Source organism: Schistocerca nitens, chromosome 1 (genome assembly GCF_023898315.1).
Source record: "Schistocerca nitens isolate TAMUIC-IGC-003100 chromosome 1, iqSchNite1.1, whole genome shotgun sequence".
Lineage (NCBI taxonomy): Eukaryota > Metazoa > Arthropoda > Insecta > Orthoptera > Acrididae > Schistocerca > Schistocerca nitens.
The window spans coordinates 588,668,323-588,740,411 of NC_064614.1; positions in this window are offsets into that span (position 1 = coordinate 588,668,323).

A 72,089-nucleotide genomic window follows, 5' to 3' on the forward strand; every position below is an offset into this window, starting at 1 on the left:
TCCCACCGATCAGCGCTAATAGCACACGTGCAAGGTTCCACACTTCTTGGACGTGAGGGCATAAGAGACGATGCTCTCTGGTGTCTACGTCACCACATCGGCCGCAAGCAGCCGATGGCCGTAGGCGGATGGCCGCCAGTCGATGATTAGTGGGTATTAAATTGTTGACGACACGATACCATAGCGCCGAAACTTCCGTGGGAAGGGCTGGGTTGTTGACATTAGCCCAAGCTTGGTGCCAGATGACCGACGGTCGTCTGTCCTCTAATTTATGTGGTGTGGGCTGGCCTCGAAGTGCCTGGTAAAGGCGCTTCGACGTGCGCGCCTTGTCAGTGGCCACTGTTAAGACGTAACTTTGATTGAGGTAATAGTCCTTGACTGTCGTCATCCGGAACGGAATATGCGTCAAATATACTGGTGCACGCGCCGATCGTGGACGATAACGGTCGAAAAGAACCGCTGTTGTCCCACCTGGGTCAGTTTCGCGCAAAGTGGCGATACGGTGAATCAGGAGGGCCGCACATTTGCGGGTAAAGTCGATGAGTCCAAGGCCACCATCGACTTTTGGCAGTGTACAAGTCTGCGCATCAACTTTGAACAGTGTATGCCGCCACAAGAGCCAGTATACTGCTCGTGAGATGGCTCTGCCGATTTGTTTCGGTAGCGTAAGGATTTGTGCTACATACCATGCCCGTGAGAGGATGTAGGTATTAATCAGTTGGATTCGTTGATGGAGGTCGAGGCGTCGATCAGCGTGGCTCACGCAAAGTCCTCTGATGCGCGTGAGAAGCCGCCTCCAAGTGAGTGTTAACATACGCTGCGGGCAGGCAGTCACCTCAAGGCCCAAGATACGTTGTTCCCCCACAACTCGGTACCATGGGCGTTCGATGGTCAATGATCGTGGTCCTAGCGGGAGCAGCACCGTTTTGTTGGAATTTAACATGGCACCGGATGCTCGTTCATAAACGTTGAGAACTCGGCGAACGGAATCGATGTCCCTGGCGTTTGCAACGAACACACCGACATCATCCGCGTATGCAGCACTGCGGAAGGTGACGCCTGGGAGAGCGACACCATCGACCATCCGTCCGATGTCACGCAGCATGGGGTCCAGCGCTAAAGCGAACAAATACATTGACAGGGGACACCCTTGTCGAACTGATCGTCTGATGGGAATCGGTCGTGATCGGCAGCCGTTCACAACGATTGTGGAATTTGCTCCATCCAAGAAGTGCCGGATGATTCTTATGAAGCGCTTCCCAAAACCCATCCGCGACATAATGGCCAGCAGGTAATGGTGGGAGACCCTGTCAAAGGCACCGGCGAAATCTAGGGACAGAATTGCAGCCGGGGTTCGAGCGTCGGCGGTGAGTAAGACCGCATCACGGTATATAGAAGCGGCGGTGAAGATGGTTCGAGTCGAAACGCCACATGATTGAGTGGGGCAAAGTACCGTATTCATGACTTGTTTAAGACGTGAAGCCACGCTTCGTGCCATCAACTTCGTCGATGACTGTTCATCCAAGATAACGTGCAGCGGCCTCCCTACCAAGAAATTCACAGACTAATTATAAATTTTGTTTCTAACCCAGTATTATCGTCATTTTGTTAATAATCATAGCTGCTGCAGCGAATAATATGGTTTTCACATCTGCCGCACGGATTATATGTGAGGAGTTGAGCGTACTTAGTGTCGTGTTAATGATAAATGATGAAATAGTACTATGTACCACATTCCACTTGCGAGAGAGAGATGCGTTTACTCTTTCGAATGTAGTTGCTCCTTGAAGAGCTAAATCTAAAACAAAAAGCAGACATAGCTGACACACACTGTTACTGTATGCGGTCGAGAATAGCTGTGTACAAATCTTGAACAGAATTGCAACTCATTGTTTCCCACCATTAAAGGCAATTTTATCTACTTTGCTATTGTGACGAACAAAGAGATAGAGTGTACATAAAGAGGCTGTGACCCCTTGTTCAGCTCTCTCTGCGGTGTCACACTGTACTGTTATCCGCCATACTTTACGGAAGTCATCGTGTACGAGTAACTAAAATGAGGAAGGGCTGTCACGTGCAGCTGACGTTCGGAAATCGATCACGTGGCTCAGCTGTTTGCTGTGTTGTGCGATCTTTGTCTTGACCGCCAAATTTACGTAAGTGTTTTTAAAGATCCGATCGCAGCTAACTAACTGTGATAAACGAGACGAGACTACAAATACGACTGCTGCTAGTTTTATTTGCAGTAATTCAAGCCGCGCTCTTAGGTTCCTTCCTATTCACACTCTCGAAAATCGCAACATATTCGGAAATAAATACCCTAGTATTAGTTACTTGCAAGAAGGTACATGTCATCGCTGCTCACAGCCTTTGAAGTCGCGAAATATTCTAAAAAACTGCCAAATATTTGTGACCAGAAAGAATATGTGTCATTGCTGGTTGTTTCACTCGCAGCAGCGTAATCTTCAGTTTTTTAAACCGCAAATCACGAAATCGAAGAAAATCATTCCTGATAGAGCACGCTCTTACATGGATAACATCGAACGTTGCACAACATAATTTTGTTTCATGAATAAGATAGTCCCAGAGTGTGTTACAAAAGCAAAGATTAAATGTATATATATAAAAAGACGCGAACATATTTCCTTCGACTCCCCTCTTGCATGTCTCTAACCGCGTGAGCACAGCGATCAGTTACATTTCGAAAATTATTATAGTTTATCTTAGGTTCTCCTAAGGACTTTTACAGTTGACGTGTCCTTAACTGACATTTAATTATAGCTTAACGTTCCTAGAGTGACGTGTTCATCATAAATCATCACTGCGCCGTTGCCCTGAAACAGCGAGCTGCCAAAAACGCAAGTTAGAATACGGAAAAACGAAATACAATGAGTCATCTCAAAATTAAAGAGCGTGGGACGTCACCTGACCGATTGCAGACGAACGCCAGTCGAAAGCGATTGTGGCTTCCTCATTTTACTCACTCGCCTGCTTGTTTGAAAAGCGAGACAGTACTTGCGAGATAGCACCTTGTAAGATATGCAGTTCCGAATTTATTTTCGAAATCGGGTCCAAAGTTTACGCAGTGTATAACTACACGCACAAAAGAAGTAAAACTACGAATATATCTCATTTCATGTGCGTACTGTTTAAAAATATTGCCTTTTGGTGGTTTTGTTCATTTATGTTATATACCAGCACAGAAATAACTTTCATGTGTTTAATTTTACGTGAATATATGAATTTATTATTATAGGCTAGGTTTAGTAATTTCCTTACGCACTATCATGTACCAAAGAAATAGCAGAAATTTGCTTCATTCTGACCGCGGTGTTGGCTTCTACGTTATTCCATCGCTTTGGTGATGAATGTGTTAAAGGTACTGAAGAGAAAAAACTGAAATTCACCTCGGGGATTAATAAGTTGCTGAAGAGGTATTTAAACAAGTTTAATTCTCTAAGTGGTGCATTTCCAAGAGTTGAACACATGTGCAAGGCTTCTGTAGGACCTTCGAACATTTGGTTCGTGATATTTGCTGACGAATCTGCATCACGGTCTTAGGATACATTTGAAGGTGTTTTTTACCGATGACTGAAGGAATCTGTTGCCCGTCTACGCATCGTTGAATTAAATGATAGCTGGATTACACTGGATCAGTTTCCGAAGATTCTACGCAAATTGCTAAATATTACCAGCAATTTACATGTAATCGGCGGAGATCTGCAACTGCTCCTACACAAAGAGATCGTCGAGAACCATTAATTACTGTCTTCCTATTCCCGGCAGGGACTATTGAATTTTCAGTGACATACAGGGACGATCTAATTAAGAGCATTCCAGACAGTGAAAGGAATCTGCATTTTCTCTAAATACATAATAATGAACGATTTTAACTCAAGTGAACTTTAATGAGAACCTTCCCTGTCAAGAAATAATTTAATTCAAAGTAGCTTGCATATTAATTAACTTCATATTAACTTACTTGGATTGATTATTTTCTTCAGGTGTAGGAGTAGTAAAGCAAGTAACATAATTTAATTATATATCTAATCCCCCAGCCACATTTAAGGGTGCGATGTGAAAAAAAGAGCGAGTTGGCTTTCATATAACCGATGTTTTTGGAATCCTCTCTAGTCAGCACGGAGAAGGTCATTCTGTTCGAAACCACTCATTATGTTTGAGCTCAGAGCATCATCTAAGTGACGAGATAGTCAAAACTGCAAAAAAATGGTTCAAATGGCTCTGAGCACTATGGGACTCAACATCTGTGGTCATCAGTACCGTAGAACTTAACTAACCTAAGGACATCACACACAGCCATGCCCTAGGCAGGATTCGAACCTGCGACCGTAGCGGTCACGCAGGGCTGATAGTGACCAAAGCAACTTTGTCGAACAGTGGTACATCACAGACATCCTGCTTCATCTTGTGTTAAGTTTCGTGCTACCGTATTCTTTCAGTGGGACAATCGTCTCCACACATGGCTTGTGACTGTATGAACTGTATCCATGTTTTAGGATATTCCTGTTGCCAGAAAGATACCAGATCAATTCTTGAGAGAACATGTGTGGGGCCAGTTTGGACATCAATTATGTCTCATAGCTTGGACATCAATTATGTCTCATTGCCTAGAACCGCTAGACCACCGCGGCCGGCTCAAAACTGGCTCTAAGCACTATGGGACTTAACATCTGAGGTCATCAGTCCCCTAGACTTAGAACTACTTAAACCTAACTAACCCAAGGACATCACACACATTCATGTCCGAGGCAGGATTCGAACCTGCGACCGTAGCAGCAGCGCGGTTCCGGATTGAAGCGCCTAGAACCGGTCGGCCACAGTGGCCGGCGGGGAAAAAGTGACTCTTTCTTTAAACGGGAACTTCAGACCTTTTTCTATCGTTTCATGCTGGAGTATCAAACAGAAGTAATTTATTTTTTGGCAAAAGAATGCTGCAAGGTGTCCGAGGGCCACAGAAGGTAGATGACGCTTCAGATAAGAGGAATTGCCGATGAAAAAATTTACAGAGCGGAAAATTAACATGGAAGACGGACCGTGTAGTGGAAGATAAATAACTGCGACCACTGACACAAATTGGCGGTGGCTGAACCATTTCATTCTCATCGACAGTCGTGTTAAAATCCGCGATCTTACTGTACAACTGAACTATGGTCAAAATGCCATTCAGAAGATAATACAAAGCATTGGGTATTGGGAAGTGGAGAGAAAAAATTTGAACCCAGCCCTATCTGCTCGAATCTTTCAAAGTCAATAAAGACATTTTTCTCCTGTTTCGCTACAGGGACTTAATAGTTCCCGTTCCTTTATGTCCCAGGAAAGAAGGGTCATTCCAAATATGGGCGTTACACTTTTACAACAATACCTGAGAAGTTTCAGAATCAGCGAACATAATGAAAAGTCTGAGTCAGTGAGGGCGGAAAGGGCGTCACTTCTTTCATTTTCTGGAAGGCGGCTGTACCACGAACTGCGTGCGGTACTTTGAGACTCAAGAGAACCTTGGAGAAGCTATAAGGTGGAAAACACCGTACAACAATTGTTAACAGATACATACCCCGGCGAAAAAGAAAGCGCAACAAGAAGAAGGAGTTGTACGACATAAATGAAATTTGGTAGACGTCTTTCTACATCTGAAAGACGATGTTTACTCAGCTTTCGCGCCAGTCCCGCAACAGTGACGCTAGTAGCGCCACTGTTGTTATTGTTGTGGTCTTCAGTCCAGAGACTGGTTTGATGCAGCTCTCCATGCAGTAGCGGTTTCTTGCTATCTGCGACAGATCGTGCAAGCTGCTTCATCTCCCAGTACATACTGCAACCTACATCCTTCTGAATCTGCTTAGTGTATTCACCTCTTGGTCTCTATCTATGATTTTTACCCTCCACGCTGCCCTCCAATACTAAATTGGTGATTCCTGGATGTCAAGTTGTGCCACAAACTCCTCTTCTCCCCAAATCTATTCAATACCTCCTCGTTAGTTATGTGATCTACCCATCTATTCTTCAGCATTCTTCTGTAGCACCACATTTCGAAAGCTTCTATTCTCTTCTTGTCCAAACTATTTATCGTCCATGTTTCACTTCTATACATAGCTACACTCCATACCAATACTTTCAGAAGCGTCTTCCTGAAACTTAAATGTATACTCGATGTTAACAAATTTATCTTCTTTAGAAAAGCTTTCCTTGCCATTGCCAGTCTACATTTTATATCCTCTCTACTTCGACCATCATCAGTTATTTTGCTCCCCAAATAGCAAAACTCATCTACTACTTTAAGTGTCTCATTTCCTAATCTAATTCCCTCAGCATCGCACGAGTTAATTCGACTACATTCCATTATCCTCGTTTTGCTTTTGTTGATGTTCATCTTATATCCTCCTTTCAAGACACTGTCCATTCCGTTCAACTACTCTTCCAGCTCCTTTGCTGTCTCTGACAGAATTACAATGTCATCGGCGAACCTTAAACTTTTATTTTTTCTCCATGGATTTTAATACCTACTCCGAATTTTTCTTTTGTTTTCTTTACTGCTTGCTAAATATACGGATTGAATAACATCGGGGATAGGCTACAACCCTATCTCACTCCCTTCCCAACCACTGCTTCCGTTTCATGTCCCTCGACTCTTATAACTGCCATCTGGTTTCTGTACAAATTGTAAACAGCCTTTCGCTCCCTGTATTTGACCCCTGCCATCTTCATAATTTGAAAGAGAGTATTCCAGTCAACATTGTCAAAAGCTTTCTCTAAGTCCACAAATGCTAGAAGCGAAGTTCGGTGGTTGGAGGATCAAGACTTTTGGTCAGGTGAATACAGGGCTATAAATACAAAATCTAGTAGGGGTAATGAAGGAGTAGGTTTAATAATGAATAAAAAAAATAGGAGTGCGGGTAAGCTACTACAAACAGCATAGTGAACGCATTATTGTGGCCAAGATAGACACGAAGCCCATGCCTACTACAGTAGTACAAGTTTATGTGCCAACTAGCTCTGCAGATGATGGAGAAATTGATGAAATGTATGATGAGATAAAAGAAATTATTCAGGTAGTGAAGGGAGATGGAAATTTAATAGTCATGGGTGACTGGAATTCGAGAGCAGGAAAAGGGAGAGAAGGGAACATAGTAGGTGAATATGGATTAGGGGTAAGAAATGAAAGAGGAAGCCGTCTGGTAGAATTTTGCACAGAGCATAAGTTAATCATAGCTAATACTTGTTTCAAGAATCATAAAAGAAGGTTGTATACATGGAAGAAGCCTGGAAATACTGACAGGTTTCAGATAGATTATATAATGGTAAGACAGAGATTTAGGAACCAGGTTTTAAATTGTAAGACATTTCCAGGGTAGATGTGAACTCTGACCACAATCTATTGGTTATGAACTGTAGATTAAAACTGAAGAAACTACAAAAAGGTAGGAAATTAAGGAGATGGGACCTGGATAAACTGACTAAACCAGAGGTTGTACAGTAGCGCCTCTGAGTATGCAAATCAGGTTTGCTTTAAATACACACCGTAACTGTCTTGAGCATTAGTTACCTTTGAGATTGGACGTGGTGAGATGGTGTTAGTCCAGAATGTCTTTAAAGTTACAAAGACGCCATTATCAACACCTCATCGACTTTGAACGAGGTCGTGTAATAGGGCTACGAGAAGCTCGATGTACCTCCTCCGATATTTCAGAATAATCTGGCAGGAATGTAACCATGTACATGACTGCTGCTAGCAGCGGCGGTAACGAGAATGTACAATCGCAAGGAGACCGGGCTCCGGACGGCCACGTGGCACTACCGGGAGAGAAGACGATAGTCTTCGGCGTATGGTTCTGGCGCATCGTGCTGCAGATGCTGCAGCAGTCTGAACAGGAGTGGGAACCATAGAGATCAACGAACTGTTACAGATTTGTTACTTCAAGGACAGCTCCGAGCCAGACATCCTATAGCGTACATTCCACTGACCCCAAACCACTGCTATTTTCGACTTCAGTTGCGTCAAGCGAGCGCTCATTGGAGGGCAGGGTGGACGTCTGTTGCGTTTCCTGATGAAAGCTGGTTCTGCCTCGGTGCCAGTCATGGCTATATGTTGGTTGGAAGATGGTTAGTTGACAGCCTGCAACCAACCGGTCTGTGTGCAAGACATACTGATCCTACACCTGGAGCTATGGTCCGGGGTGCGATTTCGTATGACAGCAGCACTTTCCTGGTTGTCCCACGCATCCCGTTTCCAAATCTGTAATCAATCTAGTTATCTGACCTGTTGTGCTGCCGTTCATGAACAGTATTCCAAGGGTGTTTTCCAGCTGGATAACGCTCTCCCACATATCGCTGTTGTAACCCATGAGTGTCGATATGTTGCCTCCGCCTACTCGATCTCCAAATCTGACTGCAACTGCGCACATGTGAGACATTATCGGACGACAACTCCAGCGTCATCCACAACCAACATCAAACAGGCTCGGAAATCCATCCCACAAACTGACATCCGACACCTATACAACACAATGTGTGAACGTTTCTATTCTTACTAATGTACCAGCATTTCATATTTGCAATGACTTATCTCACGCTTATGTAACCTGTGATTTTGCAATGAAGTCACTTCAATTAGGCGCCTAGACAAATGCGTTTTCGAAATTTTACTCTACTTTTTTGTGTTGCAATTTTTGTTCCATCAGTGTATTCTCTATAACAATGCACGACAACATACCAATTAGACATAAAATCAAGTACTGGTACGCATCTCCCCATCTACTCATTTTTATAGGTGTGAGCCCCTCCACGCTCGCACAATCATGGTGACCAACTCAAAAGGTCTACTGTCACCTCTGCATTGTTGGTATTTAGAATCGAGGAAATCGCAGGAGCGAGGAACTGCGGTGTTATCCGTACGTCTGGGTAGGGTTACCCATTAACACGGGCGCATCTGGGTAATAGAAGTGGTCGAAAAAGCTCGACAGAATCAAGCTTGAAAGAAGAGTGGTTTAAAGGGCAGAGGGAAAAAGTGCCAAGGCAAGTGCCAGGGGAAAAGACCTCTGCGACACTGTCAGGTTGTGTAGTAAGGACAGTAGCGGTTTCTTGCTATCTGCGACAGATCGTGCAAGGTAAGGTTATGTTAGCGGTTGGGTATCATGCATCAGTACCATAGAAGCAATGCCAGATTGTCATGGAATGATCAGTCCTGTCGAGGAGGTGAGCTGCTGCTGCTGTTGCTGCTGCTCCTGTAACATAGCCATGTCGTTTTAGGTTTGTCAGTTCGATGGTCCGCAAAGGAACTGGCAGTGTGATATGTGTTGGGAGTTTGTTTGTGTGTCGTGTGCGGCTTCCCTACGATTGCCAGTATTCATGGCAGAGGCTCAGCTAGCAAGCTAGTCAGTGGCTGATGTGCAGGGGCTCGCCTCATTGTGTCGTTTGCGTAGTTACGAAATTAACACAGATGGTTAGTCCCTAAGGAGTGTCTTTGGGTGCTTATGTTTCCATCTATGGTTGTGATCGCAGTTGCCCAGGTGTAGGATGTGAGGATTGTTCGAGTGACTTGATTTCTTGTAGAGTCGTGTGGCGAGTTTTTTGAATACCTCCTGGAGAGTCTCCAGTCGGTATTCTCGGTGAAGGTCCGCTGTCCGCGTGTATCGGGGAGCATTGCTTATGATGCGTAATACCTTGTTCTGTATTTTCTGGAGTCGGTCCCATCAACTCCACAAATCTAACGCTTTTATACTTTTCCCTATGTGGAGCAATGAAGGAAAGTTTTCAGTAGCAATTGCTTGATGACGCAGACGAGATTAAATGAGCATGAAGAACTGCGTATTACCAGGTGCACTTGACTTTGCTGATAGGGATTCAGGAGCTGGCTTTAAGGAAGACGCCAATGTATCATTTTTCATGGAGACTGTACTGACTTGCAACTTGTATACACAAGCTGATCCCGAACTACAAGGGCAAAATTTCGGAAGCTGTTCAGTGATATGTTCTGAAAATTTTGGTGTCAGGGATCCGTGGTTTCAGGTGCTCGTCACAGAGATATGATTTGTTCGCTTTGATACCACAGCTACTTTTGTTTCTGTGGAAATACCTTCATAACAGTGGAAGAGCCAGTTATATGCAATAACCAGAGTATAACACATAATAAAGATTTAAATAATATAATACTGCATCAGTTACGTAGTTTCATGCGTAGCATGATGCGTTTCAGGAGCTGATCGAAATGCAGGCTTTCGGAAAACGACGTATATGACGGATTAAACCAAGATTAATTATAGAACAGTGTAATAATCTACAGATGCTGAAGCATTGTGGTATACGAGTACGAGCCGTCTCTGTGGGAACAGCTGAGCAAAGCGGCGTTCTGCTGCTCTTCCATTGGACTCAGTGAACCCATACACGAGGTGCACATCTACCAACTCTGCAGCAGTGAACCCATCTACAGTACCGCCGTGTACCGCTTTTAACGCATAACTAACACTGGCGGCAAACAAAACCCTAGACAGAACCGGGCAATACTGAATGCAAACTTGAGGGCATTATTGTTGCCAAAACCAAGTACCGTCTGGGAGTGGAAGATTTTTGTCTTCCAAAGGAGACACGCAGCACACACCGAAGACATTGACACTGTTTTGGAGATATTTTCGGTGCAGTACACATAGGAAGATAAATATGGATAGTAAATGAAATGAAATGCAGTTACTTTGTAACGAGTTACTGGATATCAGGAGTCCCTCATACCAAAATTTTTTTTAAAAAAAAGGGTGCCGTGCCAACTATGAAATTTTTTTCGGTAGAGGTCTGGTTCACCTTGAGAAAAAGAGTCGCTCCAGATATAAGTGGGCAGTTTAAACCACTTGTTTCAATTGAGGAAGACGTTATGACCACTGTTGCATTATTTTCGTACAGCTCCTCATAATTTCAATTTTAAAGGATGAAAACTTGATTGTGAAACAGAAGTACTGTCTATTTCAGTAGCGTTATTACTACACCACTCTAAATTTCGAAATCACAGCTTCATCATTAGGGCTTCTCTTCTTACGTAAGGACCTTCATTACGAAGGCAACACTCCAGAAACGCCTACTAGTGAATTTTGCTGCTGTCCTTTGTATATGACACAACAGCTAACTGTGTTGACACTTCACGTGCTATTCACACTCTTACAGTAGCATATACAATATTTGCCATCTTTGATAATGGTGTATGTTGAGATCCATACATTTCATAAAGGTGGATGTATGTATTATGTAAGTATGTTCCACATCTCCTGCTAAATCACTGGATCAATTTCAACCAAACTTGGTACACATATCACTTACTGTCTCTTAAAGGACTACTGAGAGAGTAAGAACCGAACCACCTCACTCTCAAAGGGTTGGAGGGGGGTTGGTGGTGATAAAGGAGCATAACTCACGACTCGCCAGTAGCCAAACTATATTTACCCAGTATTTGAGACTGAGACTACTTAGTGACTTGCAACAAATTTTACACGAAATTTCAAACCCTTATGCGACTTCTTCTTGGCGACACCCATTACAAAATGAAAGAAAAAAAGTTTGTCACTTGCTAATTTTCCGACGTCCATGCAGTGAAGGTGCCGCATTAGGCATGACATTTTAATTTATTACTTCTGTACTACTAAAGCTATGTTTACATGTAATACTGAATGTATCTGCAAAAATGTATGATTATACGACACGCAGTTCAGGGGATATGACGTCTTAAACATTGAACTGCGTGAAACGAAACTGCAGGATGAAATTCGCTAGAAATAACGTGAAATATATGTACAAATATGGCTGAAATATGTCAAACATATGTGCGAAGGTGCGGATAGGCAGCTACTGCTAAACCCCTGAAACGATTTCAACCAAACTTGGTACACATATTACTTACTAGATGGAAAGAAACACTGTGGGGGGGAAGAACCAGAAACCACCTATTGCGGGGAGGGGGTGATAATATGAAGAGAGAAGGGGGTAGGAGGACAGAGAGGGGGGAAGGAGGAGATGGACAGAAAAAGGAAACAAGAGGAGAAGGACAGAGGAAGAGGGTACAGGAGGTAGACATAAACGGCAGAGGAGGAAATGGACAGAGGAAGAGATGTATAGGGATAGGGAAGAAGAGGATATGGACAGAAAGTGGTACATCTACATCCACATCCATACTCCGCAAGCCACCTGGCGGTGTGTGGCGGAGGGTACTTTCAGTACCTCTATCGGTTCTCCCTTCTATTCCAGACTCGTATTGTTCGTGGACAGAAAGATTGTCGGTATGCCTCTGTGTGGGCTGTAATCTTTCTGATTTTATCCTCATGGTCTCTTCGAGAGATATACGTGGGAGGGAGCAATATACTGCTTGACTCCTCGGTGAAGGTATGTTCTCGAAACTTCAACAAAAGCCCGTACCGAGTTACTGAGCGTCTCTCCTGCAAAGTCTTCCGCTGGAGTTTATCTATCATCTCTGTAACGCTTTCGCGATTACCAAATAATCCTGTAACGAAGCGCGCTGCTCTCCGTTGGATCTTCTCTATCTCTTCTATCAACCCTATCTGGTGCGGATCCCACACTGCTGAGCAATATTCAAGCAGTGTGCGAACAAGTGTACTGTAACCTACTTTCTTTGTTTTCGGATTGCATTCCCTTAGGATTCTTCCAATGAAACTGTCTGGCATCTGCTTTACCGACGTTCAACTTTATATGACTATTCCATTTTAAATCACTCCCAATGCCTACTCCCAGATAATTTATGGAATTAACTGCTTCCAGTTGCTGACCTGTTATTTCGTAGCTAAATGATAATGGATCTTTCTTTCTATGTATTCGCAGCACATTACACTTGTCTACATTGAGATTCAATTGCCATTCCCTGCACCATGCGTCAATTCGTTGCAGATTCTCCTGCATTTCAGTACAATTTTCCATTGTTACAACCTCTCGATATACCACAGCATCATCCGCAAAAAGCCTCAGTGAACTTCCGATGTCATCCACAAGGTCATTTATATATAATGCGAATAGCAACGGTCCTACGATACTCCCATGCGGCACACCTGATATCACTCTTACTTCGGAAGACTTCTCTCCATTGAGTATGACAAGCTGCCTTCTGTTATCTAGGAACTCTTCAATCCAATCACACAATTGGTCTGATAGTCCATATGCTCCTACTTTGTTCATTTGACGACTGTGGGGAACTGTGTCGAACGCCTTGCGGTAACAGGAGAAGATGGAGAGAGAGAGAGAGAGAGAGCACTATGAGATGGACTGAGAGAGGGTAGTAGTAGCAGATGAACAGAGAGATGTACAGGGGGAGTGGAGGAGGAGGTGGGCAGAGAGGGGGAGGGAAGCTGGAGATGGAATGAGAGAGGGGGAAATAGAAGCTGGACTAATAAACGATTGGTATAAATACACACCTGGACAATGGCGGTTACTGAGCTAGTAACAATAAAAACTACGTGGGACTTACTTCACTGCGATCTCATATTTAAAATAGAGCAGCAACGTTCTATGATAGATGTTTCTGGTGCGCTGATATCGCAATGAATGTCTCCTACATAGAAATAAAAGACCTGGCGATGAACCTCTGTCTTTGAAATGTACATTGGCGTAGTAATAACGCAACTGAAATAGGCAGAAGATGGATGTTGTCATAAGTCTTCCATTTATTTCACTGTCCGGTTTTTGCAAGTAACAGCATCTAAGAAAAATCGTTAACGCAGTGGTACGGGGAGATACAGAGACGCCAACGAGCTGCCACGGTGGAAGGGGAGGGGGGGTGGAGGGAGGGAGGGTTGGCGGAGGGAGGGAGGGACTCGAGCGCGCAGACAGAAAAATTTCCCCAGAGCTCGGCGGTCAGCGGGCAGAGGGCAGCGGACAGCAGCCGTAGGGTCGTCGCCCGCCGCCTTCTTTGTCCCGGGGTAGACGCTTGCCGCCGCCGCCCTTCTGGTTGGCGCAAATTTTCGCTAGACTGAGCTTCGCTCGCAGCGCGGAGGTTCTGCCGTCGGCGACGGGAAGCTAACAGCTGGCAAGCCGAGTTGTCTTGTTTCATCGCTAAGTACGCCGCCTCTGTAAAATGGCGGCCCTTTTCAGTTCATCCATTCGTTGCCCCTGCTCTGCATGTGTTTGCAAATGACGGTGCCGAGTTTACAAACTGGACCCGTTTAAAGTTAATTTTCGTGCTCGCCCTTGTCTCGTGGAACCGCTATAAGCGGCTTGCCGTCGTTTAGCTGAACATGCCAAAGCACCGAGGAGGCCTATTGTTCAGCAGAAACTCTTAGCTCGGGTTTCAGTGTCCAAAACACAATCTGCTTTTAAAATTACCCTCTAAACAGGTAACCACTCTTCTGGGGGTACTTCACTCATTGTTTTTGCGAGAGGAAATCTGAATATCTCATCAGAGACTTCATATTGGTCCTTTTCTAAGACCAATTTAAGAAAAACAAGTATCATTATTTAATTCATTCTTTACGTCAACATTTCTTTCAAAGGAACACGTACATGCATTCACAAGACACAGCAACAAAATGAAGCTCTGTACGCCTAAATACACTACTGACCATTAAAATTGCTACACCACGAAGATAACGTGCTACAGACGCGAAATTTAACCGACAGGAAGAAGATGCTGTGATATGCAAATGATTAGCTTTCCAGAGCATTCACACAAGGTTGGCGCCGGTGGCCACACCTACAACGTGCTACATGAGGAAAGTTTCCAACCGATTTCTCATACACAAACAGCAGTTGACCGGCGTTTCCTGGTGAAACGTTGTTGTGATGCCTCGTGTAAGGAGGAGAAATGCGTACCATCAAGTTTCCGACTTTCATAAAGGTCGGATTGTAGCCTATCGCGAATGCGGTTTATCATATCGCGACATTGCTGCTCCCGTTGGTCGAGACCCAATGACTGTTAGCAGAATATGGATTCCGTGAGTTCAGGAGGGTAATACGGAACGCCGTGCTCAATCCAAACGGCCTCGTATCACTAGCAGTCGAGATGACAGGCATCTTATCCGCATGGCTGTAAGGGATCGTGCAGCCACGTCTCAATCCCTGAGTCAACAGGGAGCGCCTCCGATGGTGCACTCAACGACGAACCTGGGTGCACGAATGGCAAAAAGTCATTTTTTCGGATGAATCCAGGTTCTGTTTACAGCATCATGATGGTCGCATCCGTGTTTGGCGACATCGCGGTGAACGCCCATTGGAAGCTTGTATTCGTCATTGCCATACTGGCGTATCACCCGTCGTGATGGTATGGGGTGCCACTGGTTACACGTTTCGGCCACCTCTTGTTCGCATTGACGGCACGTTGAACAGTGGATGTTACATTTCAGATGTGTTACGACCCGTGGCTCTACCCTTCATTCGATCCCTGCGAAACCCTACATTTCAGCAGGATAACGCACGACCGCATGTTGAAGGTCCTGTACGGGCCTTTCTGGATACAGAAAATTTTCGACTGCTGCCCTGGCCAGCACATTCTCCAGATCTCACACCAATGGAAAACGTCTGGTCAATGGTGGCCGAGCAACTGGCTCGTCGCAATACGCCAGTCACTACTCATGATGAGCTGTGGTATCGTGTTGAAGATGCATGGGCAGCTGTACCTGTACACGCCATCCAAGCTCTGTTTGACTCAATGCCCAGGCGTATCAAGGCCGTTATTACGGCCAGAGGTGGTTGTTCTGGGTACTGATTTCTCAGGATCTATGCACCCAAATTGCGTAAAAATATAATCACATGTCAGTTGTAGCATAATATTTGTCCAATGAATACCCGTTTATCATCTGCATTTCTTCTTGGTGTAGCAATTTTAATGGCCAGTAGTGTACTTACAACAGCCTCTCATAAGACCTGAGTGTGCTCAGAAACAAATCTTACATTCTAAGCCCTGATGGAAGTCTTTTTCCCTTGGCCATCTGTTATGTTTAGCCACTTAACAACTATGTTTAAAGGTGATTTGGATTAAAGGTGACTTCCTTATGGAATGCGGACTCATGATCATTCCTGTGATCCAGCCAAACTGATTCGGGCTTACCGTGGTTTTTCCGACCGAAAGGCGATGGACGATAATCGTTTCTTGCACTGTGGCTGGGATCTTCCCTATTCCTTGCTTATTATTCGTAATTTGAGGTACATTAACATCTTTTAAGATACTTTGTTGTTATTTTAATGTCATTAACTATTATTTGATTGTTGTTGTTGTTGTGGTCTTCAGTCCTGAGACTGGTTTGATGCAGCTCTCCATGCTACTCTATCCTGTGCAAGCTTCTTCATCTCCCAGTACCTACTGCAGCCTACATCCTTCTGAATCTGCTTAGTGTATTCATCTCTTGGTCTCCCTCTACGTTGTTTACCCTCCACGCTGACCTCCAATACTAAATTGGTGATCCCTTGATGCCTCAGAATATGTCCTACCAACCGATCCCTTCTTCTAGTCAAGTTGTGCCACAAACTCCTCGCCAATTCTATTCAGTACTTCCTCATTAGTTATGTGATCTACCCTTCTATTCTTCAGCATTCTTCTGTAGCACCACATTTCGAAAGCTTCTATTCTGTTCTTGTCCAAACTATTTATCGTCCATGTTTCACTTCCATACATGGCTACACTCCATGCAAATACTTTCAGAAACTACTTCCTGACATTTAAATCTATACTCGATGTTAACAAATTTTTCTTCTTCAGAAACGCTTTCCTTGCCATTACCAGCCTACATTTTATGTCCTCTCTACTTCGACCATCATCAGTTATTTTGCTCCCCAAATAGCAAAACTTCTTTACTACTTTTAGTATCTCATTTCCTAATCTATTCATTAATGTAATCATTTTATGATCCTGAAACAATATTAGAGTAGTGAAACAAAACAAGAAATTACATACATAAATATTCATGATAAAATGAAATAAGTGTCCGAAAAACGAGTCACCACACACTTACAGATTGTTTCAGCTGCCACCACAACTGGCTTTTATGCAGCCAACAGGGCTTTCAGATACCACTCGCAAGGTATTCCTATCTCACTCGCTACGCACAAACAAAACAACCTCTAGTAAAAACGCATCACAGTACGAAATTTAACTACATTAAATTTCTCACAAAATGTTCTCGTTCATTCTTTTCTGAAGGACTAACAACTTGCATGTTGCGATTAGAGAATATGAAAATCTTGTGTGTGGTATTTGAAGGCGTTGTGGGTTCCATAAAATCCAGAGTAGGGGCAGCTGAATCAGCCTGTATACACAGGGTGAACATTAATAAAACCAAAAAACTGCACGGACGAACTCCTGACTGGAAATAGAGGAAAAAGGTGCCACGAGCGTGTGTCTCAAAGTGTATCGTTGCCACAGTAAACGCCGATGACGAATGAGAGTTCATCTGACCATGTATCACATGTTCCGTGTATCTTGTAGGCTGTGTGATTGACGCAGCGTACTGTAAGGAGCAGAATGGTGCGGTATTCACATCGGGAACAAGCAGAGATGGTATTTGTGTATAACCAAGCATATGGCCGGCCAGTTTGGCCGAGCGGTTCTAGGCGCTACAGTCTGGAACCGCGCGACCGCTACGGTCGCAGGTTCGAATCCTGCCTCGGGCATGGATGTGTGTGATGTCCTTAGGTTAGTTAGGTTCAAGTAGTTCTAAGTCTAGGGGACTGATGACCTCAGATGTTAAGTCCCATAGTGCTTAGAGCCATTTGAACCATTTGAACCAAGCATATGGAAAAGGTTATAAGGCAGCACAGCTATGCCAAAAACAGGAATCCGGCCTCACAGATATCAACCATCTCACACAACACTTCAAGACCTTTTTGGGCTTTTGTGTCATCTTGGTTCCTTTCAGAAAGACGTCCAAAAAGGGTATGAAATGTAGTGTAATGTGATTGGTGTCAGTCAGGATATTTATTTCGATATAGGTGTGCTGCTGCTCGAATGTTTCCATCTGCTTGGCCGTACATAAATACCATCTCGGCTTATACCCGAATTTTGCTGCGTCAATCACACAGTCTGCAACAAACAAGAAATACGTGGCATGTGGTCCGAGGAACTTTCATTCTTCAGTGCCATCTAGCATGGCAAAGATGAACTTCGCGAACAGAGAAAAGCGTCACGCCTTTTTAATGACAATCAGTATAATATTGTACAGGAATTGCTAATACCACAAAAGGCAGCTCCATCTCAACCAGTTTCCGAGTGAACATTGTCCCGGGAACTGCGCGGACGCTTGGAATTCGGTATGTCGCAAAAGGCCATTGTCCACAGCGGCGCGTGAAACTGCACGTCTTCACTGGTCCGAACAACAGAAACTGAACAGCACTGCACTGGAGGCGTGAAGTGTGCTCCGACCAGTCGCGTTTTTTTTTTTTCTTTTTTCCTTTTTGCAAAGGATGGAGGAAGACGAATTCACCGACAATCTGGTGAGACGTTTCACCCGCAGTGGTGGAGGCTGTAGCGCAGGCTGGAGGTGGTTCTCTGGTTTTGGGTTTTTCTTTCGTACCACGAGGAAGCCGCCTGGTAGAATTTTGCACAGAGCACAACTTAATCATAGCTAACACTTGGTTTAAGAATCATGAAAGAAGGTTGTATGTGGACTCTGACCACAATCCAGATTAAAACTGAAGAAACTGCAAAAAGGTGGGAATTTAAGGAGATGGGACCTGGATAAACAGACTAAACCAGAGGTTGTACAGAGTTTCAGGGAGAGCATAAGGGAACAATTGACAGGAATGGGGGAAAGAAATACAGTAGAAGAAGAATGGGTAGCTTTGAGGGATGAAGTAGTGAAGGCAGTAGAGGATCAAATAGGTAAAAAGACGAGGGCTAGTAGAAATCCTTGGGTAACAGAAGAAATATTGAATTTAATTGATGAAAGGAGAAAATATAAAAGTGCAGTAAATGAAGCAGGCAAAAAGGAATACAAACGTCTCAAAAATGAGATCGACAGGAAGTGCAAAATGGCTAAGCAGGGATGGCTAGTGGACAAATGTAAGGATGTAGAGGCTTATCTTACTAGGGGTAAGATAGATACTGACTACAGGAAGATTAAAGAGACCTTTGGAGAGAAGAGAAGCACTTGTATGAATATCAAGAGCTCAGATGGAAACCCAGTTCTAAGCAAATAAGGGAAAGCGGCAAGGTGGAAGGAGTATATATAGGGTCTATACAAGGGCGATGAACTTGAGGACAATATTATGGAAATGGAAGAGGATGTAGATGAAGATGAAATGGGAGATACGATACTGCGTGAAGACTTTGACAGAGCACTGAAAGACCTGAAAAGAAACAAGGCCCACGGAGTAGACAACATTCCATTAGAACTACTGGCGGCCTTGGGAGAGCCAGTCCTGACAAAACTCTACCATCTGGTGAGCAAGATGTATGAAACAGGCGAAATACCCTCAGACTTCAAGAAGAATATAATAATTCCAATCCCAAAGGAATCAGGTGTTGACAGATGTGAAAATTACCGAACTATCAGTTTAATAAGCCACGGCTGCAAAATACTAACGCGAATTCTTTACAGACGAATGGAAAAACTAGTAGAAGCCGACCTCGGGGAAGATCAGTTTGGATTCCGTAGAAATACTGGAACACGTGAGGCAATACTGACCTTACGACTTATCTTAGAAGAAAGATTATGGAAAGGCAAACCTACGTTTCTAGCATTTGTAGACTTAGAGAAAGCTTTTGACAATGTAAACTGGAATACTCTCTTTCAAATTCTAAAGGTGGCAGGGGTAAAATACAGGGAGCGAAAGGCTATTTACAATTTGTACAGAAACCAGATGGCAGTTATAAGAGTCGTGGGACATGAAAGGGAAGCGGTGGTTGGGAAGGGAGTAAGACAGGGTTGTAGCCTCTCCCCGATGTTATTCAATCTGTATATTGAGCAAGCAGTAAAGGAAACAAAAGAAAAATTCGGAGTAGGTATTAAAATCCATGGAGAAGAAATAAAAACTTTGAGGTTTGACGATGACATTGTAATTCTGTCAGAGACAGCAAAGGACTTGGAAGAGCAGTTGAACGGAATGGATGGTGTCTTGAAAGGAGGATATAAGATGAACATCAACAAAAGCAAAACGAGGATAATGGAATGTAGTCGAATTAAGTCGGGTGATGTTGAGGGTATTAGATTAGGAAATGAGACACTTAAAGTAGTAAAGGAGTTTTGCTATTTGAGGAGCAAAATAACTGATGATAGTCGAAGTAGAGAGGATATAAAATGTAGACTGGCAATGGCAAGGAAAGCGTTTCTGAAGAAGAAAAATTTGTTAACATCGAGTATAGATTTAAGTGTCAGGAAGTCATTTCTGAAAGTATTTGTATGGAGTGTAGCCATGTATGGAAGTGAAACATGGACGGTAAATAGTTTGGACAAGAAGAGAATAGAAGCTTTCGAAATGTGGTGCTACAGAAGAATGCTGAAGATTAGATGGGTAGATCACATAACTAATGGGGAGGTACTGAATAGGATTGGGGAGAAGAGGAGTTTGTGGCACAACTTGACCAGAAGAAGGGCAGCGTGGAGGGTAAAAATCGTAGGGGGAGACCAAAGGATGAATACACTAAGCAGATTCAGAAGGATGTAGGCTGCAGTAGGTACTGGGAGATGAAGAAGCTTGCACAGGAGAGAGTAGCATGGAGAGCTGCATCAAACCAGTCTCAGGACTGAAGACCACAACAACAACCACGACTTGGGTATTCAGGTTTCTGTGAAAATGAAGCAGGACGTACTTTTCAGCATTCTTAGTGACCAAGTGATGCCATTTCTTCCACATCTTCATGATGACTATGCTGTGGACATTCCCCTTTTCGTATATGCTGTGTTCGCAGAGCTGCAAGTGTAAGTCCCCAGACTGATGAACGTTTAAGCAATTTCTTGCACGTCGACTGGCACGGTAAATCACCCGAACTTAAACAGTATAAAATGTCTGGGACTATTTAGAAAAGCGAGTGAGACGCAGCAGTCAGCATCCACGCAAACTGGAACTCTTATGGGGTCGATCTAATCGTCGATACGGGATCTCAGTGGATACGGAATATCTGAAGAAAGCTGTGGACTCCACCTGTCTGGATTTCATTTGACTGCCCCTTATACAACATGTCTCAGAAATGTTGCGACGAACTTCGGGGTGTTGCAGATAGTGTCTTGACGAACCTGTGTCTGGAGATGTCATCCAACGACGTTACACAGCGTCGAGGTTATAGGCGACAGCAAACGTGACTTTGTACACTGATAGAGAGTAGATGGGCTGTCACGCAATGCTTTTTGTTATTCAGTGATCACGACTGATTGCCCGAACAGTGGAAAAGATGGGGCCGGCAGCTGTGTGGAAAGGCCTTGTACGCTACGAGTGTGATGCTCTGCTGCCTCTGTCGATGATGGTTTCGAACACAGATTTCCATATGCATTTTATTTTTCTCCTGTACACCGAAAATCATTGGAGATTTTTAAGGGTTACAGGAGTGAAACAAACTGCAAATGGAAAGTGTCAAGAACTGTCATCCACTGAGGCAACAGAGCAGCGCATTCATAGGACACATAGCAATCTTCTCCACTGGCGATCGTGGGAGTCTGTCGCGATCACTGACTACCAAACAACAATGCGAGACGTTCCGCCTTTGCTCCGTCAACGTAGAAAGTCACCTTTGGTGCCAGCTCCTCTAACTTAGACTCTCTGTAGCATCGTTTGATGACGTTTCTGGACAGGGCTTCCAATGTTCCCTTTTTCCTCAAGACACCCTCTACAACCGTTGAAATTTGTAGCAGCACTTCTGGGCTACTCTGCATAACCAGTCACATTTCTAGGATATTTGCTTCACTGTGTCGAGTTTCGATTATGTGCAGTGGTCAAACACTATTTTTAAACATACAAAATGGTTCAAATGGCTCTAAGCACTATGGGACTTAAACATCTGAGGTCATCGGTCCCCTAGACTTAGAACTACTTAAACCTAACTAACCTAAGGGCATCGCACACATCCACGCTCTAAGCAGGATTCGAACCTGCGACCTTAGTAGCAGCACTGTTCCGGACTGAAGCACCTAGAACCGCTCGGCCACAGGGGCCGGCCAAACATACAAGAGATGCAGATGTTTTACAACAGAAATACAAGATATGGAGCCTTATTTCGACCTCTTATAGGTCCAGTAATTGTGTTCCTACTCATGTTAATTATGTCATATATCCCAAGTAGAAACTTTTGCATGGTTCAAAGTTAATTTCGATAGGCTCTAAATCATCTAATTACACGCCTGTATGCGCCTTCTTCACAACATGAGGCATGTGATTTTCAGAGTCTTTGTAAAAAGAGCTAAACAAAACAACTTTGTACCAAAAAATTACTTTCTAGTTTAAAAGAAAATACTGCTTGTTGACCATAAAAGGAGTCGCCGTGAGTAATAGATTTTGGCGGGGTACCTGACTCCAAATGTCCCCCACCTGCCGCTTCCTTCGCAGTTTAAGCTCGCAAACTTGTTGAGCCACGTTGACTGACAGGAGCGACTTTTACTGGTTTGAAACAGACTGTCATTGAAGAAGCATAACAACCGTCTCCATTCCCTGTCGTTTAGGGTGCTTTTAAGACCACGGTTCGCACGATGTGTTACATGCCTGCGAGCTATACGCCATTCCTTGTGCCCACGTTGGATAGTCAGCTGAAAGCTGGTTTCGCAGGACAGTGGAAAGGGGCCCAAAGGGGCCCAAATCAGTTGCTGTTAGTTGCACAGACGTACAAACTTTATTTTGCTAAAACACTTAATCACACATTCCCTTAAAAGTATTCAGAAACAATACGGCTGAAGGCCAGAACACAGGATATTAAAATTGCCTTAAGGAATACACACGGCTGAAGGCCTTAGTTACAAAATAGAAGAACTGAAGGCTTAGGGCCTGGATGACAAGAATTTCAGTAAGAAAATTTTAAAAGATTGTGACCAAATGACCTTTCAAATTTTAATTTAAGACGGCTGCAGGCCTTATCTTAAAATATTTCACATAAAGTTCGGCTGAAGGCCACATACTGAACATTAAAACAAACTAAATTAATACACGGCTGCAGGCCTCGCCCAGTACTTGAGACTAAAAGAAAATCTCAATCCAAAACAACAGAACAGTGGTGCTCGGGAGTGTTCCAAGGGTCGGCCTGGGGAGGAAACTCTAATATTATGTGAGAGAGGCAGCCAAGCGTAATACTAAATAATCGGATGGCAAAACGACCTAGGGACAGCTGAAGAACCAACCAACAACCTAATCCATTCCCTTTCACCCGACCAACGGCACGACAACCGAAAATATCAGCGAGGACGAAGATACCAGCAGCACTACGTCTTGACAATTGGCACAATAACCACTCAAAAAAAAAAAAAAAAAAAAAAAAACACCAAGGCTGTCAAACTACACGCAGTACGGACAGCATCAACACGGCGAGGAAAAACACACTGCTCAACACTACGCTAATGACCTCTCCGCGGAGACTTCCTCGCTGCTCTGTCCCAACCGACCGATTGCCTACTCCAGTACGCAGACAGCATTAAGATAACTGCTCAGTCGAAATTACACAAGCTAGACACAGTTCCACGAAAACACTTCCACAAGAACAAACGTAAAAGCAATCACTGTGGAACAACAAGGACGAATGACAAGTCGACACACACAGAGAACCCGAAGCGGTCGGCAGCCAAATATCCGTCTTGCGATGAGACGACCGACCGAACGACCAACCAAGGTCGTCCACATTCAAGTCATATGTGTCAGCAATGGTCGAGAGAGTCTTGGCTGTCCGAAGCTCACTGTAGTTCGATCCCGACACAACTCCATGTCCTTTCGGAACTTGGAAACACGCCGACCCGGGCACACTGGCTCAGACCCAACCATGCAGAGGTAACACTTGCCCATTGGCCACCCGACACCTCTGCACAAGGAAGGAACCGACCCACGTTCAGCAAGATGACCAACTGACGAGGCCCAGAAACGGTCAAAAGACCAAATACACATCGCCCGATGAGACGACCGACCGAACGACCAACCAACGGTCGTTCCCGGTCCAGTCTCCTTCCATCGGACAGAGCATGTGTGTCGCCAGCGGTCGGCGAGTACTGGCTGTCCGGACCTCACTGGCGCTCCGTCCCGACTGAACTCCCGACACACGGCGACCCGGAAATACTGGCGCTCGCTCCAAAGATAATACGACAGTGCTCCTATCGATACGCGCTGCTGCTGCTGCCACTCACGGTCAGGCAAGCCAGCAACTTAGTGACGCCAGTAAATCGAATAAGAAACAAGGCGACAGCTCCGTAAAGAGAAGCTGTCAAGCAAGAAACGGCATGAACACGAGCCGCGCACACCTCATCCGCGTTGGTACACCAACAAACGGGGAAACTTCATTCACGATATGTGACCACAATCACGAAAGGACGTTTCTGCCATTCTGCCACGTCTCCACATCGACCCATCTTGCTGGGCTGATACCATACAACCTGCTGGTACACGCACACCATTCCACTGCCGTGACTTGAATCAGCGGTGGAGGTGGAGGCTCACACGACGCGGCTGGTGGCAGTTCTGCGTCACCTGCAGCGCCACAAACCGACCTGTGTGCTTTGTTAAGGGAATTACTAATAATTTGTTCGGCGAGATTATAAATCAGCATCGTTGCAGTCTGTTTACGTCATCTGCACATAGCAGATTATCTCGTATTAGAGAGTGGAACGACAAAGTTATTGGGAGAGTGAGAAGCAGTGACTCGTCGAACGGCTTCGAAGCTTTATTTACCGAACAGACTGCCATTGACAGAATGAAGTTAGGTCAGACTAAAAACTGGCAAGTTTGTAAATGCTATTTTTCAGTTTCTCCCGGTGTATTTGTTGAGAAAATAGTCCGCTGGTGCGCTTTCCGTGCTTAAAGGTTTCGATGCGTAGTCCCTAATTTAACGATTTCTGTAGCATGTCTTGTGCTGTTTTGTAGAGCAACGGAGTGGTTCAAATGGCTGTGAGCACTATGGGACTTAACTTCTGAGGTCATCAGGCCCCTAGAACTTAAGAACTACTTAAACCTAACTAATCTAAGGACATCACACACATCCATGCCCGAGGCAGGATTCGAACCTGCGACCGTAGCGGTCGCGCGGTTCCAGACTGTAGCGCCTAGAACCGCTCTGCCACCCCGGCCGGCAGCAACGGAGCGTATGAGTAAAGAATAAATGCGTTAAAGTGGAATCAGTATTCTGATCAGCCTGTCAACGTCCTATCTAAACTCGAGTTTTCAAACGATACAGTAGATCTAGTGGCATTTTTACGCTAGTTTTGAAACATTTCATTTTGTCCTACTCCAGAAATAAATAATATCCGAAGTAACAGACTCATGTGAGTGCATTATCGGAAGACATTTTATTTTGCCTCCTAGCGCCATTTCATGGGCACCATGTTGTAGTAAGACAAGAAAGTAAGTACGAGGATTTTAGCCTGGCATGCTCAGACAGCCGTAGTTCGATACTCGTGTCAGGTATCGATCACTTCGTTTCGTTGACTGTACTTTTTATGCTTAGAAACACGACTTTTTTTAGTTCTAACAGATGTTCTTTTTGCTACCTAAAACTTCATTTTTATCCTTCGCTTCTTTATCTAAGTGTTGTCAGGTCTGTCCACTCACCAAGACGAAGCTGACAGAACCTTAAATAACGATGCTATTCATAATGTAAATGAAAGTAATCAATGTACGTAAACACTTCAGGGACTGAAAACAATTTATTGTTGATCTCCCTGCTTAAATTGAGCTAATGTAATTCAAAAGTACCGTAGGTTCGCATTCCAGTATTAGTTATTTACGAAACAACGTCCTTCACAGGTGTAAGTATTACCCTGCACTTTTGTGGAAAAATAGAACTACATCCTCCACCAAAAATAAATAAAAGAATTTCAGCAGTGATGTACTATCGCTGGCAGCACGCTAATGATGTCTGCGAATGTACTTCCGCCATTCACAACCAGGCTGCAACATTCAACTGAGAAAAAAGTAGGGTGCGAAAGATCGTGGGGGATTTTAACACTGGTCTCCCACTCTATTGCTACCTTGTAACGAGCAAGACCTCCAAGCGCACTATAAATAGCAGCAGCGTTCCTTCTGAAATAATTACGGTAACTGAGTCTGAGATTGTAGAGAGCAAATGTTATGTTCCTCTTCAAAGTTATTGACCCATTCTTCTTAGTGGTGCAGGTAAACCATATTTCACCACACACGTTATTACTCTGGCTTAAATTTGTAACAAATTCTAAACAAAACACAAATTACATATTTTAAGTAGTTTACGTAAGCAAAAAGTTATTATGCTAGATTTAGAGTGATGGCATCAAATACACTTACATTAGCGTTACTCAAGGTGATCGAAAATTGCCACTGGATCAACTGAGGCCTTGGAGCAGCCAAGGGTTGAGCAGTTGTTACTTAAAATGGGAACTAGTGTGCCAAACCTGCAACTTACGTAATGAGCAAAAAAGTACGAAGAAAGGTATTCCATTCAGAAGCATCTGCTGGATGAAAGAGCGCCAGTGATTCACTTTTTCGCAGGTGGTTAAAATAACTGTAACTAATTACTAATAGGGTAACAGTAGCTAGTGATGTCAAAAATGAAATATAGGGCCTAGTCACTGAGAAAATTTATTACACTGCCTGCCAAAAAAAAGTGAGACACCTATAAGATATGGTCGAATGTCAATATAAATTCGTATAGACACATAGCATCGGCTGGTATGTCAATGATTAGAGGTGCACTTCTCTCTTGACAGGTAGAATAACCAACAGAGTGCATTAGTGTCCTTCGTGTTTAGCATTGCCACCAGGCTTGGTGGAGAATACAGGGTGTTCGGAAATTTCCGTTACAGACACCTAGGAATTGTTGAGGGGAGTGAGTACATAATGTTTTAAACAGGAACCGATGTCCGGGAACGTACCGCTTCCGCGCTACAGCTGTTTGAAAACATGTTTGCTACGTAGGTATGCTAGAGGATAGTCATGGTGGGGGTCTAATGTCATTTGTAGTCTGTCCTAGCTCTATGGTGTCGTTCGAGCCTCATTCAAATGTCTTTGAGTGCTAGAGCAACATGATTTAGTACACATTTACAGAATACACCGACTTGATCCTTCTGTATGGCGAAGCTGACGGTAATGAAAGACCTGGTCATCGTCGTTACTGAGATTGTTATACGCAACGTCCATCTCCATCGCACAATTACGCAAAGACTTCGAGAAAGGTGTACCTTCAACATCAGCAGGCGTGACTGTGATGCTCCAAGGAGATGCCACACACCCGAATTGGAAGAGGTCGTACTGTATCACGTTGAAGAGAACCCGTTAACGGCCAGACGAGAAATTGCACGTGCAATGGATGATGCTCCAAGCCCCGTCTGGTATGCTGTGGAAGACCAGCAACTACATCCACGTCACCTCCAACACTCCATACCACCTCTAACACTAGCAGTCACGTGAACGAGGCTCGAACCAGGTGACAAAGTTAGGACCAACGTCAAATGACATCAGCCAATCTGACGTAAGCACCCCCCCCCCCTCGACTACCAGTTGCAAACCTACCTAGTAAACATGTTTTCAAGTAGCTGTAGCACGGAAACGGTATGTTTCCGGACTTGTGTTCATATTCAAAATATTATGTTCTCAATACCCACTACAAAAAGTCTGTAACGGATATTTCCGAATACCCTGTATAAGAAAAAATATCGTTCAAATGGCTCTGAGCACTATGGGACTTAACATCTGTGGTCATCAGTCCCCTAGAACTTAGAACTACTTAAACCTAACTAACCTAAGGACATCACACACATCCATGCCCGCGGCAGGATTCGAACCTGCGACCGTAGCAGTCGCGCGGGTCCGGACTGAGCGCCTAGAACCGCTAGACCACCGCGGCCGGCCCCTGTATAAGAGGCATGAACAGAGTCACATGTTGAGTGATCGCTGCTGAGGACAAGAAGCTGCCGCATTATCAGTACTTGACAGCGCTTGAGAGGAGTTCATGTTGGGTCTCGATTTGGTCAGCTTGTCGAGTCATCTAACACATAGATTTGGAGACATTCGAATTTTTTAAAAAAATCTAGTTTAGTGATATGGAATATTTGGGGTTTGAAGTTTTGTCTTGTTTTATACTGAAGGTTCTTGTCCATGACAGCAGAAAAATGTGCTAGTTTTAGAATTATAAACTAATTCTGTTTTGAGCTATACACTCTTGACAGATAATGGCCCCCTTTTAGTATCAGCCATTCTGCATTAAAAAATTTTAATTTTTTTGCTAACAGGCGTTTCCGCTTATGTACCTTCTAACTCGTGCCTCGGTGCATTGGGAAGTTTCTGTTTGGACGCTGTACAATTCTTTATCTTCTTATTGTTTGTCAGCTCCCGACACTGTTTACTGTATTGCGCAGCTCTGCCACATTTCTTCTCCCTGCTTGTTCCTCTTTAATTGTACTACTTCGCATACTTCAGGCTCATCCCTCTGTTATTGGACCGGTTTCTGTAATGATATTTATACAATTTATTTTCCATTTAACGTGTTTGTAGCTCGCCTATGAGAATTTTTTCTCTCTAACACAATGATTTTTCATCGATGGTTTTGTACCTGGATTTGGCCTCTTAGCGCCCGTTATCTCTACTAGCGCCATCAGCCGCTTCTGATTCTATCAATGCTGTGTGTACATTTTGTAAGCGCGGATCGGCTACCGAGAGTTTGTTCTGGGGTCATATTTACATTTTATGAGCGTGGTCTTGCCCTACGCTGTTATGACTGATGACCTAATCATAAGAAGTAAACCAAAGGTTACACTTTTTAAGTATTCGCTGCAAGATTGTTTTTGATGGTTTTTATACCATCTGCTCTGGTGTTCTTCAAGTTCGTTTACCGGGTATTTTAGGCGTATCTGAAGAATGGTTTTTTAGCAGTAATCATTATATTTTTACGTGCTTTCCTATCCTTTACGTCTTACGTAAATGCGATTTTGGATTTCGATTTTTAGTGTATTATCTCAGGACAGGACCATGCCCGGTTATTTATTAAGTCCATTTTTCATTGTACTTTCAGATAACCTAATGATGCCCTAGCCGGGTGAAACGTGTCGTTTTTGAGCCACTAAAGAGCACTGTGAAAGCTAGGACTGTCTTTTAATATTAAAATCGGCAGCACACAGACGGGCCTAATACGAAAATTTTCAACATAATAGTGAAATACAACTTAATTAACCTTTATCTTCATATTGTCGCGAAGGAGCCCGTCTGGTTGCAAAATGCCTTCCAAGAGAACGCCAGACGCGCACAGTAGCACACGAACCTGTATTTCGCACTACCCACTGATTACTGTGGTACTGAAAGTGTAGAAAGTTATCCCCAGCCAAATTCTCTAAGAATAAACATCGACATCCAAAAAAAGGGCAGGATTACTGAAGATATTAGGATGTGGTTTGTCAAAAGCTGTGTGTGGTTAGAAAGGAGTCACGAGCACATAATACGAACCCCCACCAGAGAAGCACAGATGACGCCAAAACTCTGCACAACAGGCACTGGCGGTGAAACGCTTGTCTCATCTCCGTTGCCTCTCCTGGAACACGTGGTAAAGCTCCTTCCTAGTCTCCAAAATCGTCTCTAAATCTTTCATTGCAAGGTTTTCATCATCCAAACGACGTTTTTGGCAGTGGGAGGAAACGAGAAACAGTATGAACTGTGGATTGGATACTGTATACAGGGTGTTACAAAAAGGTACGGCCAAACTTTCAGGAAACATTCCTCACACACAAATAAAGAAAAGATGTTATGTGGACATGTGTCCGGAAACGCTTAATTTCCATGTTAGAGCTCATTTTAGTTTCGTCAGTATGTACTGTACTTCCTCGATTCACCGCCAATTGGCCCAATTGAAGGAAGGTAATGTTGACTTCGGTGCTTGTGTTGACATGCGACTCATTGTTCTACAGTACTAGCATCAAGCACATCAGTACGTAGCATAAACAGGTTAGTGTTCATCACGAACATGGTTTTGCAGTCAGTGCAATGTTTACAAATGCGGAGTTGGCAGATGCCCATTTGATGTATGGATTAGCACGGGGCAATAGCCGTGGCGCGGTACGTTTGTATCGAGACAGATTTCCAGAACGAAGGTGTCCCGACAGGAAGACGTTCGAAGCAATTGATCGGCGTCTTAGGGAGCACGGAACATTCCAGCCTGTGACTCGCGATTGGGGAAGACCTAGAACGACGAGGACACCTGCAATGGACGAGGCAATTCTTCGTGCAGTTGACGATAACCCTAATGTCAGCGTCAGAGAAGTTGCTGCTGTACAAGGTAACGTTGACCACGTCTCTGTATGGAGAGTGCTACGGGAGAACAAGTTGTTTCCGTACCATGTACAGCGTGTGCAGGCACTATCAGCAGCTGATTAGCCTCCACGGGTACACTTCTGCGAATGGTTCAGCCAACAATGTGTCGATCCTCATTTCAGTGCAAATGTTCTCTTTACGGATGAGGCTTCATTCCAACGTATTCAAATTGTAAATTTTCACAATCAGCATGTGTGGGCTGACGAGAATCCGCACGCAATTGTGCAATCACGTCATCAACACAGATTTTCTGTGAACGTTTGGGCAGGCATTGTTGGTGATGTCTTGATTGGGCCCCATGTTCTTCCACCTACGCTCAATGGAGCACGTTTCATACGGGATATTCTACCTGTGCCTTTACAAGTACGACACAACATGTGGTTCATGCACGATGGAGCTCCTGCACATTTCAGTGGAAGTGTTCGTACGCTTCTCAACAACAGATTCGGTGACCGATGGATTGGTAGAGGCGGACCAATTCCATGGCCTCCACGCTCTCCTGACCTCAACCCTCTTGACTTTCATTTATGGGGGCATTTGAAAGCTCTTGTCTACGCAGCCCCGGTAACAATTGTAGAGACTGTTCGTGCTCGTATTGTGGACGGCTGTGATACAATACGCCATTCTCCAGGGCTGCATCCGCGCATCAGGGATTCCATGCGACGGATGGTGGATGCATGTATCCTCGCTAACGGAGGACATTTTGAACATTTCCTGTAACAAAGTGTTTGAAGTCACGCTGGTACGTTCTGTTGTTGTGTGTTTCCATTCCATGATTAATGTGATTTGAAGAGAAGTAATAAAATGAGCTCTAACATGGAAAGTAAGCGTTTCCCGACACATGTCCACATAACATATTTTCTTTCTTTGTGTGTGAGGAATGTCTCCTGAAAGTTTGGCCGTACCTTTTTGTAACACCCTGTATAATATGCCTTTTCTGGTCAAAAACTATATCACAGTTTGGGCATCAGGAAGGCAGGCATTACCTTAATGAAACTTCCACTGCCTAACAAGTTGATTCCTTCTTTTTGGATTAAGATATTTCATCAGTTGGCTCAGTTCCTTTCTATAATGTGTTGCAGTGACTAATGCTTCTTGGAAGATTTTCACTACACTGTGCCTTTGTAATCAAGGAATGTGGTGATCATGGCCTTATTTGCAGACTTATTTCTGTGTACACAACTTTGCTCTGGCGTTCCTTACACTTTGGCAGGTGGTGGACTAAATGAGTTATACAAAATTCATACTGACCCTGCGGCGGCACTGGCAGCTGCAAGCTCATGCCACCTCCGCATCTGGTGTGAAATGATACTTGTCAGAGTTGTTTTCTCTATTAGTTTACACAACAACTCAGAAAAAGCCGCCTTGTCTGGATTGTACATCGCGTATTTTCGATTTCGTGATCTTAGATAGTGATGTGGTCAACCTAAACCTACGACCCTCTCGCTTCTCCTGTGATACGTCTGTTCTCCACAAATCCATTGTGTGAAAGTACCTAACAGTTACTGCTGTGTGTGCTCTTACAAACAGCATGTCACATGAGCAAACCAGTTACACCTTTACCTGAGGCTATTCGTACTTTAGGTACTTGGGCTATCCACGGTACTCTTTGAAATGAATCTCTCGATGTAGTCATAGGGTCGAACCGAGCACGTCACTTTTCAAATGGTTCAAATGGCTCTGAGCACTATGGGACTCAACTGCTGTGGTCATAAGTCCCCTAGAACTTAGAACTACTTAAACCTAACTAACCTAAGGACAGCACACAAAACCCAGCCATCACGAGGCAGAGAAAATCCCTGACCCCGCCGGGAATCGAACCCGGGAACCCGGGCGTGGGAAGCGAGAACGCTACCGCACGACCACGAGATGCGGGCACGTCACTTTTCATTCTCCGCAGCTAATAACCAGTGGTGCGATCCTGCAGTCAAGCAGTCTGTGCATTAGCCCACTGCGAATTTATAGACTACACAGAAATACAAAATAAAAGTTAAATGAATGATGTAGTAACAAGGGTTCTATTCAAACGTCTATAATTGATGTAGACTACAGAAAAGTATGTTGGATAATGTTTATTCATGAAAGGATATCTCAAGTAAGCGGAATATGGTTCTATGATATTCAGTTAAACAGATACAAAATACCATTATCAAACGCAGTAAAGTTACGTTGAGAGCGTTACGAGAATGCTAGCAAAATCCCCAAACTAAATAGTCACCAATGATACTCGAAAACCAAGTCCATTTCGTAATCACAAGACACAAAATATTCACCAGCTCAAAGCAGCTCAAACTTCAGCGTGATTTGCAAATTAATGCACACGAGATGAACGAGTAGGGACTCACAGTCGCTTTATCCTCAGTTCCGTAATGCAAGCGGACGTTCAGACCTCTCGAAATGTGAAGTTCCTTCACAAGTTAGAGTATTGTACCAGCCGTTCACTGCGCAGAATCAGTCACCCACACGATCAAACACTACTACTTGTTAGAGCCAGATCTGCCTCCTTCAAGCACAAACGCAAAGTCTTAAAAGTTAGTCCCTCAGCAGCCAGTCTCATAACAGCTGTTCACGGCGCAGAATCTGTCACCCAGTCGATCAAACATCGCCCAGTAGCCAGTGTGCGATTTGCAGGGGGGGATGGGGGGGGATTCCCCCCCCCCTCTGCATCAGACCATCCCCTCCTCTGGTTTTAGTTTATGCATCCCAACCTGGGATGTTTATTTCCCACGCACTGGAGTAAAACTTTACATATAATGTAAATTTGTGGAGCCGAAAACTGAAAGTTTTTAGTAAGTCTTACTATTAACACTATTAATATGTTCCAGTTTTCTATCATCAGAATAAGTACAACTGTTCACAAATGTGCTTCTACGTTTTGAATTCCCCTCGTATATCTGTACCCGCATGTAGATGATTTTGTAAATAAGCTTTACCTATAATGTACTTTTAAAGATATAACAAGGGATGGCTTTTCTGATAATGCATACGTGTCAATAGTGAGTTTCAGCATTAACATCTATTTATAAATAGCTGTTTAACCATGCGTAACACCACGGTCCAAGCTAGTAACATATACAATTCTACTAACCCCCTAAGACATCCGCCCACTGGTAGAAGCACAAATCGCACCCTGCCAGTAGCGCAGGTAAATCTACCTTCTACCAGAATGAACACCCAACTGCAGCATCTGTTTGACTCCTGAAATTTTCCGCTATTGTCTTCTTTTGGCTGAAGACTGTCCCCAAGGAAAATATAGTACATCGCACTTTCGTTCTACAGACGTGATTTGACTCAACCTGACCACTTCCCAGACTAAGTAATATATTAAACAATATTTAAATAAAGAATTGTTATAAATGTATGGTCACACTCAGATCATTCACAATAGTTACGAATGAAGGTTTCTTCATACATAAATAAGCTACTATTCTTGCGAAAATGCACTCATGTTAAGTGACAATATATTGCCATAAACATTGTTTAAACAATTATTTAGGTCCGCTTGGCAGAAGTGTCTTTTAGCAATCTTTCGAATAGTGGTGTCAACTAACACGTGCAACTGACCCCTTCGTAAATTACCACGATTTCTTAATAACACTTACAATCATCATTCAAATAAAGTTACATGCAAAATAGTAAACTGTTCTTTAAATAACTACTGAAGTTTGTTAAGATATGAGGTATTCATACTGCATTCATATGCTGTGTAATTGTGGAGAATACAATGTTCTGACAAACATCTGCATAATAAATAAGATATAAAAGACGTCATAAGTGAATAAATAAAACAGATACAGATGAATGGCTTTCTTTGATTATAGCTATCGTGCAGTGTTATCATCTTTAATATTGCTTGTTGACATCGCATGAAGCAATTCAAAGTTGTAAATTCAGAGGCACGTTGTGAAATATTAACTTCTGTACTTTAAAAGATACTGAAAATATTGTTGTCACTGTGCGCTTCATTTTTCTGAGCTCGCAAATGGATTCAGATTTGCTTTAATAGTTGACTGTAAATTATTATAGATTTTGAAGGAGCTGTTAGTTTGTCTGACACTCCGCCATTTTCGGAACGTCTCCCGCACAAAAGGCATGCGAGCAACAGCCGTCCAAATCCCCAGCTTTTGGGTCTACCCATTTCCGGGTCGCTGCTCTGCTTTGTCGCTGGACTCGTCCGTACCGGTCACCTAGCTGGACTTCCAGCAGCGCGCCCTGAGCCCTCAGACCGCCAGCATTCTGCCGTGTAACACTGTCACATCTCCACATACTACTTCCAGGTGGCCTAATCGCTTGCCTATATATGTGCAACGTTACAATTGCGGGAGGTAAGTGAGAAGCTGCAAGGGTAACTCATACCTGCAGTGAGGTTAGCCTATTTTTCTTTCCAGACCTGATACCCCTAATCCTGGCAGGTAGTGAGGTACATAGATCGAACTTAAGTGTTTTTGACACCGAGGGGGGGCGGGGGTACGAAGAATGAACTACAGTTATTAAAGGACTAACATTTCTTCCCTGGCTGTGCGGACGTACTTTGTTTTGTGTATCGATCGAATAGTTTGGATAGTGCCAAGGGAGACTAAATAAGTGTAGATTATCAGAAATAGGAGTTTTTGGAATTTCTGGCAGGGTAACAAATAAAGAGACAAATACTCTTGTAAAAAAAATCTTTTATCAACTTGTGCAATTTACACACGAATTTTTTTTTAAATTGAGGGAGCTAAGATGTCACTGCAACTGAGCACTGAGACAATTTAGTGCCAAAAGTTGAAAATTTGTGCCAGGCCGGGACTCTAACCTGGATTCTCCACCTTAGTGAGCAGTCGCTTTAACTACTTTGGCTATCGGAGCGTCCTTTCTGTCTGACTAAAATTCTCAACTTACTACACACCATAAAGTAACGTCCCTCTCCAGTTCTCTCATTAACTCGCAACGGTGCCTGTGTTGCCACAAGAGGTTCTGACCCTATTGTGCTTCTGCACTGAGGATATCATAGCAGACAAGCCTACAGATTTGGGTCAGGCAGAAAGTGTGCTCGGGTAGTCAAAGCAGTTAAGGCGACTGCTTACGTAAAACGGGAAATCCTGGTTTGAGTCCCAGCACAGAACAAATTTTCATCTTTCGCCATTGAATTATTTCAGTGCCCAATTGTGACTGAGTTGGCACCTCCCTCGAAATATTGATATTTACAACCGCTATACCAAGAGACTAGTGGTGTCTGATATTTCGGACATGTATTATAGAACAGATACCACACATATATAGTACACTCTTTCGTGGAGATATGCTCCGTCTATGCAACTAATTGAAGGCAATTTTGTTTATTGCCATACACGTTTCGTTTCTTTTATTTGGGAAGCATCTTCAGTGGACTTTCCACATGAAAGAAGCGAAACGCTTGTGGCAATAAACAAAACTGCCTTTAGTTAGTTGCATAGACGGAACATACCTCCACGAATTTAAAGCAATAAATAAAGAAGGAAAACAGAAAAAATGATGAGTACACTCTTTATTAATGTTTCTGTGATGTACTCATTTTAGTAACAAATGGGTCAAATGGCTCTGAGCACTATGGGACTGAACATCTATGGTCATCAGTCCCCTAGAACTTAGAACTACTTAAACCTAACTAACCTAAGAACAGCACACAACACCCAGCCATCACGAGGCAGAGAAAATACCTGACCCCGCCGGGAATCGAACCCGGGAACCCGGGCGTGGGAAGCGAGAACGCTACCGCACGACCACGAGATGCGGGCTCATTTTAGTAACCTCCAGCTTAATTTTTAGCTTATAATTTAAAACTACATGCAAATCATCAAATGCTTTTTACCCTCCACGCTGCCCTCCAGTACTAAATTGGTGATCCCTTGATGCCTCATAGCATGTCCTACCAACCGATCCCTTCTTTTAGTCAAGTTGTGCCACAAATTTCTCTTCTCCCTAATTCTATTCAATACTTCCTCATTAGTTATGTGATCTACCCATCTAATCTTCAGCATTCTTCTGTAGCACCACATTTCGAAAGCTTCTACACTATTCTTGTCCAAACTATTTATCGTCCACGTTTCACTTCCATACATGGCTACACTCCATACAAATACTTTCAGAAATGACTTCCTGACACTTAAATCTATACTCGATGTTAACAAATTTCTCTTCTTCAGAAACGCTTTCCCTGCCATTGCCAGTCTACATTTTACATCCTCTCTACTTAGACCATCGTCAGTTATTTTGCTCCCCAAATAGCAAAACTCATCTACTACTTTGTCTCATTTCGTAATCTAATTCCTTCAGCATCACCCGGCTTAATTTGACTACATTCCATTATCCTCGTTTTGCTTTTGTTGATGTTCATCTTATAGCATCCTTTCAAGACACTGCCCATTCCGTTCAGCTGCTCTTCCGGGTCCTTTGCTGTCTCTGATAGAATTACAATGTCATCGGTGAACCTCAAAGATTTTATTTCTTCTCCATGATTTTTGTTCCTACTCCGAATTTGTCTTTTGTTTCCTTTACTGCTTGCTCAATATACAGATTGAATAACATCGGGGATAGGCTACAACCCTGTCTCACTCCCTTCCCAACCACTGCTTCCCTTTCATGCCCCTCGACTCTTATAACTGCCATCTGGTTCCTGTACGAATTGTAAATAACCTTTCGCTCCCTGTATTTTACCCCTGCCACCTTCAGAATTTGAAAGAGAGTATTCCAATCAACATTGTCAAAAGCTTTCTCTAAGTCTACAATACTAGAAACATAGGTTTTCGTTTCCTTAATCTATCTTCTAAGATAAGTCGTAGGATCAGTATTGCCTCACGTGTTCCAACATTTCTACGGAATCCAAACTGATCTTCCCCGAGGTCGAGTTCTACCAGTTATTCCATTCGCCTGTAAAGAATTCGCGTTAGTATTTTGCAGCCGTAACTTATTAATCTCATAGTCCGGTAACAGTTGAACTAAGCAATTAAAACTATCAAATCACTTTTAAACTGATAAAATCATAAAATAACACATCTGAGTTGCAGCTTTAAATACTTGGTTACAAGCAAAACTGAATGACAGGTTTCAAAAGAAGTAACAGTTCCTAATCAGCTACTCCATTGCAAAGACACCCAATGAACATACCAAATAATTTCGGGTCCATATAGGTCTTGTGTGCCTTACAAGCAACGAATATCACCAGCACCAATGGGCCACTCGACTACAACATACAGAAAGGAAAATTGCACACACGCCATACACTTGAACACGTAAGAAATACAACCATTCAATGGTCATTAAAACATGAAATATGTGCCAACTAGAATTATTGCTAGTTTTCTTGGATATTATTAAACCTCTTCAGCTGTAGCTCGGAACTTTCCCGCTCTAATGTTTAATTGTATGTTCACCTGAAGATGTGGCTTTTAGTCCATGAAAGTGGTAATGATCGAATAATAAAGAACCAAATACGGCTGAAGCGTATTGTTAATACGCAAGATGAATATTCATAGCTGTGGTTTTCCTACCTACAAGGCTGTCCGATTACTAGTTAAGCTGTGCTTGGCAGTGCAGTGGAGCAGATGACCGTGTGCCTTGTACCGTCGTACTTTCCGTTAATATACTTCGAGAAACTCTCCAGGATACAGACTCGTTTAACCACAAGAAAAGCCAGTTAAAACAATCTTTAACAGAAATACTTATAATATCGCCAAAGCGCTGTCAGGGGCAGTACAATAAAAACGAATTCCTCACAGAACGAAACGCGCTGACTCAGATTAACAAATGAAGCCTCACCAGGTTCAACACAATCCTGCTGCGCAGGTGAGATGACCGTAAATCGACAGTGAATATGTCGCAGCAACCTGCAGTCAGTTCCGAACCTCCCCTCGCAGAAATCTCGAATGTAAGCGACGTAGCACGCTGCCGGGCGGCCCTGCTCGTCAACACCGTTCCGTTCCTCACGGTCACCACACCTCAGTAAACAACCCGCCCACTGCAATGTGTGGCACCTCTGCACCCGTCCACACCCGTCGCAGCAAACAAGAGCTCTGGCCCACTGCCTCATGAGAAAGACCCTCTTTCTCTCCCCTGTGCCGTGTTCAAAATCCCCACTTTTCCTACCCGTCTGCGATGAAGACCGTGGCGCCGTAGTACAGCAGCGCGGTCCTTCACAGCTCTCATCAGGCATCGATACGAGCCAGCGCGCCGCTCAGCTTCCTGTAGCCAATAATTAGACGAAAGCAAAGAGGCTATGTTCTGAAATTATATCATATGTCTAGTTTCTTTTCCTGTGCACTATCTACTATGTACCTCTATTCCTTCTTGCATTTTTTAGCTAAAAGCTTTCGGGCATATTAATTTTGACTTTTATTTCCTGTATACGGTTGAGCCATGCCATATCTTCTTGGGGGTAAGAGGCCAAGTCTTCCCCGTATGCTAGCGGAATTTCCGATAGAATTTCGTCATTTTACCAGACGAATAGTTATTAAATGTAATTATTCTAGCAGTTATAAACTCTGTCAAGGTTTTCTGTTGCTAGAGACACAGTCTGGAGCCCTCACATTTATATATAACGTAATTATCATTTTTGAGCAGATCGAAGGGGGGACATAGGTATATAAACAGATTTTTCGTATATCCTCTTGTATAGCAAACATCCTCGAATCCACTGAGAACTCCAACATGTGGTCACCCTCCATAGATATTTATAGTAAATGCTGATCTTATATTCCTTAGTTATAACCAGATTTTTCCATATACTGTGTTTGAGGTAATTTTTAAGCCTTGCTTGCATATGTGCAATGGCTTGTTCTTTTAAATGTGACGCTCATATTCCTGCTTTGTGTTTTCTGATTTTGACCTCTTCCTTTTCCACTTTTATTTTGAGTACGCATAATACATTAACTACACTTAAAGGATTCATTTCTTTAATACGGAACTGTTTAAGTCTGATCAATTTGTTCTTCTTCTTAAGCCCTGCAGAATAATATTATTTATGGGACCCAATACTATAATTCGACAAGGCCTATGTTTTGTGCTATCGTAGAGAAAAGTTACCTAGACTGAGAAAAATACGTTTCTCCGGCTTTAATATAACACATATAATACAATGAAGCGCCAAAGAAACTCGTTTTAGCATGCGTGTTCAAATACAGAGATATGTAAACAGTCAGAACACGGCGCTGCAGTCGGAAACGCCTATATAAAAGAACAAGTGCAGGCGCAGTTGTTAGATCGGTTACTGCTACTACAATGGAAGGTTACCAAGATTTAATTGAGTTCGAACGTGTCTTGTAGTCGGCGCACGAGCGATGGGACACTGCATATCCGAGGTAACGATGAAGTGGGGATTTTCCCGTACGACCATTTCACGAGTGTACTGTTCAAAAATGGTTCAAATGGCTCTGAGCACTATGGGACTCAACATCTTAGGTCATAAGTCCCCTAGAACTTAGAACTACTTAAACCTAACTAACCTAAGGACATCACACACACCCATGCCCGAGGCAGGATTCGAACCTGCGACCGTAGCAGTCCCGCGGTTCCGGACTGCAGCGCCAGAACCGCACGGCCACCGCGGCCGGCGAGTGTACTGTGAATATCAGGAATCCGGTAAAATATCAAATCACTGAAATCGCTGCTGCCGGAAAAAGATCCTCCAAGAAAGGGACCAACGATGACTTAAGAGAATCGTTCAACGTGACGGAAGCGCAACCCTTCCGAAAATTGCTGCAGATTTCAATGCTGGGCCACCAACAAGTCTCAGCGTGCGAACCATTCACCGAAATGTCATCGATATGGGCTTTCGGAGCTGAAGGCCCACTCGTGTATCCTTGATGACTGTACGACGCAAAGCTTTACGGCTCGCCTGGGCCCGTCAACACCTACAGTGGGCTGTTGATGACTGGAAAGATATTGCCTGGCCGGACGAATCTCGTTCCAAAAGGTATTGAGTGCATGGACGTGCACTTTTGTGGAGACTACCTCATGAATCCATGGACCCTGCATGTCAGCAGGGGGCTGTTCAAGCTGGTAGAGGCTCTGTAATGTTGTTAGGCGTGTACATTTGGAGTGGTACGGTACCCCTGATATGTCTACGTTCGACTCTGACACATGACACTTACGTAAGCATCCTGTCTGGTCACCTGCATCTATTCATCTCCACTGTGCATTCCGACGGACTTGGGAAATTCCAGCAGGACAACGCGACTCCGTACACGTCCAGTATTGCTACGGAGTGACTCCAGGAACACTCTTAACACTTCCGCTGCCCACCAGACTCCCCAGATATGAACATTATTGAGCATATCTGGGATGCCTTGCAACGCGCTGTTCGAAAGGTACCTTACGGATTTGTGGAGAGCCCTGCATGATTCATGGTGTCGCTCGCTACAGCACTACTTCAGACATTAATCGAGACCATGCCACGTTGTGTTGGGACACTTCTTTCTGCTCGCAGGGGCCCTACACTATATTAGGCGGGTAGTTTACTGGTAAATAATTAAAACTATAGCTAGAAAAACATAGCTGATAATATTTCCTCGGTCTTGATCGTCTGTAAGGTTTACTTGTACACCAGTAAACTCTCGTCTATTTTTAGTGCCTCCGTATAAAAATTTTAAAGTACTGTTAAACACATACATCAAATGGTCTTCAAGCTATCTGGCAGTTTACACCACATACAGGTGACTGGTACAGAGTATTTTCATTAGTGTTCAATACACTTTGCCTCTCTTCCACAGACACAAACACACCATCTATTCCGTAGTTATAAATCATAGCTTCTTGTCTAGTAATACCATACTCTTTGGCCAAGAAAGATATAAAAGTTTCTTGTAGATGCATGTCGGGGCGTTTCATGAAATCGATAAGTTTGTTACAAATATCTCTGTTCACTTCTGGGCTTGTCATTTGGCATACAAATTTGTTACATGTCTTTGTACTACAGCTGGAGCTCATCCACCTTAAACAGTCTATTCCAACCGTCTTACCGTATTTCACAATCATATTGCTGTTTTCTTTGTAGTTCTTGCATACAGGAGTTGTGGTGCGGTGTTAAGGAATCGCACATCATTTTGTCAACCCAGTAAAATGTTGCGTTATATCCAGCCCATGAGATAATACTCATTTACACGGAGATGCTGAAATATCCCAGGCAGCTTATCCACCAGTAAAAACATTTCAGCGTCAGTCAATTGCACTTCATATCGTATAGCCACAGGACATTTATGTTTCCTCGAAATAGTTTGCAGCGCATCCATGCCAGTTTGCATTTCGGAGTGACACACGGCAATATAAAGTGACAAGATGAGCTGTGACCATCAAACCATCGCAAGTACAGGTGGTGAAAAGAGCGACACATTATGAGAGCAGTGATGGAAAGCATAGTTGTGCATTGCACTTCCAGGTGAAGGAATGCTCTGCAAGTCTAGCGTCGTTCGACCCCAGCACCAGGGGTGCAAAAGGTATCATTACCGTGAGTCCAATGCTATCTAGTACAGACTTCATAAAAATGTGACAATTTTACATACCTAACCACGGTTCCGCCATATTGTTGTTTTAATTCGTGCTTCATACACCAAAGGCACGACATTGCCCTAAAAGTTGATGCTACATACCCCAGAGCTGCCATTTACTGGGAAATTTCGATCTCTGATTCCTACTCCGCCACCATGTTCTCGTAATCGGTTTTTCGTACCCCGCTTGGCGCCAAAAGCGCGGAGGTTCGGTTAATATATCCCACCAACTGCCAGAAGTAGAGATATCGTACTAGCAAGAAAAATGTAAAAATATCTAAACGCGCTGCAAGTACGAATTACACTTTGTAGCCTCTCACTTACTTTTGGCGACGCATTTGTGCAGAAGAACAAACTTAGCACCTGAGAAGCGAGAAAGATACTGGTTATCTGTTGATCCATTGTGGAAGTTGGATGGCGGGTGGTCAAATATTTAACAAAGAAATTCGCCAAACAGCAGTGAAAAGTGAGAAGTTGATTTATTTTCGGCACCAGTTCCGTCAGTTCAATGTACTATCTTCAAGCCCCATGTGCACCTCTCAGAAGTTATCGATATTGGCATAATGGGGCCATTTGATTCTGGATATCTAGATGTCGTGCCCCAGTATGCCAATATCGATAATTTTTGGGAGGTGCACATGGAGGCCTGATGATGGCATATCGAATTGCCGAAAATGGTGGCGAAAGTAAAACAACTTCTCAATTTTCACGGCTGTTGGGCGAATTCCTTTGTTACATAGTTGCAGGATAAGTTGACCACTCCACTACCGAAGATCGCAGTAAACCACAGACTCAGTGCAGCAATTTCTTTAATACAGTAAAACCTCAGTTCTTTAAAGAACTAAACTCCGATGCATAAAACAGTATCAGATTTCTGATTGCTTTACAAGTACGTTAATGCGGTAAATATTTGGCCTTTAAGCATGTAAGAGCAAAGAAGTTTAGACAAGGTTTGGAGTTATGTCTAAAGTCTGTTGAAATTCGCTAAATACTCCCCTTTTTTTAAAAAAGAAAGAAAGAAAAAATAAGAAAAAACTGGAAGAGTATACTGTTGGTAATTTGCGCTCAGTTTTAAGGAAAAGCTAGTTTTTTACGCATCTCATTGTTTATGACGTCGTATCTCCTGAAACATGTCGTGCAATAATGTTACTTTGCAGGTACATTTAGTGGTTCATGTGGATACTTTCTGCAAAATGCAACAGAGTAGAATTTACGGTAAAGAATAATTTAAAACGTCATGTCTGATACGACAATTTTATTGCACGAACAGCGATCATGTAGTAAACTATAAAAGTTTTCCTAGCATTTTGTGGAGAGTGTAGGCAACAAAAAGTTTCGTCAAGGTTTGAAATTGCGTTTAAAATGTGTGCTCTCACTCTTAAATAATGGATGAATATAGTCTGGAAATTCGCACGCGGTGGATTACGCTGCCTCAAGGTACACAGTTTCTCACTGTAATACTTGTACTTGTCTTACTGAGTTAAGCCTCTAACATAAGATTACGACTCGTAATGAGTAGATTATGACACCACTGTATATTTTTAAATTCGGTGAATAATTATTCGAAACACTGAAAATCGAATTTTTGTTGTCCTTATAAGCCATTGGATAGACAGCCTGCAACTGGAGAAAGTTGCCGTAATTCGGGTTAGCCATTTAGTAATATACACTGAGTTGACAAAAGTAATGAGATTCCTCCCAATATCGTGTCGGAGCTCTTTTGCCCGGTGTAGTGTAGCACCTCGACGTGGCATGGACTCAACGAATCGTTGGAAGTCCTCTGCGGAAGTAGTGAGCCATGCTGCCTCTATACCCGGTGACGATAGCGACAGTTGGCGGGATTTTGTGCACGAAGTGACATCCCGATTACGTCACATAAATGTTCAACGGTATTCACGGCGAGCGATGTGGGTGGCCAAATCAGTCGCTCGAATTCTCCAAAATGTTCTTCAAACCAGTCGCGAACAATTGTGGCTCGGTGACATAGCACATTGTATCTCTAAATATACCTTCTTTGTGTGGGGACATTAAGTGTGTGAATGGCTGAAAATGGTCACGGAGCAGCCTAAAATAACCATTTCCAGCCAATGGTCGCTTCAATTGGACCAAAGGGCTCAGTCCATTCCATATAAACAGCCCCCACACCATTACGGAGCCACCACAAACTTCCAAAGTGCCTTGTTAACAACTTGGGTCCACGGCTTGCCGGGTCTACTCCACACTCGAATCCTACCATTAGCTCTTACCTATTGTAACTGGCACTCATCTGGCCAGGCCACCGTTTTCCAGTCGTCTATGGTCCAATCAACATGGTCACGAGCCCACGAGAGGCGCTGTAGGGGATGTTGTGCTGCTAGGAAAGGCACTCCAGTCGGGCATCTGCTGCCATAGCCCATTAACGCCAAACTTCGCCGTACTGCCCTAATGAATACGTTCGCCGTTCGTCCCGCATTGATTTCTGCCGTTATTTCACTCAGTGTTTCTTGTCAGTCAGCACTGACAACTCGACGCATACGCATCTGCTCTTGATCGTTAAGCGAAGGCTAGCGGCCACTTCGTTGTCCCTGGTGAGAGGCAGAGCCTAACTCAGCACACTCTTGACACTGTGGATCTCGAAATATTGAATTTTCTAACGAATTCAAAAATGGCATGTCCCATGCGTTTAGGTCCAAGTACCATTCCTCATCCAAACTCTGGTAACACCGGTCGTGGGCCAATAATCACATCGGAAACCTTTTCATATGAATGAACTGAGTACAAATGACAGTTTCGCCAAATCACTGTCCGTTTATACCATGTGTACGCGATACTACGGCCATCTGTAGAGGTGCATATCGCTGTCCTATGACTGTCACCTCATTGTAGACCGACAGTGTGAGGCTGAGGCTAGGAACACAACATTTCGTTAGAGAGTCGTATCTATTTACTGTTTCCCTTGAGTGTGAACTTCGTATAGCGAAGGTACACGTGTAAGTGTGATGTTGTACCAGCTTTTACCTGTATCAGAACCCTCGCGCTTGCGGCGTACGGCGTGCGGCGTGCGGGTGGAGGCCCGGACTGTCTCGGCTTTACTCGGTACCTCTCGGAAGTACCCGCTACAGCACTACATTTAATTTATTACTGCGATGTGGCATTTTTCCTTCGGTCAACTCTCTTCAATTCGGCAGAATCGTGGGGTCAGCCCAATTTAAACGTCATTACTTGTTCGTGATATGAAGGCCGTTTAAACGATCAGTGGCTGTTTCCACACAAGCCTTTACAAGTGAATGGGAATGACAGAAGACTTAGTATCTATCATGCAGTCGCATAATCGATGGGTACTAACTACAAATTTGCTATAGAACGATCTTATAAAAACACACAAAAAGAATTTGAAGACTCACTTGACAATAAGAAAGCAAGAAACTCCTATGATCGACAGATGAGTCATTGTTCTGAACATCAAGAGCACTTTCTCCTAAATATGCAAGATTTCTGATGTCGCACGCAGTGTTCTACTGTCACTTGCAACAGCTTTCGAGGGAACTGGATGAAAAGCGCTGTGGTGGCTTCGGCGCATTAATTGACCCAGAGCTCCCGACGTGTCGGCTTAGGTTGCCCTACACAGCCGGACGCGAAGAAATTCTTGCCGATCCAGTTCCGTACATGTGACACGGCGGAGGAAATAGTTCGCTATTACGGATGACCTCCGTTGGCGTTTGTCCTGACGTCTGTCGTCCTTGTTGTGATCGACGCAGTCCAGGGAGGCAACACTTAGTACATACAGCAAACCCGTTGTGCTTCAGTGTCTGAGGAGTTGCCGAGCCCTTTAGGCGAATAGCGGGTACACAGTACACACATTGCTGCAAAGCACGTTGGGAAAGTCAAGTATCATGCCTGGAACGACTTTTAGATTTATTGTGTCGTAGAAATTATTAACGAATGCGTGCAGGAACGAAAATTAGGACATTCAGAATGAATTGCAGACCTCGCATTTAAAGGTCCAGTGGCTGTTTGCACAAAAATTTCTTATGTGATGAGGATGCATTCCAAAAGAAAATAGCATTGGATAAAGGACAAATTCTGACAAAGACAGTCCAGCTCCCTAAGTTCATTGATTGTAAAGAAAATCCCCTACTTTGAAGAATTTATTGCGGACTTGAAAGAATTATAAGCATACTTTTCTAAACGTCTTGACGACACTCCCACTGTCGTATCTGTTTTCGAACAGTTCTCGAGACCATTTGCCGCTTCAGTTGAAAGCGTCCACATGCAGACGTAACTGACTGATCTGCAACCTAAGTCCCATTTTAAAGACAAATCGTTTTGAGTTAAAACTACCCATGTCATTTTCATTATCTTCTTCAAGTAAAGTCTCCACATCTTCACAGTGAGGTTGCATAACCGATACAATGTTTCGATCAATATATGTGTGTGAAAGATTTTTTTTACGACTATGAAACTAAATACGTCGTGATTACGTGGGAAGCTGAGTGCTAAAATCAGTGAAATTGTTTGCATCAGTCCGTGTGTCGCTAGTTTGTTGTTGTTGTTGTTGTTGTTGTTGTGGTCTTCAGTCCTGAGACTGGTTTGATGCAGCTCTCCATGCTACTCTATCCTGTGCAAGCTTCTTCATCTCCCAGTACCTACTGCAGCCTACATCCTTCTGAATGTGCTTAGTGTATTCATCTCTTGGTCTCCATCTACGATGTTTACCCTCCACGCTGCCCTCCAATACTAAATTGGTGATCCCTCGATGTCTCAGAACATGTCCTACCAACCGATCCCTTCTTCTAGTCAAGTTGTGCCACAAGCTACTCTTCTCCCCAATTCTATTCAATACTTCCTCATTAGTTATGTGATCTACCCATCCAATCTTCAACATTCTTCTGTAGCACCACATTTCGAAAGCTTCTATTGTCTTCTTGTCTAAACTATTTATCGTCCACGTTTCACTTCCATACATGGCTACACTCCACACAAATACTTTCAGAAAAGGCTTCTTGACACTTACTTCTATACTCGATGTTAACAAAATTCTCTTCTTCAGAAATGCTTTCCTTGCCATTGCCAGTCTACATTTTACATCCTCTCTACTTCGACCATCATCAGTTATTTTGCTCCCCAAATAGCAAAACTCCTTTAGTACTTTAAGTGTCTCATTTCCTAATCTAATTCCCTCAGCATCACCCGACTTAATTCGACTACATTCCATTATCCTCGTTTTCCTTTTGTTGATGTTCATCTTATATCCTCCTTTCAAGACACTGTCCATTCCGTTCAACTGCTCTTCCAAGTCCTTTGCTGTCTCTGACAGAATTACAATGTCATCGGCGAACCTCGAAGTTTTTATTTCTTCTCCATGGATTTTAATACCTACTCCGAAATTTTATTTTGTTTCCTTTATTGCTTGTTCAATATACAGATTGAATAACATCGGGGATAGGCTACAACCCTGTCTCACTCCCTTCCCAACCACTGCTTCCCTTTCATGCCTCTTGACTCTTATAACTGCCATCTGGTTTCTGTACAAATTGTAAATATCCTTTCGCTCCCTGTACTTTACCCCTGCCACCTTCATAATTAGAAAGAGAGTATTCCAATCAACATTGTCAAAAGCTTTCTCTAAGTCTACAAATGCTAGAAACGTAGGTTTGCCTTTCCTTAATCTTTCTTCTAAGATGCGTCTTAGTGGTAGTATTGCATCACGTGTTCCAACATTTCTACGGAATCCTAACTGATCTACCCCGAGGTCGGCTTCTATAAGTTTTTCCATTCGTCTGTAAAGAATTCGCGTTAGTATTTTGCAGCTGTGACTTATTAAACTGATAGTTCGGTAATTTTCACATCTGTCAACACCTGCTTTCTTTGGGATTGGAATTATTATATTCTTCTTGAAGTCTGAGGGTATTTCGCCTGTCTCATACATCTTGCTCACCAGATGGTAGAGTTTTGTCAGGACTGGCTCTCCCAAGGCTGTCAGTAGTTGTAGTGGAATGCCGTCCACTCCGAGGGCCTTGTTTCGACTCAGGTCTTTCAGTGCTCTGTCAAACTCTTCACGCAGTATCATATCTCCCATTTCATCTTCATCTGCATCCTCTTCCAATTCCATAATATTCTCCTCAAGAACATTGCCCCTGTATAGACCCTCTATATACTCCTTCCACCTTCCTGCTTTCCCTTCTTTGCTTTGAACTGGGTTTCCATCTGAGCTCTTGATATTCATACAAGTGGTCCTCTTCTCTCCAAAGGTCTCTCTAATTTTCCTGTAGGCAGTATCTATCTTACCCCTAGTGAGATAAGCCTCTACATCCTTACAAATGTCCTCTAGCCATCCATGCTTAGCCATTTTGCACTTCCTGTTGATATCCTTTTTGAGACGTTTGTATTCCTTTTTCCCCGCTTCATTTACTGCATTTTTATATTTTCTCCGTTCATCAATTAAATTCAATATTTCTTCTGTTACCCAAGGGTTTCTACTAGCCCTCATCTTTTTACCCATTTGATCCTCTGCTGCATTTACTATTTCATCCCTCAAAGCTACCCATTCTTCTTCTACTGTGTTTCTTTCCCCCATTCCTGTCAATTGTTCCCTTATGCTCTCCCTGAAACTCTCTACAACCTCTGGTTCTTTTAGTTTATCCAGGTCCCATCTCCTTAAATTCCCACCTTTTTGCAGTTTCTTCAAATTTAATCTACAGTTCATAACCAATAGATTGTGGTCAGAGTCCACATCTGCCCCTGGAAATGTCTTGCAATTTAAAACCTGGTTCCTAGATCGCTGTCTTACCATTATATAATCTATCTGATACCTTTCAGTATCTCCAGGGTTCTTCCATGTATACAAACTTCTTTTATGATTCTTGAACCGAGTGTTAGCTATGATTAAGTTATGCTCTGTGTAAAATTCTACCAGACGGCTTCCTCTTTCATTTCGTACCCCTAATCCATATTCACCTACTACGTTCCCTTCTCTCCCTTTTCCTACTCTCGAATTCCATTCACCCATGACTATTAAATTTTCGTCTCCCTTCACTACCTGAATAATTTCTTTTATCTCATCATACATTTCATCAATTTCTTCATCATCTGCAGAGCTAGTTGGCATATAAACTTGTACTACTGTAGTCGGCGTGGGCTTCGTGTCTATCTTGGCCACAATAATCCGTTCACTATGCTGTTTGTAGTAGCTTACCCGTACTCCTATTTTTTTTTTATTCATTATTAAACCTACTCCAGCATTACCCCTATTTGATTTTGTATTTATAACCCTGTATTCACCTGACCAGAGGTCTTGTTCCTCCTGCCACTGAACTTCACTAATTCCCACTATATCTAACTTTAACCTATCCATTTCCCTTTTTAAATTTTCTAACCTACATGCTCGATTAAGGGATCTGACATTCCACGCTCCGATCCGTAGAACGCCAGTTTTCTTTCTCCTGATAACGACGTCCTCCTGAGTAGTCCCCGCCCGGAGATCCGAATGGGGGACTATTTTACCTCCGGAATATTTTACCCAAGAGGACGCCATCATCATTTAATCATACAGTAAAGCTGCATGCCCTCGGGAAAAATTACGGCTGTAGTTTCCCCTTGCTTTCAGCCGTTCGCAGTACCAGAACAGCAAGGCCATTTTGGTTAACGTTGCAAGGCCAGATCAGTCAATCATCCAGACTGTTGCCCCTGCAACTACTGAAAAGGCCGCTGCCCCTCTTCAGGAACCACACGTTTGTCTGGCCTCTCAACAGATACCCCTCCGTTGTGGTTGTACCTACGGTACGGCTATCTGTACCGTCGAAGCACGCAAGCCTCCCCACCAACGGCAAGGTCCATGGTTCATGGGGGGCGATAGTTTGTACCAGATAAAATTACATTACGTCTTCAGTATGCAAAAAGTAATTACATAATACTCAAAATTTGTTTTGTGTATGGTCAATGTTGTTGAGAAATGTGAGATATAAAATCAAGTCATATGCACTGCGGGTGCATTGCCACTTAAATGCGGAGCGTTCGCAGTTTCCCCTTCTTTCTCCTCCTCACGATCAGACAGCGTGCCTTGGCGGTAGGGGGATATACGCAGTCTGGCTGACTAGTGAGCAGGATGGCACTACTGTCAAATTCTTGACTGCTCCTGCTCTATATTATTTTCGTGACTGTCGTTGGTGCTGTGGCCTCTGTTGTTGTACCGTGGTATGTGTGTTAAGTGAAAGCCTTCCTTTCTGAGATATCTGTCGATGAGTATTTAATGTCTATTTACTTTTTATTTTAGGTTGTAAAGCTTGATGTGATGAATACTTTTTACATGCATGAAATTGAATTGAGTAGCTGTTTTGTATGGAGGTACCGAAATTAGATGGTCTAGTTCTGAATATTTAAGTGCGATTTTAACAATGAAATCAGACTTGCAAATTGAAGGTAGATTGCTCGTACAATAGGTATTGTTGAGAGATAGTTATCAACCGTTGATTATAGCTTTCTGCATAAGCAATGTAAGCTGGAAGTTTATGCAGGGTGATGGGAGCGAATCTGGGGGATCACTGACGCCCTAAACATAACTCTCGGACAGCAGGCAGTATTTAAAAAACAAATGCGTACCAATGTCCCTAAGATGGCAGATAAGACCCACGGAGATAGCGATCGTTTAAGGGATTTCACGTAGCCAAACGAAAATCTGGTACTTCAAATTACAACTTTCTACTTTGCGGTGCTACTGGGGCAGTACCGTTTGCTAACAAAGTTTACCACCGGCAAAATTCCGCCGATACCTTCGCGTCCAACATTCACTGCAGATAGTGCCAAGTTACACTGATCAGCCAAAACGTTATGACCTCTGCCCACTGCGACGTTGGATGCCATCTGGTGGCGCTGCGGCCACGTGACAAGGTAACAAAAGTATGTAAGCGGAGCAGACACGGATGAGGATCACCCTCGTGAGGATATGGGCTGCAAATGGAGAAATCCTTTCAGATAAGAGACTTTGACAAATGGTAGACTATTACACTACTGGCCATTAAAGTTGCTACACCAAGAAGAAATACAGATGATTAACGGGTATTCATTGGACAAATATATTATATTAGAACTGACATGTGATTACATTTTCACGCAATTTGGGTGCATAGATCCTGAGAAATCAGTACCCACAACCACCTCTGGCCGTAATAACGGCCTTGATACGCCTGGGCATTGAGTCAAACAGACTTGGATGGCGTGTACAGGTACAGCTGCCCATGCATCTTCAACACGATACCACAGTTCATCAAGAGTAGTGACTGGCGTATTGTGACAAGCCAGTTGCTCAGCCACCATTGACCAGACGTTTTCAGTTGGTGAGAGATCTGGAGAATGCGCTGGCCAGGGCAGCAGTCGAACATTTTCTGTATCCAGAAAGGCCCGTACAGGACCTGCAACATGCGCTCGTGCATTATCCTGCTGAAATGTAGGGTTTCGCAGGGATCGAATGAAGGGTAGAGCCACGGGTCGTAACACATCTGAAATGCAACGTCCACTGTTCAAAGTGCCGTCAATGCGAACAAGAGGTGACCGAGATGTGTAACCAATGGTACCCCATACCATCACGCCAGTACGGCGATGACGAATACACGCTTACAATGTGCGTTCACCGCGATGTCGCCAAACAGGGTTACGACCACCATGATGCTGTAAACAGAACCTGGATTCATCCGAAAAAATGACGTTTTGCCATTCGTGCACCCAGGTTCGTCGTTGAGTACACCATCGCAGGCGCACCTGTCTGTGATGCAGCGTCAAGGGTAACCGAGGCTCTGGTCTCCGAGCTGATAGTCCATGCTGCTGAAAACGTCGTCGAACTGTTCGTGCAGATGGTTTTTGTCTTGCAAACGTCCCCATCTGCTGACTGAGGGATCGAGACGTGGCTGCACGATCCGTTACAGCCATGCGGATAAGATGCCTGTAATCTCGACTGCTAGTGATACGAGGCCGTTGGGATCCAGCACGGCGTTCCGTATTACCCTCCTGAACCGATCGATTCCATATTCTGCTAACAGTCATTGGATCGCGACTAATGGGAGCAGGAATGTCGCGATACGACAAACCGCAATCGCGATAGGCTACAATCCGACCTTTATGAAAGTCGGAAACGTGATGGTACGCATTTCTCCTCCTTACACGAGGCATCACAACAACGTTTCACCAGGCAAAACCGGTCAACTGCTGTTTGTGTATGATTGGAAACTTTCCTCATGTCAGCACATTGTAGGTGTCGCCACCGGCGCCAACCTTATGAGAATGCTCTGAAAAGCTAATCGTTTGCATATCACAGCATCTTCTTCCTGTCGGCTAAATTTCGCGTCTGTAGCACGTCATCTTCGTGGTGTAGCAATTATAATGGCCTGTAGTGTATTACGCGGAGCCTGCGAACGCGTGTCTCGAATGTTCATGTACTACTGTCTTGAGCATCTGCGGAAAGAGGTAGGACAGTGAAACTACCACTATGCGCTAAATGGTTGGACGCCAGAACTCTCCACAGAAGCCGGCCGGTGTGGCCGAGCGGTTCTAGGCGCTTCAGTCTGGAACCGCGTGACCGCTACGGTCGCAGGTTCGAATCCTGCCTCGGGCATGGATGTGTGTGGTGTCCTTAGGTTAGTTAGGTTTAAGTAGTTCTAAGTTCTAGGGGACTGATGACCACAGATGTTAAGTCCCATAGTGCTCAGAGCCATTTGAACCATTTTGAACCATCTCCACAGAATGTGGGTTTCGGAGGTTCTAATGTTCAAATGTGTGTGAAATCTTATGGGACTTAACTGCTAAGGTCATCAGTCCCTAAGCTTACACACTACTTAACCTAAACTATCCCAAGGACAAACACACACACCCATGCCCGAGGGAGGACTCGAACCTCCGCCGGGATTAGCCGCACAGTCCATGACTGCAGCGCCTGAGACCGCTCGGCTATCTCGCGCGGCGGGTTCGGAGGCTTGCCTGTGCTTTAAAGTAGTATTGATGGTGATCTGTGGCATCTCTGCCGAAAAAGCACAGTGCTGGTGCACGCGCAAGTGTTTCAGAGCACGCCGTTCATCGTACGTGGACCCCCACAGCAGACACCCCTAGTGCTCACATGTTGACCCAACGACGTCGTCAGTTACGATTGCAGTGGGCACGGCACCGTCGGCATTCGACCGTCGATCAATGGAAACGTGTCGGCTCTTCCGGTGAATAACGTTTTTACCTCATTAGGTCGATGGTCATCTCCACAAACGCCGTCATCGAGGTGAACGGCGGCTCGAAACGTGCAGCGCTCCAGGACTCAGGCTGGTGGAAGCAGTATTATGCTATAAGAGACCTTCCCCTGTGCTTGCAGGGGACCAGTGGTAGTAATCGAAAATACGCTGACAGGTGTGAACCAGCTGCATCCCTCCATGCGTGATGTCTTCCCCGACGGCGATGTCTTCTTTCAGCAGTATAACTGTCCGTGTCTCGGAGCCAGAACAGAGGTTTGAGGAGCATTGCAATGAACGCCGTCTCGGCTACCCGATGCGCCTGATGTAAATCATATGGTACCTGCGGCGGGGCGGGTTGGTCTCTCTCTACCCGTTAAGCAATCAGTCCACCTACCTGGATAGTTTTCAGTTTGTCTGACCCTTCACTCTTCGATGGTAGATACTGGTTTAGCCGACAAAAGCAGCATTGACGAAAATTCGGTTAAATGCCCACCACGCAGCTCCAGTTCACTGTCAGTAGCTGAAAGTTAGCTAAGCTATCGAGCGTTCGGGTTTCTTGCATGACTCCTTTTTAAAAAAGTCTAAAATTTCCTTTAAGTTTGTTTATTGTCTTTCAAACTCATAAGATGGCTGTGAAGTCCATATTTAATATCCAGACATCAGTTATGCAATGTTACTGTCTGTTACAATTCATCCCCGAGAGCAGCCAGAAGATATTTAATTCGACCCGATATTTTGAACGTCCTAAACAGTCACTGACCCACGAATACTTGCAAGTTAACACATTCAGGCGTTCAGTAAGATTCCTGTAAAGACGTTCTCACCATCATGTCTCGTAATCTGCACGAAACACACCACTCGGATTTTATGGACGACAAGAAATGTTCACATGCGAATATCTCGTAAAATAAACCACTCACAAAGCTCAATTTTTCACAAAATACTCAATGCTATAGTTGGTTTTTGCCAACGACATGAGAACCGATCAAACTCGCGATTTTCTTCATTTTGTTATAAATGTGATCAGCGCGGTTTTACATAGGTGTTACCAAAACACGGCTGCCGATCGACTCTCTCTCCACTCATAGATCTGAGACACAAAGACCTTCTCAAACGGGCGGGAAATGCTAAATTCATATTGGCTAGTATGTTAAGCGGACTATCACATCATCTCGAGCACTTCTATACTCTTAGCATTTCTAATGTCAGCCAGTCTACCACAACTAATTTAGATTGGAAATATCGTAATTCCTAAACCAAATAACATTTAATGAAAAAAAAATACGATTCCTTTCCACGAAATAAATTACTAATAGATTTAATACTCAATACCCCTTCTGGCTGCCTTTTACAAAATCAAGCTCACTCGGACATACATCACAAATTCCCCTATTGCACAACAAATTTTTCACGCGTACATTTACATAGTTCTAATAAAATATCGCATTCTCACTTTGCGTATGTCCGCCACTCACTCTCTCAATCGCTCCAAAACACTCACACAACCAAAACACGATAAAATAATAATTTTCCAAAGAAATTTTAATTACGTCAGAAATCTGTGGTAATGAAACTAAATAAAATTCCAGAAAATTAGATTATATTAACCTGTCTTCTTGGTTGTGGTTTCAATTGATACGATAGATGATTACATTACAGCCCCTAACTCAGTTTCACAATGACAGCTCGGTTATTATGTGTTTAGGTAAAAGATTATACCTCCGTAACTACTGAAGTTATTGATTTGAGATTTTAACAGTATGGTTGCGTTACGCATAGAATTTGGTATACTAACTATGAAAAAGATCGATTAATATTTAACGGTACTTGTTCAGATTTCATAGCGAGTATGTGTAACGTTTTGCACGCAGTGTTAGTCAAGTGACGGTCGCTCAGACCAGTAACCAGCGTCAGCTGTGCCAGCGAGAGAACCAAAATCTACTTTCTTGCTAGCTCCATTGCAAGCCAAGCTTTCAATGCAAAATAATAACTCGTAATAATTTGTTACGCTATCACCGTGTACGCAAATCAGTGGTCCGTTATTTACGCGAACAGCATGATCTGTGATTAGACATTTAATGCCCCATACCTCCACAAGCCTACCAACAAACTGTCGGATTCCTGATACGCAGAATTAGTGATGTATTTCGTTCGAAAGACGGACAAACAAGCTATTAAGCAGGTAGTCATAATGCTGTGGGTCATCACTGTATAAAGCATGTACACTGTACAGTGGTTATAATCAAGCAGTGTCGCTCCTACTATAATGTGTCACATCTTGACGATTAGAGAAGAGAAGATGGTCATATAGGCCTAAACTGGACATCATTACTGAAAGTAAACGTATATTAAATGGTTCAAATGGCTCTGAGCACTATGGGACTCAACTGCTGTGGTCATAAGTCCCCTAGAACTTAGAACTACTTAAACCTAACTAACCTAAGGACAGCACACAACACCCAGCCATCACGAGGCAGAGAAAATCCGTGACCCCGCCGGGAATCGAACCCGGGAACCCGGGCGTGGGAAGCGAGAACGCTACCGCACGACCACGAGATGCGGGCAAACGTATATTAATAAAAGGGGTTTAGCTGGTAGAGTTTGATGACAACAAGCTGTGAGTCTCGACCTCTTTACAAGACAGCTAAGATGTAAATTTCGTTCTACCGCTCTGTAGACTACAAATTATAGCGTAGACCATAGTCTTAACTATTTAATTGGAGCTATCATATTAGTTGGGCAGTTAAATTGAGTATTCTACTTTAGTAATCCTAACTGTTAGCTTACATACTGTTACTTGTTGCTTCGCACTGTGACAGTTCACTTATTTTAAAAGGGACATGCGATAACACACATTCCTGAAACTCGCATTGCCAAGTCACCGCATCGTACTTGGTACACATGGACACGCTGCCATGTGTCTCCCCAACGCATCCTACAAGTGCTCAGTGGATTTTAGGTCGGGGCGGTGCCAGAGGGACACGCCTGTCCCTTCGCCGGGTATCCTCTCGTTCGGACAACTCTCCACCTCCGCTGTTGCATAGGGTCGCGCATTGTCATCCACAAAAATTAAGTCAGGGCCAAATGCACCCCTGAAAAGACACATATAGGGAAGGGGTACAGCATCACAATAAAAGAATTCGCCCATGGAACACTATGCCCCCACACACAATCACACCTGCACCACCCACCTCTCGGCTATGAGGGTGCGTTTAGCCCTGTCGAACACAATCGTTTTGGTGGTGCAGGTGTGATGGCGTGGGTAAGAATAAAGTTGCATGGGCGTAATGACCTCCAAATCTTTGAGCACAGTACGTTTGGCGTTCAAAGTTACTGAGATACTGCCCAGATGGGAGTCTTTTCAGGGTTGCATTCGGTCCTGACTTCACTTTTGTAGATCATAACGCGCGACGGCATTGAACTGTGCAGGTGAAAGAGCTCTTGGAGCGAAAGAATATTCTGCAGATGAACTGGCCTTCCCGTTCTCACGACTCAAATCCCGTCGAGCACGTTTGTGATGCGTTGGGGAGAGATACTGCACCACGTCTACGTGTAGCAACGACCATCCAGCATTTGTCAACCACACTGGTTCAAATGGCTCTGAGCACTATGGGACTTAACATCTGAGGTCATCAGTCCCCTAGACTTAGAACTACTTAAACATAACTAACCTAAGGACATCACACACATCCATGCCCGAGGCAGGATTCGAACCTCCGACCGTAGCAGTCTCGCGGTTCCGGACTGAAGCGCCTAGAACCGCTCGGCCACAGAGGCCGGCACCAGACTGGTGGAGGAATGGAACGCTTTATAACAAGAACTCCTTGTCAGCCTTGTGGCCAATAAGGGAGCACGTTGCGCAGCATGGATGGCCTTCCATGGTGATCACACACCCTGTTAAGAACCATGTCCCGTCTTTTGTGATGTACAGGTGACAATCATAAAAGGCGGTGACTTTAGTGTAATTTTTTTCTTTGAATGGAAGTGTCATTTCTGTTAGACTCATTGCATATTTCTTTCAGTTACCTCGTGTACTAAACTGTAGCAGTTCTTTCTGTGTATTGCTCCAGGGTCATCCGTAGTGGCACATCAAGCGAAAATTACTTTCGTTCTTAAGTTTTGCCGACCGGAGTGGCCTAGCGGTTCTAGGCGCTACAGTCTGGAACCGCGCAACCGCTGCGGTCGCAGGTTCGAATCCTGCCTCGGGCATGGATGTGTGTGATGTCCTTAGGTTAGTTAGGTTTAAGTAGTTCTAAGTTCTAGGGGACTGATGACCTCAGAAGTTAAGTCCCATAGTGCTCAGAGCCATTTGAATCTTAAGTTTTGCTTACCAGTGCATTTTAACGGTGCAATAAAAGTATAAGACAGTTTGTTATCAGGAATGGTAAGTAATACAGTTAAAATGAGGTAAGCAGTTCTGTTTGCGCTGCTGCTTGTGAATGGCAGTGCTGTGCTGAGACGTGGAGCGACCGCTGCGTGTTGCGGCAGACGGCTCGCGCCGCTTTAAGCCGAGGCGCTGACCTGCAGCGCCGCCACAGCCGTAGGCAAGGTCGGGCGCGCTCTGCAGACCGGCGTCGCGACGCGTCGCGTCGCGTGGGAAACAGACAGCTGCGGCGCGGGCTCTGCCGTAATTATTCCGTACCGTTCGACGGGGAGCGAAGGGAATTACAGGCCAACAACGACGCGTGCAGACTAGTAAAGCAGAGTACGTGGAAATAGCAGCGGAGAAGTACGTTGCAGGGCTAAAGTACGTCTCGGAGTAGTGCGTGTGTGGGAAAAGAGGGTAGGTAGAGGGTGGACCAGCACATTAAAACCAGGCAAGCTGTAATAAAGACTCTTTTACAGCAAATACAGTAATTGAAGGGAAGAAAATTTTCACGGCAAAGCAATAATTTTATTGTCAGCAGATGGTGCCCCATATCTAGTGTATATTTGAAAAAATATAATATCACCACCTGAGGCTACTGGTAAAATACTTTGCTTACACTACCAGTTTCGGTCGACTGACCGACATCAAGTTCATAAGATTATTCACAGCTTCCAGCTAGTCGAAGCATAAAATCATTACCGTCAGAAGCTAAAACCATGACTTAGACGCTATTATCATGTCGTAATATAAATTACATTGTCAGTCTACGACAGCATTAATCCCGAGTACAGTTACAACATGAATGAGTACACTACCTAACACGGTGTTTATAAACTGATAATTTTATTTATATTACGATATGATAACGGTGAGTAATTCATTTTGACGAAAATAATTTTATATTTTGCTAAAATGAAGCTGTGAATACTTTTATGAACCTGATGATAGTCAGTCATTGTGTAAATAAATAGGCCGTCCGATGTGGCCGAGTGGTTCTAGGCGCTTCAGTATGGAACCGGGCGACCGCTAAGGTCGCAGGTTCGAATCCTGCCTCGGGCATGGATGTGTGTGATGTCCTTAGGTTAGTTAGGTTTAAGTAGTTCTAAGTTCGAGGGGATTGATGACCACAGATGTTAAGTCCCATAGTGCTCAGAGCCATTTGAACCATTTTGTAAATAAATAATTTTACCAGCAGCTCAAAGCGGTAATATGACATTTTTCAAAACCAATAATTCGCAAACAAACACAAACAAAAACGCGAATGAAAAAGAGCTCTCAGTGAAGACAGTTTCTCTCTCTCTCTCTCTCTCTCTCTATCTATCTATCTATCTATCTATGTCTGTCATATACATACCACTAGGAGATCGAACGGAGACGTGAAAGGGCTCTTGAATAATTTCAAGGTATGTTATCTTTTCGTTCTTTGAGGCATTCTTTGGTGTATCAAAAATAATTTATATGGTAGTTTTGTATCTGTCCATTTTCTTTCTTTTAACTGTCTGCTGGTTTCAAAATTCTCCTTTCTGTCCACTCCAACGACTGCAAGGACTTCTCCAGTGTTATTTCTATATACTGTGCTCCACACGATATACGAGGTGCGGCTAGAAAAAAACCGGACTGATGCTGGAAAAAACATTTATTTACAATTATTTACAATTTCATGTTATCTCCTTCAATGTACTCTCCTCCTCGGTCTCTACACCGCTCCATACGAATTTTCCACTGTTCATAGCAATGCTGCAGATCATTTTCGGTAAGTCCATACATTACTTCCGTTGCTTTTTCTTTTACTGCTTCAACAGTCTCAAATCTAGTTCCTTTCAAAGCTGACTTGACTTTAGGGAAAAGAAAAAAGTCACAGGGGGCCAAATCAGGTGAGTAGGGTGGATGATCTAAGATGGGAATGTTGTGTTTTGCCAAAAACGTCTTCACTGACAACGCACTGTGAGCTGGGGCATTGTCTTGGTGAAGGATCCATGACTTTTTTCTCCACAAATCGTTCCGTTTTCTCCGTACTCGTTCACGTAGGGTAGCCAGGACGCTAATGTAGTAATGCTGATTCACTGTTTGTCCCTCTGGTACCCAATCAATGTGCACAATCCCTTTGATGTCAAAAAAAAACAATCATCATTGCCTTGAATTTCGATTTTGACATTCGTGCTTTTTTTTGTCGTGGAGAACCAGGAGTTTTCCAATGCATCGATTGGCGTTTAGTTTCGGGATCGTAAGTAAAAAACCACGATTCATCGCAAGTAATAACATTTTGTAAGAAGGTGGGATCACTTTCAATGTTTTCCAGGATGTCAGAACAAATCATTCTTCGGCGTTCCTTCTGTTCAATTGTGAGACACTTTGGAACCATTTTTGAACACACTTTGTTCATGTTGAAACTTTCATGAAGAATCTGCCTAACACTTTCCTTGTCAACTCCTGTTAACTCAGACATTGCTCTGATTGTTAAACGGCGATCTTGTCGAACAAGTTTACCGATTTTTTCAATGTTTGCATCAGTTTTTGCTGACAATGGTCTGCCAGTGCGAGTGTCATCACTGGTGTCTTCGCGGCCATCTTTAAATCGTTTAAACCACTCAAACACTTGTGTTCGCGATAAACAATCATCGCCGTACACTTGTTGTAACATTACAAACGTTTCACTTGCAGATTTTCCTAGTTTGAAACAAAATTTGATGTTAACACGCTGTTCTTTCTGTACACTCAACATTTTACGACGCACAGACAAAACGTCAACTACTTAAAACAGACGCCACGGGCAGACTGAGTGCAGGAGGCAGATGAAACTCGAGCAGTAGGTGGAGCTAGAGTCACGTGACAGGCCACGCGACTTTCAGCCTTATTGCATTCGTTTTATTGTTTCACCAGTACTAGTCCGGTTTTTTTCTAGCCACGCCTCGTACATGCCAAGTTGATACTCAGGATTTTTACCTTTGTGTTTATTTGGTCATCGCTATGCAGCTATCCATCATGTCTACTTAATATCATTCTCAAGTATTGTTCTAGTGTGCGTTTCTTTGACTGACATTTGCAAATAAGTAAATAAATAAATAAATAAATAAAGACATGAATAAATCTTTCAAATATGACACCAACGAAAGAAACGCAAAGCTATGCAAAAAATTATTGTATCATAAATAAAAAGGCACATAGTTAGCACACAAAATATCTAAATATTATGTACGTAGTACCTCTGGACAATTCCATCACATACATTTAAGTACTTGAACATGATGTTTAGTGCAGCTCCACCTTTTTGGGTTGATAGGAACATTGCAGCCGATGTTGCAAGGGGAATGTCTGCATTAACCAATGTTCTTATAAAATATTTTTGTTGTGTGTTGTGTACTGGTGTATGAAATTAGTAGATGCTTCGTGTTCTTCTTCTTCTTCTTCTTCTTCTTCGCACTCATCACGTAACGGACATTCAGACGGTTGTAGTCGGAACACACATTCATGCTTAATACCACCAAATGACAGTGAAAAGGAAATTTACATCTGCAAACCTCGTCAGATAGTTAAAAACACGATGATTTTGAATTTGTGACGTTATCAACACTGGGTCATTCGTTACTGTGACATCCAACAACGAACTACTTGCCGATCTTTTGATGTAGAAAGCGTTAATACAGGCAGCCTCTCCACTACGGGCAACTTAATGTAGTGTGTGGCCCACTAAAACCAACGACAGTTCAAGAAATTTACTCCATTGTCGGCATAGCTCCATCCACAATCAGAAAGCAAGTTCTAGCTGAGTCCGAAATGAGGAAACAGTCTGACGATCACAGGCACCAATTCTACTGCTAGCAAATAAACCACAGACGACTTAAGTGCCAGCGAAGTTTTATGGGAACGGCCGGTCCTATAGACGAGCCGCCTAAAATAGACGAGAAAATTTGTGGCAAGATTGTGTCAATCAGACGCTAATAAAGACTAGAGAACAGCTGACTGGTGGTGATCATCGACCATTCACGAAATGGAGGGTGTATAACCGCTAAAGAACTGGCGTCACACGGGAGAATACCAGCCTGAGAAAATGGGGACATAAAGGCAGCGATTCCTGACAGTGTGGTGCAATAAAAAAAAAATCGTCAAAATATAATGATGCGCCCAAAAACAGGTAAAACTTGCACAATGGCAGACCCTATAGTAAAAGACAGTCAGCCATGTGACTGATTATTTGAAGGTGTAGTTGCAGTGTAGTCGGTGACCCGGACACGTAAATTAAGTAACTAAATTTAGCTTACAAGTAAACTCACTAAAATTTTTGTAAAGACGTAACGATAACTGATGAAACAGAATTAAAGAGGGAATCGCGAAATTAAAGGGTTATGGATCTCAAATGCCACACAGCGAAGCACACGAAACTGTTGCATTGCTGTACTGGGCATTATTTCAGGAGATTCAATTCGTGCATTCTCAAGTTCGAGCGGGGCTTGCAGTCATGTCACTCTGGGTTATTAGGCCAATATTTATGTAAAAGATATAGTGGGACATGAACACCGGCAAGTGCTGTTCGGGAAGCGTTGATCAGCGTATCTCCAATCCTATGTATTTTGCTCCCGGACATGAGTGCTTGTTATCAATTTATTCCTCGATTTACAATCTATTAACACCGAGAAGTGTTTTGTTTTTTATTTGTTTGTTTGTATTTGTTGAACCACGATGCCAATAGCTTGGTACATATATAAAATCGTACGTACAGGGATTCGCATTACAACTAGTTTTAACTATAATTTTAACTTATTTTACAATTTCACACTTAGGTTCAATACTCTTCTTGGCATCTCGACTGTAGACAGAAAAGAAAATAGAGAACTCAAGAGAGATTGAGAAGCACAACCTGGAGAGTAAAGTAATTATACAACTACAGATGCAACACAAAATTTCGTATACACACGTAACGATCTCGTATAAAACAAAAAAGAGTTTTATGTACAAGATATTTGAGGATCTTTATGACGGAATAAAGCAGAAGCACTTGTTGGAAATGGAACTTTCAGTTTCACAAGTTTTTGCAGTAAACGATTTTCTTGTGTTTCGAGACTCTGCAGGAAAACAGCTAGTGGTTTACATCTTCTTCTTCTTTCTTCTGACAGTGGCAGTAATGGTTAAATTCATGCCTATCCGCTGCAAGTGTGAACATATTGAACTATAGTTTGCACGAATTCGTACTGAGGTAGTTACCAGCTTTCTGCTCGCCAGAAGTCTTCGAAACCAGGGGGAGCTCCTTATTACGTACCGAGGGAGGTGATACACTGGTCAGCGCACTGGACTCGCATTCTGGAGGACGACGACCCAAATGCGCGTCCTGCTCTCCTGATCATGTTTTCCGTGACAAATGCTCGGATGGTACCTTTGAAAAGAGCACGGCTGATGTCCTTCCCCATCCTTTCGTAATCCGATCTTGTGCTGCGTCTCTAATGACTTCGCAGTCGACGCGAAACTCTAACCTTCCTTCCCGGCTGGATCATAGCGTAGTATTGACTAGACTGAAAGGCACCAATCCTCTGTCCATTATATATTTTCCTTTTGACATTTCATATGCATGTATCAAAATGGATTCAAATGGAAGACAATAACACTTCACCACTTGACAGAGTAAGAATTTTTAGCGCTGCTGTAAAATAGATTTTCTTGATTTAGATGCAGCACTCAGACTATGTGACAAAAAGGAAGAAAATGTGAAATTATTCAAACTCGGGAATGGAGTCGGTGATATAGAGACGGAGGTGTTAAATGATAGGTGATAGAGATACAGGAACGTATAACTTGAATATAATTGGTCTCATCATGTTAGTAATTACCTGATAGTATGTTTTTGCGTACTGATTAACAGATTCTAGTACGAATCTCGAATCTACCTTTCTATTAGCTGTGATCCAGGTACAGTTTCATAACCCGACATAAGTCAAAAAAAAAAATGCTTAAGTTTTATGTGTACTTCATGGTTGTATTTACTACGTCACTACGTATTGTACTGGTTGTTGTGTCCAAGTGAGACAATTTCTTTTCCAAGTGCCTTTACTGCACATTGGTGAATAGGTACACCGGAGTTTTCTGGTCAAAGCTACTGGAATTCGCCCACGTCATTCAGTCACTAATGTAGTACTGACATACTCATTTCTTCCCATTAATACATAATACATTTCACGCAATTTTGTTATTGTTAGACTTCAATGTGGTTCCTGAGTATCAGGTGGAATGAATTGTCCTGTGTCGTAAACAATGTTCTTCACTGAAGTGCGTAAATTAGTGTATGGCTTAACGGAGAATCAATGGCCCCAACATGACATTGTGCAGAAGAGACTCTTGGAAATTAATTTCCCTCACACATGACAACGACATGACCACCAGCAGTGGGAGAGTCTCACATTCAGAAGGCATTAATAAACCTAAGTTATAAGCGTAATAAAGTCATTTGTTAACGGTCGCTTGAAAACTCGCTGAGATCAAACGCGTAGCGGCCTACTAAACAGGAAAATAAATAACTCGAAATACAGAATTATACATTTCTGAACTGATACCAGCAGTGAAAACCGTGTCGCATAGTACAGTCGGATAAACTCTATTATCACTGGTTTATAACAAGGTATATCTAAATTCGTACAGATGGATGGCGCGACTCGATTCCTTGCGTACTAACAGCACAAAAAAGCCTGTAAGAAAATTTCGTCCCCACCATATTTTTGGCTGAAAACGAATTTGAAAGGAAGGAATTTTGGAACACTGTAATCACATGAAGGACAGGTGTCTTCCTTCAGTGTACTACAGATGTACCTTGCGTTTCTTTTTGATGGTTGTAAGTGTTATGGTATTCAGCCTAGTAGCAACAGCCTTGTGGTCACTAATCCCTGTATTCGTCACGATACTCATTAGTTGTCCAGGATTATTTGATGCCAAGAGGTCAAGTATACTTTCGCAACCATTTACGCTCGAGTGGGCTTATGAACTAATCGTTCGAAATAATTTTCTGAGGAAACATACAGTACAATTTCGGATGATGTTTTATGCCTGCCGCTGGCTTTAAACGTATAATTTTTCCACCATATCGAAGGTAGATTGAAGTAGTCACCGACTACAATTGTATGAGTGGGGTACCCATTTGAAATGAAACTCAAGTTTTCTTTGAACTATTCAGGAACTCTATCTTCTGAGTCAAACTCGGATTATGAAAGGATGGGACAGAAATCTGCCGTTTCATTTGCAAAGGAACCTCCCCGTTATTTGTCTGGAGCGTTTTAGGGACGCCACGGAAAACCTATACCTCTATGGCAGGACGAGGGTTTGTACCGTCGTCCTTCCGAATGGGACTGCAGTGTACTAACCACTGCGCCAACGCATTGATTAGTCGGGTGATTACTCGTTAAAAGTTACTGAGCTCTCCAGAGAGAACCATTCTACTCTTACTGCCTTTCTACTAACAACACAATACTCCTCGTCTCCTTTACTCTGGCGGGACTGTCTCTCGTGATATCTACTAGTGGTCGATTCCGCATTACATACGGCGTCCAGATACTTTTGACCAGACAGTGCGATTATTACGTAGCGCTTCTTGTAATTTCTTTCACTAGGAGTCAAATTTTGAAATATTTTCTCTAACAATGATTTCGATACCGGTTCTTCAGAGTGAAAAATTAGTAAACCTACAAGAAGTAGCATCAGTACACGCACATAGATTCCAAACAACCTGTTTTTATATCTCGGAGCTTTCTGGTGTAAAATTCACTTTTTTTATATGTATCACTTCATAGCTAGAAACGGAAATATAAACTGTTTGAAAAACAGATTATTTCGTTAGCAGTGTCTTAAGCATGCTTAAAAAAGCGCAAGCAACAGAGTAGCCGCCAAGCGCTCCCTTTCGATGTATACGAAAACATATACTCCAGTCTCAGTAAATAACAAAGCTGTTTAGGACTCAGTAGTATAAAAAAGCAATTTAAGTCCAACAGGCGTAAACCGTTTCTAAAGTTTCTTACAGTCATGTTAATTATTTGCTGTAACTAAGCATCTTATGCTCTTTGGCTCCCGGATGTTTGTCGCGAAAGGCAATCTCTCCAAAGGTCTTCCCCTCCACTCCATTCTAAGCTTCTCATTAATTCGTCGGTAATGAGATAACGCAACACGAGTTTACAGAAAAGGGAACAAAATTCCTTCGCTCATCACAGCTGCGATGATACGCTCTCTTCTCATCTTTCTGTAGAATAGTCCGTCGCTGTAAAAGCAAAGTTTCCTTAAAACCGTTCCATAAGACAAACATCTCAAGCTTCCTGCAAAAGAGTTGTCAGTAATTCAATGATACTTTTTCAGAACTGCAAGTGCTTCCGAAGGTATGCTAAGACAGAGGTCTGAAACAGTCCAGTTGGTTTTCCTGAATGTATTCTGCAGAAAAAAAAATTAGTGTACCCTTCAGAGGTTTCCAATTCACTCAAGATTTATTGTTGCAACAGTGCATAAGGAGTACATGAAATGATTGCATTTACAAATCAATAGCACAAGCGGTTCTGAGGTACCAGTTATCGGCCCTTATGAAACACTCATATGTTTCTGATCTCGCATCCACAGGCGGCAATGCAGGCGCTGACTCTGGCATCCAGTCGGTCGTCAGATGGAGCATACTGCCGTGGCAAACGTTATTCCGCGCCTGTTCCACTTTTTCACGTAGTTCCGTAAGAGTTGTTGGTTGACGAGCCGTAAGAGTCACTTCTCTTCCTATCATATCCCACAAGTTCAAAATGGTTCAAATGGCTCTGAGCACTATGGGACTTCACCTCCGTGGTCATTAGTCCCCTAGAACTTAGAACTACTTAAACCTATCTAACCCAAGTACATCACACACATCAATACCCGAGGCAGGATTCGAACCTGCGACCGTAGCGGTCACGCGGTTCCAGACTGAAGCGACTAGAACCGTACGGCCACACCGGCCGGCTATCCCACAAGTGCTCGATTGGAGACGAATCCGGAGACTGTGCTAGGCACGGAAGTTGCTGCACGCCTTGCAGAGCACGTTGAGTTTCACGGGCAGTGTGTGGTCGCGCGTTATCCTGTTGGAACAGCGCTTCAACTTCCTGTTCTAAGAACGGCAAAAGAACAGACATAACACCATTCTACTATTACCGGTGCTAGTTAGCATCCATTCCAGAAACACCAAAGGTGAACGAGTGTTATGGTATAGCACACCCCAGGCCATACGGTCTGGGCTGGGGACAATGTGTCTTAGACGAATGCACTCAAAGAGACAGCTCTCACAGGGTCTATGTCGTACAGACAAACGACCATCACTTGCTTGCAGGCAGAATCTGCCTTCATCGCTGAAGACCACAGCGCCCATTCCATCTTCCAAAGTGATCCTCTGACTGTACCAGTCGAGCTGTTCGCGTCGACGCTGCGGCGTGAGTGGAAGAAGGGCTAGAGGTGAGCGTGCCCGTAGTCTCACAATTCGTGTTGACTCCTCTGAGCTTACAAGCACTCTTATCTGTGCTGTGGTAGCTGTACTATCTGCCATATCTGCCCTTACGGTACGACGATCCTGGCGGGCGTCTGAGCTGCGATCACGTCCGTAACCTCGTCTACGGGTGTGAGAATGTTCACGTGACAACTGATACCAGTAACGTTGCACAACTAACGCAGCACGTCCAACTGGTGTGGCAATTCTCCGAAAGGACCACCCGCCCGCCACTAGGAATGCCACAATTTGACGCCTTTCAAACGCGCTCAGTCACCTGTAGAAGCACAAGTCTATTTTCATCACACGGTTGCCTGCTTCCTTCACACGTTTGCATCACACTGAGTCTTCTTGCTTTGAGCATTCTCTATTAAAGAACAGATTCAGTTGGCGCTCTGGTAGCTATGTCACTACGCTATCTGCTGGCGGACGACGGTAAAACCATTATCAATACATCTGCTATCCCCAGGCATATTCCGCATCGAATCAAAATCTACATCATCTACATCTACATTTATACTCCGCAAGCCACCCAACGGTGTGTGGCGGAGGGCACTTTACGTGCCACTGTCATTACCTCCCTTTCCTGTTCCAGTCGCGTATGGTTCGAGGGAAGAACGACTGCCGGAAAGCCTCCGTGCGCGCTCGAATCTCTCTAATTTTACATTCGTGATCTCCTCGGGAGGTATAAGTAGGGGGAAGCAATATATTCGATACCTCATCCAGAAACGCACCCTCTCGAAACCTGGACAGCTAGCTACACCGCGATGCAGAGCGCCTCTCTTGCAGAGTCTGCCACTTGAGTTTGCTAAACATCTCCGCAACGCTATCACGCTTACCAAATAACCCTCTGACGAAACGCGCCGCTCTTCTTTGGATCTTCTCTATCTCCTCTGTCAACACGACCTGGTACGGATCCCACACTGATGAGCAATACTCAAGTATAGGTCGCACGAATGTTTTGTAAGCCACCTCCTTTGTTGATGGATTACATTTTCTAAGCACTATCCCAATGAATCTCAACCTGGTACCCGCCTTACCAACAATTAATTTTATATGATCATTCCACTTCAAACCGTTCCGCACGCATACTCCCAGATATTTTACAGAAGTAACTGCTACCAGTGTTTGTTCCGCTATCATATAATCATACAATAAAGGATCCTTCCTTCTATGTATTCGCAATACATTACATTTGTCTATGTTAAGGGTCAGTTGCCACTCCCTGCACCAAGTGCCTATCCGCTGCAGATCTTCCTGCATTTCGCTGCAATTTTCTAATGCTGCAACTTCTCTGTATACTACAGCATCATCCGCGAAAAGCCGCATGGAACTTCCGACACTATCTACTAGGTCATTTATATATATTGTGAAAAGCAATGGTCCCATAACACTCCCCTGTGGCACGCCAGAGGTTACTTTAACGTCTGTAGACGTCTCTCCATCTGAGAACAATATGCTGTGTTCTGTTTGCTAAAAACTCTTCAACCCAGCCACACAGCTGGTCTGATATTCTGTAGGCTCTTACTTTATTAGGCGACAGTGCGGAACAGTATCGAATGCCTTCCGGAAGTCAAGGAAAATGGCATCTACCTGGGAACCTGTATCTAATATTTTCTGGGTCTCATGAACAAATGCGAGTTGGGTCTCACACGATCGCTGTTTCCGGAATCCATGTTGATTCCTACAGAGTAGATTCTGGGTTTCCAGAAACGACATGATACGCGAGCAAAAAACATGTTCTAAAATTCTACAATCTTGGCAAGTGTACTATTTTTTTCCGGGGGGGTGGGGGTGGGGGTGGGGGTGGGGGTGAGATGGGGGGTTGGGTACCTACGTATGGCATGGCCTCGACTAAAATATGAGCGCTAACATAAGGTGACTCTCTTAACAAAGGAAGGGACCTATATAAGGAATCAGTTTATTTGCTGAACTTCGGTATTTCAAGAATTGGTTTTCCCGCTTTGTGTTGTGCCCCATCAACAGACACATGCAACGGAGGTTGCTTCGTACGAGCGTCAGCCACTGCCCGTCCCGCCACGTACACAGCGAGAGAACACATTTTGTTTATGTGCCAGCGTACACGCCACGGCCTAGCCTGCGTTATCCTCGTGATTACTTTTGGCGATGTTTAACGGATGCAGTAGAAATGTAGCACAGTCTAGCTTGAATATATGTGAGCCGTGCATGGCTCGTTTTCGTGCCATTTCTTATTTTACATCTTGTGTTTTTACCGTACTGCCGCCTAGTTATGTTAATTTTCATTTACTGGTGTCACAGAGTTGCTGCCTTGAGTGACCGAGAGCGGCAGCAGCAGTGATGATCGATATAGGTCCTGCCGTATTATCTTTGCTGGACTGATATTACTTCCCGGTCGTCGCGTGTTGTGCAGTCGGTTGTAACGTGCCAGCAGTTAGCTCGGACCTGGCAGTGTTTTGAGTTGGCACGCGGCACAAGTTCAGTCGGGCCGCGGCAGCAGTGAGGTCCGGACCGCTATGACTCTCCCGACGGTTGCCGACACACGTGATTGGAGTGGCGGAAACTTTGGTTGGTCGTCGGTCGGTCGACTTCCCGGACGACGTGTATTTGACCGGCGAATGCTAAAGGGTTGGCTGTGTATGCCGACTCGTGATTCGTCCCTGTTATTGTACAGTCACTGCCGTTAGCATTGTCTGGTTCTTCGTGCAAGTGTTCGTGAAGCTGTGTGTAGTTTATGTCATTTTAATTGACAAGTTACTTTAAATGTTATAGGCGTATTGGAGTTGAGGAGTCGGTCGGCTGACGTGGAGCAGTGAGGAATTCTCGGCGGGGCGTAGTTTGGCCGGGGCTCGCAGTGCGGAGTGTGTGGGAGCTGTTCCGATTGCTACGAGGTTCGCGGCTCACCGAGCCAGGACATCAAGGTTCAGTGGTGATTTAATTACCGAAGCCAGTGTTGCGCCGTTGGTTTTCATGGCTGGCTGTTGGGGCTATTCCCGTGAGCAACAGTTTTTTTTTTTTTTTTTTTTTTTTTTTTTTTTTTTTTTTTTTTAAGTCCAAGTGCACCAGCGGAATTTTCTGCCTTGTGGCTGTTAGCGTTCCGGTTACTTGCCCTGGCCGCTGACGTAAAATTCAGGCAGTGTCCGTTCCCCACCGTGTTATCGCTGTCCAACTGGTGTGTGTAGTTTTGACAGCTTATGCATACTTGGTTGGTGGGCGGCTACGCCTTTTACGTTTTGGCTTTGGAGTTCCTTGTGTGCTGGTCGGGTGGAAAGCAAGTCGTCTTGCCGGTGGGTCCGTTGACTGTCTTTTGGTTGGGTTCCCGGCGGATCGAATATAGTTGGGCCGACTACCTGTCTGCCCCAAGAGAACGTTAATATTTCAAGTGCAGATCGACCCCCGGAAGCTTCTGAGCGCCGCTGGCTGTGCTGCCTTTTCTTATTGATGTTTGACTGTGTATTTTAATGGCTTATAGCTGATGGTTTCATTTTGTATGCTTTTAGTTGGGTTTTAAATAATGGACCTTCAGCCGTTTTAAAATTGAAAGTTCCTTACTTCTCAAGTTATGCCTTGTTTGGGCCTTCAGCCTCATTTCAATCTTTTTTTTTTTTTTTTTTTCCAGCCGCTCATTTTTGGCCCCTTTCCACAGTTCCAACTACCCGTCCTGTCCTGCTGTTTAACCACGTGTTTCAATATGTTTTCCACAAGTCCGTATTTCATGCAAACAACGACACTTGTCTTACAAAAGTTTCATTTTTTCCGATACACATGGGTATGGGCTGTAACTGCCCGTACAGTCCTGCTGTTGCGTTCATGAATTCTTCCACCACGTGATATCAGGAAAACTTGATAAGGGCCCCAAACACTGCAGAATAATTTTAAATAAGTCACACAAGAACCGTTTTATGCAGTTTCCTCGACAAATGCTCCTAGAATCCTTCCAAAATATCTGTATCTTCCAATCGCCTGTTCCCATTACTGATTTTTCGATTTCATTCGATTTGATAGTGCAAACCCTAGGTATTTTTCACAGCTAGTAAATAGAATTACCATTTATGTATACTGATTTAAGCATAGTGAAATGCAGTGTACGAGGGTTGTGCTGAAAGTAAATTTCAATCGGTTGCGAAATGGAAACCACAGCAAAAATCAGAAATATTTTCTTTGCGATAGTCAGCTACACCTTCCAGCTACTTGCGTACCTAGTCACCGTTTCGACTTAGACATTTGTCGCAGCTTTGTACCAGTTTTCCAGAACTCTCGTCGCAGAAGGCAGCCACCTTGGCTTTCTTTTTAATCTCTGGCACAATCACAATTATAAAGATTGGATGTGAATTACGGCCGATCATCTGTAAGGATGGTTGAAATTTTGTCGAAAAATTAAAAAAAAATAAACATTGTATCTATTTTAGCAGTCAAGGTCGTTTCCAGACGATGTATGAAATTAATGTTGTAGTTTATAATGTACTGAGTGTTCCAAACATCCTCACTTGTCTCGGTACCAAGGTTCAAGTTCACCCATTCTTTTATTTCGTCCTTTTCTCATCCTGACCCCAAATTATTTACAGTCATCTCTTTATGAACAAAGTGAGAACATTGTTGAGTATAAAAATGGACAGGCTTAAAACAGTCGAACATAGGACGTGAGCTTTAATATTCAGCATGGATATGAGTTGTTTGAGCTCAGGACATGGTTACGTACAAAATGCTGATAATACTGTCTTACACACACACACACACACACACACACACACACACACTCGTTATATCTAGTCAATTTTATTTTAACAGACGCACCTGGGACTATGACAACCCACATGCGATTGCTGTCAGATTTCATGCAACAAACTTTCCGTGAACATATCGACTATCATCGTTGATAATATTTTGGGACCCCGACTTCCACTACTATACTTGACTTGTGCAACTTACCATAGGTTATTGTATTCTGCACTTTACGGATCTGATGGAGAGGTTACCGATTCCTTTCTACACCAACCTCTGGGTATGGTGTTCAGAAATGACTCAGCCCTGCGAACGTCGGCTGTGGAAATGTTGGTGAGATCGTGCGAGATGTGATGAGTGAGCACCTCAGTCGCCCGATTAACTCCCGTTGAACTGTTTTATTTGGGGCCATGACAAGAGTGAGGTGTACACTACACCGGTCACCCCAGGACCGTGACTGTTTCACAAAATGAAACAGTCTTCTGTTACCTTCGACAGGATTGGAC